The sequence below is a fragment of the Nycticebus coucang genome, chromosome 3, assembly GCF_027406575.1.
Source record: "Nycticebus coucang isolate mNycCou1 chromosome 3, mNycCou1.pri, whole genome shotgun sequence".
Lineage (NCBI taxonomy): Eukaryota > Metazoa > Chordata > Mammalia > Primates > Lorisidae > Nycticebus > Nycticebus coucang.
The window spans coordinates 28,833,153-28,905,241 of NC_069782.1; the positions used below are offsets into that span (position 1 = coordinate 28,833,153).

At 42.1% G+C, this 72,089-nt stretch overlaps 1 long non-coding RNA gene and 2 other non-coding genes across 3 annotated transcripts; 1 reads left to right on the forward strand and 2 right to left on the reverse strand.

Moving 5' to 3' along the window:
- The first annotated feature begins 3,514 nt into the window (after positions 1 to 3,514).
- Positions 3,515 to 25,378, forward strand: LOC128582031 (uncharacterized). The gene is made up of 3 exons (XR_008378968.1): positions 3,515 to 3,639; positions 5,480 to 5,672; positions 25,005 to 25,378. It is a non-coding gene; the product is annotated as an uncharacterized LOC128582031 (long non-coding RNA).
- On the reverse strand, positions 19,564 to 19,754 carry LOC128582885 (U2 spliceosomal RNA). The gene has a single exon (XR_008379306.1). It is a non-coding gene; the product is annotated as a U2 spliceosomal RNA (small nuclear RNA).
- Positions 25,215 to 25,277, reverse strand: LOC128582825 (U7 small nuclear RNA). The gene has a single exon (XR_008379255.1). It is a non-coding gene; the product is annotated as a U7 small nuclear RNA (small nuclear RNA).
- Positions 25,379 to 72,089: the final 46,711 nt, after the last annotated feature.

Consider the following 72,089-nt stretch of genomic DNA (forward strand, 5'->3'; position numbering starts at 1 on the left):
TCACTCTCCCACTGCACAAAACCAGAGGTAGTAATTGTCTTGTCCTTTCTTAGCTAACTTGTCCCTTTCCCCCTCTTTGGGTCTCTATTCTTTGTGTAGGTCTTTCTTAGTAAACTTGTCCTTTCCCCCCTTTGGGTCTTTATTCTTTGTGTAGGTCTCATGTACACATAAATTTTTTTTAAATTAAATTCTTTTTTTATTGTTGCAGTTTGGCTGGGGTTGGGTTTGAACGCACCACCCTCAGTATATGGGGCCAGCCACCCTACTCACTGAGCCACAGGCACCACCCTGCACATAAATATTTTAATGAAACTTGAATGCCTTTCTCCAACCAATCTGTCTTGCGTTAGTCTGATTCTTAGGCCTGACTGGAAATCCTAAGTGGGAAGAGAATTTTTATTTCCTCCTGCACAACTTACACTCCCCAGATTATTTGGGCTGCCTTCCTTTTCCTCATCCTTTTCATGTACTAAGTCACAGAGCTCCATCCCTTTCCTATACACTGTTTGCAAGTGCCAGGAGCTTCATGAGGTGCTGTAGTTGGTACAAAAATGAATAAGACACAGCCTCCTGACTTGAAGAGTTTGTCTGCTGGCAGAAGAGTGGCCAAATCAGAATGTGCTCAGAGCCCCAACAGGGGTAAAGGGGAAAGGACTAAGAGACCTACTAGAAGACAGGGCTCACCCCAGCCACTGGGATGGGGAAGAGTCACAGAAGAAGGTCAATAGTCTGTGAAGGGAAAAGGGCATCATGAGAAAGGGAAACCAAGACAGCAATTTATTGAGGTGTGCTTGGAAAGAGGACTTCAGTGGGAGTGGCTGGAGCAAGGGTTGGGAGATGGTGCTGGGCAGGCTGAAGTTGGCACTGTGGGTTGATCATACAAAATCTATTCATTGTTCCACATTGTTTTCCATATTGTGGATCTAGAAAATGAAAACATTAGCTTCTCCTGCTTCCCTTGCAGCTATGCATGACTGAATTCTAGACAAAGAGAACAGTACGGGTGCACCTGAGCGGAAGTCATGGGAGGGTGTTTAGCGCGTGGTCAGGATGTGCTACCATGCTCACCCGGGGCTTCTGGTCCTTCTCTTCCCACTTACTGGGGCATGCGCAAGAATACCCTTGGGTATAGCGGCCATCCTGACTGGGAGAACCTGAGAACTGGGGTAGGTCATAGGGTGGCAGAGGAGAAAGGGAGAACCTGGTTCCTAGATGACATTATCTGGCTACTGTGAAGTCCTGGACTGCCGTCCTCCATACCCCTTGTTATGCAGAACAGTCAAAAATCCCTATTTGAGAAAAAAATGTCATCGTTACGGTTTCCATCCCTTGCAGTTGAATAAAATGCTGACCTCTCAAGCCATATGTTAGAAATACTAAAGATATTAGAATGGTGCATTAAACATATTTCATCCTAAAGAAACTGAAGTTTATTCTGTAAGTTCTTTTTTTTTTTTCAGTTTTTGTTCAGGGCTGGGCCTGAACCCACCACCTCCGTTATATGGTTCCAGTGTCCTACTCCTTTGAGCCACAGGCACCACCCATTCTGTAAGTTCTTTCTACAGGGAGGCAAGGAGATGCCATTATCAGATAACCCTCATCTTTACTGTTCATTGCCCACACCCTCAAAAGCCTGGTTCCTTCTCCCCTTCTTGAAAGAAGCTTCTGTCCTCTGTCATGACCTCCTTAATCTCTTCTGATTTTTTGGGAAATGAGCTAGTATGTTTCTTCATGGATTTATGTTCAGTATCCCCAATAGGACCATAAGGGCCTGGAGGGTAGAAGCCACACCTGGTACTTTCTCTTTCTTGAGAGAGACATTGGACAGAATCACACAGTGGGTTGGTGTTCAGGTACTGGAGTCTCTTGTTTGAATCCTGGCTTCATCATCAAATATTCATAGATTGTAGGCAAGTTTTATCATCTTGGTAGGTCTCAATTTCCTCATCAGGGGAATAGAAATTGCTACTAGATTTATGCCTCACAGGATTATTGGGAGACTGAAGTGAAGTATTTCCACGATTCCTTAGCCTTCTTTTATTCCTCATTATATGTGTGGTAGATGGGCTCCACTAATGACCACCCTCACCTAAAGCAATCCAGGTGCTTTCCAATGTGACTTTGCAACTCTTTTAGTCATGAAGAGGACTCTGTTCCCAACCCTTGAATCTGGACTCATCTTATGGCATTTTTTGGACAACAGAAGGTAGCAAAAATAATACTATGTTCATTCTCGATCTAGGCCTCAAGAGGCCTTGTATATTTCCAACCCCCCTTGCCTTTTCTATAGGAACAAGACCAGAAGAACTGCTGGAGGACGAGAGACCTTGGGCAGAAGAGATGAGTCTTCTTAGTAGAGCTCCCCCAGACCAGTTCATCTGCCAGTTGGCTACAGATAGACAAGTGAGTCCAGCCATGATTAGAAAAACCAGCTGGGAAGCCCATACACTTATGAGCAGTAACACATGTTAATTGTTTCAAGCCAGTAAGTTTTGGAGAGGTTTGTTAGGCAGCAAAAACTACCAGATATAAATAAGTTACCTACAAAGCAGGAGAAACTTTGCCTATTTTCTTTACTGCTGTATCCTCGGTGCCTAGAACCACGTGTATATACATAAAATAAATTATTTGTATACTCAGCTCCTCTTCTCCTCCAAATGGGCACCTCAGTACCCCATGCTAAGAAATCATCTCTTTTGCAGCACTTCTAGTGACTATGGGAGAATGTAAGTGTGATTATTATTATTGTTGTTATTTTTTTTAAGAGACAGAGTCTCACTTTATCACCCTCAGTAGAGTGCTGTGGTGTCACAGCTCACAGCAACCTCCAGCTCTTGGGCTTAGGCTATTGTCTTGCCTCAGCCTTCCGAGTAGCTGGGACTACAGGCGCCCGCCACAACGCCCGGCTATTTTTTTGTTGCAATTTGGCTGGGGCTGGGTTTGAACCCACTACCCTCGGTATATGGGGCCGGTGCCCTACTCACTGAGCCACAGGCACCGCCCAAGTGTGATTATTATTACTGCCATTTCTTTTTCTTTTTCTTTCGAGACAGAGTCTCATTATGTCACCTTCGGTAGAGTGCTGTAGTGTCACAGCTCACAGCAAACGCAATCTCTTGCACTTCAGTGATTCTCTTGCTTTAGCCTCCCAAGTGGCTGGAACTGCAGGCACCTGCCACAATGTCTGGCTATTTTTTTGGTTGCAGTTATCATTGTTGTTTGGCAGGCCTAGGCTGGATTCCAACCCGCCAGCTCCGGTATATGTGGCTGGTGCCCTAGCCGCTGAGCTATAGGCTCCTCATGGTGAACAGTGAGTGAGATAATGTGGGGGAAGAAATCCACATCATTTCTCTCCCACAATGACTTCTCAGTAAGTGTTAGCTATCAAGAGGGGTGATAGACACCAGCTGGCTAATTGATTAACATCTTTTTTATTAATGTAAAATTAGCCAAAGGGTAAAGCTATCATAAGACTACTTGGTAAAGCAATCCTCCCTCTATCTTTCAGAAAACCTAACAGGATTCACAGTTGGGTTTTTAGCTTGTAACAATCCATCCATCAATCATAAAAGAACTGCTCCAGGAAACCCAGAGGACAAAATTCTGCAGGAACAGCCCTGGAGACCCTAGAGCTTGGAGGTGAGGACATTATCCTTGTTCTAACCACAAGAAACCTTTTTCCGGTTTCTGTTCTCTGCTATTTTCCCAATGTAGAGATATTGTGAGATAAATTCCCATCTTCTCTCAGTATGTTCTTCTCCCCTGGTAGAACATCTCAGAACCGAATGCTGGGGAACCCTCTCCTCTGTTCACTGCTGGTCACCATGCGGTTTAATGTGGGGGTGGGGGATGACAGAGCCTGCAGGCGGGAGGAATTCCTCCACTGCTGCTCTCCGCAGCTGGTCCCGCTTGCTAGCTCTGCTTTAGTATTGTGAAAAGAGACCTTTGCATCCTTGCTCAGCAGAAGGCTCACACTTGGTAATCTCTCAGTGACCTCGTTAGTTCCCAAATGGCATTTGGCTGGCTGGAAAAATGAACACGTTGTACCCTCTCTGTGGGACTCATTATTTCCATTCTGGAGACTGTCGTTTATGAAACTCTGACTTTCTTTCATCGTGTATTTACACCAGGCAAAGCTAAGAATATTGTAATTGTCTGCGATGTTTTGAAAACACTTGTCACATACTGAAGCCAAATGCTCATTAACGTTAAGTGTTTTGAAGAACCGAGCTTTTGGTTCATTAACTGGACCCAAAATGGCATTACCCATCAGCTTCAAATTCTGATAATTGCTTATCACAGATTGCTGCCAATTTAGTAAGAGTGGAGCTGACGAATTCGTATGTTTGAACGTCATGCACATATGTGTAAAGGCTGGTGTGAATACCAGACCTGGAGTTAGGACACCTGGCCCCATATTTGCCACAGCGTGATTATGGGCAAATCAGCTTCCCTTTTGTGTCTCAGTTTCCTCACCTATAAAATAAAGGGCTTACATGAAATGATGATCAGTGTTCTTTTTCACCAAAATCCTATGGTGTCATCATTACCTAGTTTGGTCTCGAGTTGCATAATAAGCCCAGATTCATTTTAGAAAAGACATAAACACTGGGCCAAGCTGATCTATATGAAATATGGGTAAGGTTGTTGGTTTATTTCCCTTCTTCTCTGCATTTTTTTCTATATTAAGAGGGAAAGAAATGTTCCCTGTTGAGCTTGGAGGATAAGCTCTTAATCAAATGTTACATACCATCTGTTTGAGACAGTATTTGGTAAGTCAACTTAAGTAGCTATAATCACAGTGGAATCCAGAACTGTTTCCTGTTATCCTGTCTGTTTTCTGAAGCAGACAGGAGATAGTCTAGCTTCTTAAGCCTGCACAAAACAGTAATATTGCAAGGAAGAGAGATACTTGTTTTGAGGTTCATGCTTTGAAACTGCTTATTGAACTTGTCTTCCCTCTTCTTCCTAGATATTCACCCACTTATTTAGTCTGCGTCTCTGCCTCGCCCTCCTACAGTCCTCCCCCTCAACAGGGCTCACTGTCTTCCTCTCTATTTCATTCCTTGGCAAAATCCTTGCGGATTTCGACATACATGTTGATAATTCTTACCTTGGCATTAGAAGAGGGCAGGCCCAGAGATGTTGACAGTTGGCTGAAGGTCACATCACTGGCTCGGGCCAGAGCAGGATATATCGTCATGAGGATTAAGCAGACAATGTACATCACGTGCCTCATGGAGACGGGTCCACGAGGTCCTCCCCAGCAGGTTAAAATAAAGGGAATACTGAGCTCAGCCGGGCTGCCTGCCTCCTGCAGCTCTCAGCTCTGGGGATTTATTTCTCTCATTTAAAGACTATGAAAATAGCTTCAAAGCTGCCTTACGTTTCCTCCTGACATTAAACACATTTTCTTAAAGGGCACCTTTCTCTTCTGCTAGCTGGAAGACATCTAACATACCACCCCTTTCTATTTAAGAGGCTGGGGTCATCCCCTGGAACCGGCCATTTCTTGCAACGTGGGAAACGGTAACAGCTGAGCAAACAGTGGAGACCCTGTTGTGTTCACCAGTAGTCCACGTGCTGGGTTACTTGGGGGCAGCATCCCCACATGCCCACTGCCTTCCAGGGTATTAAGTGTCATGTAAACACAGCTCTTCAATTGCTGCCCGGTGAGTGTCTGTTGTCACGTGCCAGAAGCCAGTGCCACGGGCTATTTACTTAATGTGGAGACAAGAAACCACATCTTTCTGGAGCTCTTAAATCCTAATCCTGAATAGCAGTGGTGCTGCAGTGTCTGGAAATGGAAAAGAACATTGACGGGAGAACGTGTGGGGGACGTGACCTCTAGGGCTCACTTTGCACGCCTGGGTGCAACAGGGACGGGGAAGGGCTTAGGGTTTGGAGGCACAGATTAGCTCTCCGTGGTCAGAGGAAGGTCCTGGGGCTGGAGGGAGCCTGAGGTCTGGTCTTCTACCATGTTCTGTTGTATGCCTGGGCAGAACATCTATGTCAGAGACTGCTTGGAGGGCTGTGCCCATTCTACTTTAAAAACTGACTTTAAATGGCGAATGCTAGGCAGACATTGTTACATCATTGTAAAGAGGAGAGAAGCTAAATTTGTGGGTCTGGCCCAAGATCACCCTGCAAGGTCTTGTTTGAGGCAGAAATAATGTCTGAGTCTCAGCTCCTGATCCAGCTTTCCTTGCCTATGAAACATGAGAGCTAGGGTCTGGATCATGTTATATCTTTCTGTTCTTTAACTTGACCTTCCCACTGCTGGATCATAGCAGCTCCTTATCCCGACTTCCTGCTTTCTTTCCTTAGACTGGAGGGAGTTACCATACTCTGGGTCCTGATCTCTCCTTGGGGAGGGTAGGACCTAATGGCAATACTTGGATCATACCTCATGTGATTGCTCTATGAAGCAGAACTGGTCTGAAATATGTGATGTGTAAAAATGGAGTTGATTCAGACATAATTTAATGTCTCGGGGCAGGCAGCAAGAGATTAGTAGCTCCCAGACTTTGCAGTCAATGTATTCTCAGTTCAAACCCCAATTCTGCCTTCATTAGCTGTGTGGGCAAGTCTCCAAACCTCGCTGTACCACAATTTCTTGGTATTTAAAATGGGTGAAGAGAATTCCTTAAGATGAGATCATAAAGGGTATTCAGGTATTGCATAACCTTGTCCTCAAAGAGTTTGCATTCTGGTCAATCTTTAGATGGTTAATAACTCAAGTAAAGCTGGCAAGAACAATAGAAATAAAGTGGGCTGTTCTCTCCCTGTTTCTATCTCTCCCTTTCTCTCCTTTTCAGTATTGAGGAGACAGATTGAGGAGCCAGCCGACCCCCACCGCAACAGAATCTTAGATTATTATAAATAACTGGAATTCTCTCCCAAAGGTCAGAAAGAAATACAAATATCATTATTATTATTTTTTAAATTGTGTACTAGGAAAAAGTAGCTTAAAATTCAAAATAATTATCACATGCATATCAGGTAGAAAACATAGCAACTTTTTATTTCTACATCTACCAGAAAATAGAGCTTCCCTCCTAGGCTATGACGTTCCAAGTTCCTGTTTTTATACCAGTAGGTACAATGCCCTTTCTGCTTGGAATATGGGAAGTGATAGTGTGACTATCAACTATGTTGATGGACATATTAAATACCATTTGAGTATCAACATTTCTTCCTGACATACTAACCAGCGTATATTCATAAAGTGTTTAATAAGAGGAAGGAAGGAGATGTTCCCAATGTGCTGTCAACAGAACATGAACTTCAAATTCTATCTTTTGTTCATCTACTTATTCACTCATTCATGCGTGCATTTGCTCACTAATTCAACCAAGATGTATGTAATGCCCACTGTGTTCCAGGCCCTGTATTAAATGCTGAGCTTCAGACATAGATGTGACATCATAGCCATCTGCGATGAACTAAGAGTTTACACAAGATTCCTTAACTTCTCTTCCATGGATCCCTAGTGAATGTGAAGTTGGCCTTAGAGGATCTCGATAGCCCTTGAAATTAAATATAATCACTGGTCTGAATGTGTGTATACATATATATTTCTGGGAAAAGAGATCCATGCCTTTTATCAGATTATTAAAAGGATTGGGATAAAAAAAAGATTAAAGAAAAACTGGCCTAGGCTTGGCACCTGTAGCACAGTGGTTACAGCGTCAGCCACATACACCAAGGCTGGTGGATTTAAACGTGGCTGGGGCCAGCTAAAACAACAATGACAACTGCAACAAGAAAAAAATAGCCAGGTGTTGTGGTGGTGCCTATAGTCCCAGCTACTTGGGAGGCTGAGGCAAGAAAATTGCTTAAGCCCAAGAACTTGAGGTTGCTGTGAGCTGTGATGCCACGGCACTCTACCCAGGATGACCTAATGAGACTCTGTCTCAAAAACAAAAACAAAAAGAAAGAAAAGAAAGAAAGAAACTGGCCTAGTAGGGAAGAAAACCCGGCCCTGGTTCCAACAGACAGTCGTCAGCTCCTGGCTGGAACTCAAGTAAGAAGTTTAAGGAGTTCTCTGCTCTGACACTCCACCATCTCTGATTCTCTCTCTTCTCACTCCTGAGTTACTCTTTTCTTGTATACTCACTTTGAATTATGCATAAGAAACATTCTTCTTAGAACACACCTTCCTGCCAGGATACCTCAAAGGGTTTTGGATGGTCTTTTGCCTTTGGCCCAGGCACCATCTTGGCTCTAGTTACCCCAGGTTGGGGGAGGAAGAAAAGCTTGGGAATAGATCATGCCATTACTATGTAAGATCCCATCTAGACATCCTCCAGGGAGAGACTATAGGCAAAGATGTTTTCTGAGAAGTTAGCTGTTGGAATGACAGCCCCCTGTCATCAGGGGAAGATGGATTTTGAAGAGGAAATTGGACCAATCCATCTACCACACTTTCCATCCCCCTCTTAGGATAGGTTAGTGAGAGGAATAGTTGTGTTTAGGAATCCACCGTATGGCCATGGGACACAAGAGAGGTCACTGTCAACACATACTTAAAACCTGAAACTTTCACCTTATTAGTGTTAGCTCAACCCAACTAACTGGTATCAGTCATTGTGAAAAGCCCAGACATTAGAACAAAGGTTCTTTATTTCTGATCCACCATAAATTCTTACTCATCCCAAGTCAGGTGCCAAGGATCCAAAGACAAATAAGATTTTTAGCCTTTTCTTGCAGCGATCACGTAAGATAGGAGTTATATTGTTTGATATAAATAGTAAATGGCAATGGCAATGAGCTGGAAACCAGACGGCCGGGATTCTGGCACTGCCTCTGTAGCTGACTGGTTGTGTAAGGTTGGCTCCGTTATGTAAGTGCTCTGAACCATAGTTTACTTATTTTAAAATGAGGATAATAAAACCCACTCTGCTCGGCTCTATGATTGTCAGAAGGAGTAAATAAGATAATATATGTGAAAGTGCTTTACTGTAAATTTCAAAAGCAAAACAAGGATTGCAAAAATCATTGACTTAGTTTTGGGTATTATTGGCAGAACAGAACCATTCATTACCGGCGCCATGCTGGTTCCTATCATTAAATGCATTCTTTGTCCTCTCAAGGTCTTTGTGAATAAGTTTAAAAGAAATCTGATCACGTTGGAAACGCATGTATTTCAATGGTATGCTTTTGGTTTCAAAGAACATCTGATAAAAGCTTTAAAAGTTTAAAAGTACAAACTGAATATTAAAACACCAGTTAAAAGTTAATGAAGCAGGACCCATCAGGAAAGAAGCTGTTTTTCCTGTTTTACTGAGGGTGAGACAGTACCTCTGTCTTTTGTAAAAAGGAAGTTTCTAACTCTGAGTTATGCTAGAAATTTCCAAATGGATTGGTTGGTACAATGCCTGCATTTTTTTCCCCTAAATTCTCTATAGGACTTTTTGCCTATGGGCATCCAAAGTTCCAAAGCAATTATGATTTTAAATGATCTATTCACTCGGAGTCAAGCATGTGAACAAGAGTTCTTTTTCTGATTTTAATCTGGTAGGAAGATGACTATGAGTTGGTCTTTCAGGCAGACAAGTAGCAAGGGCTTTCTTTTGAGGTCTTTCAAGTTTCTGAATGTCTAGGGTACTGTCTGAGCCACTGAGGAATGAAACTGCTTGTATTCTAGAGATTACTGAGCCCTCTGTTTCCAGTCTCTTCGGTAGAAATATATGATTCCCGGAATAGGAACTGTGTTATATTCCTAAAATACTTATACTACTATGATGGATAGCAAGGAGGATGGCTAAGCCATACTGAGGCAGAATTCTGAACAGAAAATAGTTCTCCATGTTTCCTCTTTCTAGCTTCCAGAATCTTGTTGAGAATAGGTGCAATTTGCTGGTTTAGGTGTCTATATGTAACAACACTTAAAATAGTAACTTCACATTGGATTTTATAAATCCAATAAATGTTGAAAACAAATCTACCCAATTGGTGTACTCTCATCTAATGGGCACAACATAAGGACATATGACACATCTCCTGAGCGAGGGGCACAACTACAACAACTTACCTAACAAATGCAAACATTGTAACCTAATGGTTTGTACCCTTATATTAATCTGAAATAAAAAAAGAAAGAAAGAAAAGAAGTCTACCCACTGTAATGAGGATCATACCTAGTTTACTGATTATATTTTAAAAACAAGGAACTAGGAAACCTCGTGGTATTTATCATCAATTTCCTTTAACTAAGGAACTTGTAATAATGCTCACTTAGCGTTGTGGTGAGAGAAGCTTGGCTCTGGAGTCCAGCAGACCTGTTTGAATTTCTGTGCTACCATTAATTAGCTGTGACCTTGGTCTGGTTAATTCCTTTAAACCTCCATTTTGTCATCAGTCAAATGGGGATAATAATAGTACCGCCTGACAGAGGTGGTTATAAAGATTAAATGAGGGATAGAAGCCACAGTGCCTAGCAAAGTCCCTCGCATGGAAGATGGGGCCGGTGCCTGGGAGTGATGAATCATGGCTGGGGGAGCAGTGTTCCAGCAGGTTCAGGCTGCAGCCTTCTTACTATGCCCCAAATTCTCCTGGTCTCAGGGCTCGGTACTCAAGCAAGAGGTCTCTCCTTTTTCTTGCTTTATTAAGTCACTAAAGATGATCATTCTCTTTGTTTTTAAACCCTGAGAATGGCTGACTAATGAAGGTCTCTGTCTCCAGTTTGAGTTCGAGTTGGGCCCATGTATAATATGTCTACTCACTGCATGCAGGGTCTGTGTGATTCTGTATGCCCTAGTGATTAGTGGAGGAGGATTTAAATCCCTTTGGGCGGAAAGGAGTCCTTTTTTTTCACTGGGAATGCAAACTGAAAACAGATTCCCGGCCATCTCAGGGCTTGTGATGCATAACACCATTAAATAGCCTGGCAACAGAGGCTCCAGACATTATAGTTTAATCACTTCATGCCCAAAGCCATATGGCAGAAGGCAGCTTACTGCTGGGTACAGCCCCAGCTCCATTAAATGAATGCCTTTTGATTTAATCATCATTAGCATTACATAGACGCTGACTTTAAGTATGTATGGGCTTGAGGGAGGGGTGAAATCCAGAATGCTTTTTTTTTTTTTTTTTTAATGCTTTAACTTTGGAGGGAGGCTTCTGTCTCAGTTGGCATCTATCCAGCTCACCCAGAGTGCATGTGCTTTTTGGCATTAAGGATCATTTACTTCCTAAAAATATTGGGTACTTTTTGCAGGGTGCCAGAGAAGCAAGAAGGATGAAAGGATCTCAGAATCTCGCTGTGGACGCTGAAGTTTATGTGAGGCATGGGTAGTTTGACCAGGTAGAATGCTAAGGAGGGGATTGTTAATTATCCCAGGAAAACCTAACATGGATTGATAGAGCTCTGCTATAGGAAAAGCCTAATCCCAGTAACACAGTATCTTACTAGAACCTCTGAGCTAGGGAAAAGTAGGGCCCTCTTTCTAAGAATTAATGCCCGTTCTTTGCTGTAGTTCCAGAATTCTGCCAGTCTCCCCTAAGATTTCTCTTCCACCACTGTTGGTGTACTAAGGGTCTTTAGGCTTAGGTTACGCAATCGTAACTGCACCTTGTCCACTGGATCAGTGTTACAAATGTGTCAGTTCATCAGAATCCCAACCTGGAAGAGAGATAGATGCTAGTCCCTGAGAACGTGAATATAGCTTGAAAATTTAATATAGTTTATAATGTTGCCAGACAGTTCCTAAAAGGTCTTGTTCTCATTGAACCGTAAGTTCCTTGAGAATGTGGGCTGCTTTTTGTGTCCGTATCCACCACATCTGGCCAATGGTAGATCCAAACCACAGGTTTGTTGAATGAATGAAGGAGGCACCTGGAATGGGCTGGTGAAGGTGCTATATGGACACATTTGATGGAAGAAGGGGGTTGGGTGCAGGGAGGGGAGTGTAGAAGGAACAGAAATGGCTTGTCAGAAAGACAATGAGTACCAACAAAGGAACTCAGAGGTGTTAAGGGAAGCCTAGGAGAAGAGAAAGAAGCCAAATATTAGAATAAAGCTTTGGTAGAACAGAAAGTCATGACTAAAGCCTGAGAGACAGAGTTTCTATCTAAACAAAATGTAAAGCCTCTTCTTTCTGTTAAAGGAATTCTCCAATATCACTGACATTTCTTTCTGGTGTCAAAATGTTTTTGTCTCTGTTTCATAATAGTCCCTTTATTTCTATACTGTATTTTGAGCACATTTTTATCTTTTCAGAAAGACAGTGGGTGAGAAAAATGTTCTTTTGGCAGAAAACTACTCACCTGTTCTCATTTGTTCATTAAAAGCAGGATTTCCAAAGTGACATATCCAGGCCATCCCATGATAGATTTTCTTGAAAGCAAGTAGGCAAAAGAAGGTTTGAGGTGAATTCAGTCCTTGGGTTCTACAGGCTCTAATGTTCTTATAAATATTTCACTATATTCTAATAAAATCCCTCTGTTTTCTTAGGATGGATGATAGTATAAGTTTCCTCTTCACCTGTAGCAACGTCTCTGAAATCATAAGAGGAATTAAGCCTTGATACATTGATGGTTACTATTGAAGAGATAGTTTCAAAACCATCAATTACTTTCAGCTCCACCTTAAAGTATTAAGTGAAAGCCATCAGGTAAAGTTATAATTAGAGATTGAAAATGCTGACCCAGGAGCTCATAGGGTCTTTCAAAATACTCCCAGGAACTTGCTCAATTTCAAAGGGCTATTGGAAGAACATAATTAAAGTCAACAAAGAAAAAAACTCTGAGAATTTCAAGGGGAGAGAAAGGGTATCAGCTAGAAATCATCTTGATTGGAGGGTTGTCCCCAAAGCTCTCCTGTGAGACCTGCAATGAAAATTGCTACAATTTCAGGTTGAATGACATTTTGAGTTTCTTTCTGTACCAAATCTCATGAATGCAGAGTTAAGAAGCTTAATTCTACTGGGTGAAAGAGCAGAAAACTAGTGGCCATATGGGAATTAATTCTTAGAATGAAAAAGTAGAGAGCAGGGCCGAAGTACATGCCTATGAACTTGTAGAAAGTTTGCTACAACTTCATACCTGTGTGGTTTTCATTTCTGTCACCCTGAATGAGAGGCCTGTGATTTTCAGTGCATGAGGTCTGTAATTTAACACTCAGATGTTCAAGGAAGACCCACTCTGTACCAGGTACCATGATGGCAGGGGACACAGGCAAGCAAACAGGAAAGTGAGAAGAATGCAAGGTATTTGGGATCAGAGGAGAGGGGTAGGTAGCCTATGGAAGTGAAGAGATGGTTTTGTTTGGTAAGTGGCTACCTATTTGGTACACCAGAGGCGGTACTGACTAGTGAGGTCTTCCTCAACTGGGTGGTGAGGCTAAGCATAGTCAGCCTGAGGGCATTGTGGAGAAAGACAGCTTCCCTTCAGCTTTACTGTCTCTTTCTTCCAGTGGCACCCTATGGTGGAAACAGCAAAGAGCCAAAGAAAGCTTAAATGTGTAAGGACATGCACTGACAAAAGTGACGGTCGACAATTGGGTCTGTTTCAGTAAGACATTGGCACCTCCATATTGCAACACTGGAGGAAGGAAAAGCCAAAGCCAACACAGAGCTCTTGATATTCCCTGTGTAGTCAGTACCCAAGAGTTTACAGGAAGGCGCACCATCCAAATGAACTTGAATTAATGCACTTGGTCACATAGAGCCTTTACCTTCTCTGTGAGAGACCTGCATGTGCCTGGTTTCCTAATTCTTCACCTGGAGACCAAAGCAAGGATTAGTAGTGCTGCCTAGCAGATTGTGTCAGGAAGAACTTTCAGACTCAATAGGGGAAAAGAGTGTAGTGATCAACTAGTGATGTCTGCCAAGATTGTAGGAAGGGGTGGGGGCAGCACGTGTGTTATGTGGTTGCCAACCCTGGACTGGGGCATAGTCTCAGTAAGCTGTGTCAGCTGTTTAACCGTGATGTACAAAGCTAAAATTTATTCAGTTGTAACTTCTCTACCACAAGATACGCACTTTTGGTGGCATACAATGGGGATTTTCAAGACTTTATCAGCACTTTTAAAGGATGACTGACACATTTTGGTAGATATTAATAGTCTGGGGGTTAGACAGATATACTCCATGGTAGAACAGAAATGGTTTGTTTGGACTGTTCATATCCTGGAGGATGTATCTTTTAAGACCTTTAAATTTCCTGTGTTCTGGCTTGATACTCACCAAATATTCTTCTTGTTGCTAATTTGATTCCTTGTTTTCTGGAAAGGAAGAGTCCTGGCTAATGAATATCAATATCATTATCATTGTTACTGGAAACCATTCCTCCAATGAGGACAATAAAGTATCTACTTGATAATAAGCTGGCATTTTAGGGTTTATCCCAATTCTTTGTAAATGTAAGTTTTAAAGGGATTGATCATTCTTGGGAGTTCGGTTAATTACATTTTTCATTTGGTTACCCCTGCATGGAACTCCTAATTCCAAGAATACTCTTTACCTTAGAGCTCTAACTTCAACAATCATAGAAATCTGCCTTGCTTGTTTGTTGGTGTTGAAAATTGATCAGTGCTCCTACCATTGTTGATAACAAAGCCAGTCACTGATGTTATTTTGGTTTTTTTTTTTTTTGGCCGGTGCTGGGTTTGAACCTGCCACCTCCCGTGTATGGGGCTGGCGCCCTACTCCTTGAGCCGTAGGTGCTGCCCGTCACTTGTTCTTAAGGTTTCATGAGATTGTAGTTGGTGGCAAAAATGATTCAATTACATTGACAGTAACTTGTCCTTTTGATAACATATTGTTTAGTCATAAGCTTTTTTAAGTTAAAGATACGATTTCAGAAAGAGTCAGATTTGGGGCATGTCTAAATTTTGTATTTGGTAAATGTTCATGGCTGCTTAAAAACATTTATAATGAGTAAATGTCATTATTAATATTAGAAGTTAATTACCTATCTGTGTTTAGCAGCAGAGTAAATAAAAAGAAGTATAAGACCAATAGCTTCATTATCTGAAGTATATAATTTAACTATACTGGAAATTTAACTAGGGACATAAAGATAAAAAAAAATGTAAGGTAGCATGTATTTTTATTATAATACTTTGGGGAGCTGCTCATCCCAGGCTTGCAAGAGCCAATCGATAAAATGTCCTGAGTTTTGTGAGCTAGGTATTAAACATATACATTATTAAAAATTAAATTATGTCAACTTATAATTAAATAAGTTCTATTAATAGCAAAGGTAATGTACAGTCAAAATCATGATTTCCTAGTTGTGTTACTACTTCTTACTTTTATCTCTGGGCTTGAGGTGATTTACGTTTATTGTACCTGTGTGATAGAAATACTACGTAATGTTGTGCCGCTGTTCATTCTTCCACTGTGGTCAGTGCTATCATTATCAGTGGCTTGACATAGGCCATTGTGGGAGTATTTAAACCACAGAAACAGACTAACTCTACAAAGACAATTCCCCCCCTCCAACCCCCAGAGCCAGTTGTTAAATATTCAGCAGTGCACCATTGCATATAAATATCACAGACAAAGAACAGAGTCTCAGAATCATCACTGGTCAGAGAATAAGATCACCTGAGGTTTGGGGGGCAGAGAGATAGACTTTGAAGTTGGCTCTGAAACAAACTTGTTTTTATGTGGGTCAGGACCACCCTCGGGGATGTCTAGAACCAGGACAAATCACAGAATGCCCACATGTCCCTGAACATTTTTATGCAGGTGAAATCAGGTTGACGTGAATATTAAAAGCCTCTTCAGAGGTGAAATAAAGTAAACAGATAATAGTCAACCTGAGGGGTGTGTGTGTGTGTGTGTGTGTGTGTGTGTGTGTGTCTAAGGGACATAGGCAACTCTCCCCCACTCTAGCCAAGGGGTCATGAGATGATTGGATAACCTCAGGGATGTCCACAAAGAGTTAAAGGCCTGTGTTTCTCCTTCAGTCAGGAGTTGAAGCCCCAGGGATAAGGTGTTCCCTTTAATCTTGCCTTATAGCTGTAACAGATTTTTTAAATGACGGAAAAAAAAAAAAAAAAGATAGGCTAATAGAACGGATGTGTTTAGGAGGCTTCCTGGAGAGGTGGGGGGGCAGTCTTTGAACTAGCACCCTGGAACTCTGTTCTTTTCTACCCCAAATCATTGCAGACCTGTACATGCCTCCTGGGGAAAAAATAGTAACAATGTATTATGGTGTTTATAACATAGCAGAAGCAAAGCACAAAAATTTAAAATATTCTATTGGAATAAAAAATGGTTAGCATAGAGGCTGACCATAGTGGTTATTCTTGCAATCCTAGCACTCTGGCAGGCCAAGGCAGGAGGATCCCTTGAGCTCAGGAGTTCACGATTAGCCTAAGCAAAGAGAGATTTCCCATCTCTACTAAAAATAGAAAAATTAGCCGGGCACTGTGGAGGGCACCTGTAGTCCCAGGTACTTAGGAAGCTGAGGCAAGGAGGATCCCTTGAGCAGAGGAATTTGAGGTTGCTGTGACCTAGGCTGTTGCCACAGCCCTCCAGCCTGGGGCAACAGGGTGAGGCACTGTCTCAAAAAGAAAAAATTAACATGGTAAATGTCATGCTATGTATATGGTACTACAATGAAAAATATATACATTAAAAATAATCATCAATCATCTTTTCACTCTCAAAATAAATAAATAATAAATAAAACCAATCCTCCCAGGAGAGGACAGGAGCAGTTAATTTTTTTTTTTTTTTAACCAAGGTAAGATTTTCTTGAAGCAAAGAAAAAGAAACTTCAAAAATAAAGAAATAAACCCAATGCAATGTTAGTGGAAACAAGGTGATGGTGGCAAGTGTTAAAAGTAAAATATTAAAAGGCTTGAGCCTGGACAATTCCCTGGTCCCTGAGCAGCAGTCAGCTCAGGGAGGGGCATTCTGGGGCACAGGAGTCGGCAAAGGAAGAGAAAATTCCTGGGACACACACAGGGTCCCATGCCTCCTGTGAGGCTGGGGCTGGAGTCAGGTGAGGAGAGGCTGTTGGCCGCATGAGGTGCTTACTGGAAGGATACAGATACTGTATTTCACTAATGCCGAACCAGCAAAACCAAAACCAATTGCGTCTTACAATTGATGGTGTCCAAGTCACCACTGGCCAGTTGTCAGTCATGACCACGTTATTGTTGGGAATGTGGAAACCTGGGCTTGGATGCTCACCTTGTGGTCCCACATTTCTTAAATAAAAGTGTATTTATCGGTTGTAAATTTAACATAAAAAATGAAAATTTCTGATATGGAAGCATGTTGTCATAATTTAACTGGTGGGTTTTTTTCCTTCTTCTTGACATATTAAATGATGATGTGTCTCATGATCAGCAGCATCTTGGATCAGTGAAATACAGGGTAATTTGCCATATACTGTACGTACTGAAATTAACTGTTTATAAATTTGTGTTCCATTTTTACACAGTTTGGGGTCTTCTCATCTAGTACTTCTGCTGAACCAGAAATGTATGAGTTGGGTTGATCAAAATAATCACTCAGAGGTCACTGTTCTGCATTTAGAACCGGCCAAAAGTCTACTACATTTGTTTGTTCATTTATAGTAATGTGTGTCCAAATAGGAACTATTTTGCTTTGGTACTGATGGATACTAAAGATGATAATTATAGGTAGATAAGTGAATTTTGGGATTCTTTTCTTTAGCACTAAAGAGCTGCGTTATCCTCTCTCATCTGTCCTCTCTGCAGTAGTGAACTGCCAGTTAGGATGCCAGACCAGTGTCCTCCTACGTGGGTGACCAACAGTGGTCACCTTCATTTGGTAGTTGCTCCAAAATGACCCTGGAAGCAGAGGGAATGACAGACATAAAGGTGTAGTGAAACCCATGTCTGGGAGGTCATGGGTAGATTACTCATCTGAAGTAGATGGGGTTGGTGTGGGAGAAGAGTCAGAGGGAAGATGACGAGTTAGTCTGGTACTTTGTGTGAGGACAGGTCACAATGTACGCTGTGCACACTGACATTGACACACAAATCAGTGTCTGGTGAATCTTTTGTTAATTGGAATAAGCCAGCTAACAAGGGAATAGGAAGCTGCCAGGCAGTGATACAAAATTCTTGGTAACCTTCATCAAAAATAATGGCTTCTTTTGCAGATGCACAGTTGTAGAGCATAATGCATTTCACAGCCGGAGGCCTGTTTTATTTTTCAAATGAAATTAAAGAGAGGGAGGTAGAAAACGTACTCTGTGATAGCACAGCAGAGGCAAGGGTAGAAAGAAGAGGATTCAGTTCATTTGTTTCCCTTTCATTAGGCCCTTGAAAAAATATAGATTAAGGATTTAATTGCACTGTTGGCTTCTATCTCTAAAAAAGCTGAATTGGTAATTGTATTAACTTGTTACTATCCTTTGCTCTTTGGGATAATATAATTTTAACGATTGCTTCCTAATTATAGGATTTTCATTGTTCGGAAAATCCCATTCAGCACATGTGTTGTTCCATTTTCAATTTTATGGAGCACCATGAAAAAGGGGTCCACGTCTTTGAAAGACCCAAGCTGAGTTGAAACTGCGACTCGCCCAGAGCCATTACCCACTGTGACAAGCTGGGTGCTACTATGATTTTTATCCTCCAGTGACGGATATTACTGTTGGCAAAGACCATGTGCTCTGTTGCTTGCTGGAGTCGGGAGGCACTGCCCAAGTGAGGAATAATCGCATCAAGATGATGGTGGTTTTTATTGCGGGGTGGTAATAAAAGAAGTAATGACAGTCGTTAAAATCATATTTCACATGGCTGTGGGCCTTCAGACCACAGTTAGCTCAGGAAGTGTCAAGGACGTGTCACTCCTGAAAGCTATCTGGAAGGGATTGCCCATCTTCCCTAGTTCTTTCCAAAGAGAAAGGTCTGCCTTTGAGAGCTGCAGGGTCAGCAGAAGGTGGTGAGAGGCCTGGGCTCTTCCAGGCTCATTGGTGCTGTAGATGTTTCTCAAAGATCTTCTTACATGAGAATCGTGAAAATCAAAGAAGACTTACACAAAACCGAGCTCACTCACAGAAAGGTAGTAGAAAAATACTCGTATCCTTGGGATGTTCCACTTCAATGTAGCAAACACAAATTGTGCATTAGCTGAATTGCATACACAGTGCGTACACAGTGCTGAAAGCTATGAAGGATTTGGAGAACAGGACAGTTACTGCTCTAGGAGACCCACCCTCTGGGCGAGGGGATCTATGTACAAGGAACTCTACACTGCAAGGCAATATCTGCTCTTATGTATGTGTTATAGGAGAAGCAGATGGGTAAACAGGGGTATAAATTGGTTCAGACTAGGAGGATTTGAAAAGATACACTGGGTTACGGGGGAAAATACATCAGTGGAACTTTTCTGTAAATTTCTCCAAGGTAACCTTGAACAAGTCATTTAATCCCTCCTTTGTCCAATTCGTCATTTGCGAAAGAGGAACCTATCTTGAAGATTATTGATAAGGCAAAGAACCACTCAATCCATCCCCTTGAAAGTCATTATTATCCTGAAAACTGTGACTGATACCATCACTGTGATATTTGATGTATCTGAACTTAGAACTGGGACCACTTGGGACTTTTTTTTTTTTCATGAAAAGGGTTACACCATTCCTGGAGATACTGCAATACCAGGTGGATGCGTGGAGTGGACGGAGCAAGCTCCTATTCCAACTCCCTGCTCCAAAAATCCATTTAATATATTGTCCTCGGATAGAGGACGTATCAGATATTAAACTGATAAGAACAGATACTACACTTGATCTTAGCCAAAAGGCCGAGAAGCGATCCCACCACTTGGGACTTTTAAACTATTAGCAAATTATTCAGCTTTTATGTTAGCTTCTGGGAGCTGCTGTAACAAATTACTTTGTCTGGAAATGATAGACTATAAACTAATAAATAAGTTCTCTGTTTGTTCCAAGAAATTCAAGCTAATCAATTTAACTCAAACAACAGTCTGCTCATCTATCAAGTTTAATCAGCAAGACTTACTTTAAGACCCTCACCTTGCTTAGTACACCACAGACTAGGATTACATTATAATCTTAGCTCAATTTCAGATAATTTCCTCCTTGAAAGAGCCTCTGGAAGTCACTTGAACCCAGATCCCAAAATCCAGTAAATGTCCACTCCTGACTTCCTTCTTTCTGAGATACTACTAAGACTTTGTCAAGGTGGGATTGCCCTTATTCAACTTCCTGGTAAGGTCTTAAAGTAAGTATTTGGTGGGGGGAGCTTAATAATCCTTATTTTACAAATAAGCAGAGACAAGCCCAGCGTTTCAGTAATTTGTCCAAGTTCACCACTCTAATTAAGGGGTGGAGCAAGGATTCCAGTCCAGGACTGCCTTACCCTATCCCACATCCCTGATGGCTCCACTACTGTGCCTTTCAGTTCGAGTGAAAGTCCAGTGTCTTCAGTTTTATCCCTGGATTTATTTGGCTTTCTAAGATTAAAAGAAAGTCCAAACAATGGTTGTCTTAGTCTCTTTCTGGTGCAATAGCAAAATACCTTAGGCTGGATACTTTATTAACAACAATATTTATTGTTTATGGTTCTAGAGACTGATCAGTCCAAGAACAACACAGCAGCGGGGGAGTGTGGAGAGGTCCTGCTTCTCAGAGATGGCTTCTTCAGGTGTCCTCACATGGCAGAAGGACAAAAAGAACCAAACAGATGCCATCAAGCCCTTTTATAAGGGCACTAATCCCATTCGTGGGGATGGACCCCTCATAATTTAATTACCTCCTCAATGCCCCACCTCTTAATACCATTGAGTTGAGAATTAAGTTCCAAGATAAATTTTGGAGGGGACACAAACATTCAAACCATAGAAAAGGTCCACTTTACAATTCTGGAAAAGGCAATTGCCATGGGCTTTTGTATGTTTGACTAGCCATGGAAATTTAACACCCATTCAGAAAAAAATCCCTTGCCAATCCCTTCTTCTTTCTCTCAACAAGTCAAGCAAGGACTAGGAAAACCAAGCCTAGAACTGGTGTGCCTTTTAAACAGTTAGTAAATTTTGCAGCTTGTATATTAGTTTCTGGGACTTGCTGTAGCAAATTACCTTAAAGCTAAAACAACAGAAATTTACTCTCTCAAAGTTCTGAAGGCCACAAGTTCAAAACCAAGGTCTTGCCAGAGTCTTATTCCCTCTGAAGGTTTGGAGAGAGAATTTATCCCGCACTTTTCTCCTGGCTTCTGGTGGCTCTGGGCGACCCTTGGTATTTCTTGGTTTGGGACTTCCTAACTCCAACCTCGGCCTCAATCTTCATGTGGCTTTTTTTTTTGCATCTCTTTCTCCTAAGGACACTTGACATTGGATATAAGACCCACCTTAATCTAAGATGATCTCATCTTGAGACCCCTATCTTAATTACATCTGCAAAGACCTATATTCAAAATAAGATTGCCATGGCATCATAGCTCACAGCAACCTCAAATCTTGGGGTGATCCTCTTGCCTCAGCCTCCCAAGTTGGGACTATAGGCACATGTTTTTTTTCTTTGTTACCTTCACATTGATAATATGTCAGACTAATTTTTGAACAGTAGAGTTTAACCAGAATTAACCAGAATTTGTAAAATCTTCTTGACTCTTTTCAAATACATTTTACATTTGACCCAGTATGTGTATCACTGAAATAAAAGTTTCACAAAAACAAGATTTTTTTTTTTTTTTTGTAGAGACAGAGTCTCACTTTATGGCCCTCGGTAGAGTGCCGTGGCCTCACACAGCTCACAGCAACCTCCAACTCCTGGGCTTAAGGGATTCTCTTGCCTCAGCCTCCCGAGTAGCTGGGACTACAGGCACCCGCCACAACGCCCGGCTATTTTTTGGTTGCAGTTCGGCTGGGGCCGGGTTTGAACCCGCCACCCTCGGTACATGGGGCCGGCGCCCTACCGACTGAGCCACAGGCGCCACCCAAAAACAAGATTTACTCTTTGAACCATGATCCATTCTGATGTTTTCTATTCTGTTGTATTTCATTAGTGATCTAAATTGATTTCAAAACTTACTAATGGACACCCACAGTTTATTAAATAGCATCAATCACTCCTCACTTTCTGCCCCAACACACAGACATATACTAACAAGATTTCATGATGAGTGATATTCTTGCATTTTTTTGCAGTAAATATTGAGACATAATTACTTTCAGACTACTTTGGTAGGAACAATATTTCTGGGGGCTTTAAAGACATGGTTTAGTAGTTGGGAAAACCACATTAGATGACGTTCTGTAAGAGTTAATATTGTTAGAATACATTTTTAAATATGTTATTGTCCTTAAAATATTAATAAATAATACTTTGCATCCCTTCCCTTTCCTCTGAAGACCAACATCTGCTCCTTTTTTTCCATAGACTGATTTTTGCAACAGCCCTATAGTAGCTGAAGCTTGCTGGTGGCTTTGGGTTGCCATGACACTGACCCTTGCTCTTCCTCTCTCTATGTGATCTTATCATTCTGGAGCTCCCCACGTGTCCAGTCACTCAATTTCTGTGACTCTGTGATTGATGCCGCATCGTCAGCTGCATGTGTCTGGTCCAGTTGGCAGTGACCTGACTGAGTGGGGTCACCTAGTCACCATGGCTGCCCATCTGTAGTTTCTCTAAAAGAGAGGGGTTCCTGAAGTTGATAACGCACTGAAATTGGGGAAATGGGAGAATATTTTTAATAAGAAGGTGATCTATAAAGGTCTAGGAAGGGTGTAAGAAAACCACAAGAAACCATAAGGGATAGTAGTACAGTATCCTTGGGTTAGTAATCACTGGGGCCTCAGCACCACTCCTAGACCCAAAGGGGCAGTTGCCAGAGCTTAGGGAAACAGAGAGCTGAGTGGAGAGGCTGCTGGGCAGGAGCCGTGGCCTTTGGTGAAGGGACACGGCCCAAGCTGGGGTGCAGAGGAATCCAGAGGAACATTTGCAAAGTATCCCAGTGAATAGGAAGTGAGGACAAGAGGGAAATGATTGACATCTCAACATCATGGGTAAATCTAGAAAGCTTTCTAGAGGAACTAGCATCTTTGGTTTCATGATATTGCTGGTATAGTCTTAGGGAGTCTCCATGTGCCCAGCACTCTTCTAAATGTGTTATGTGTTTTAACTCATGAAATCCTCTGAGGAGGACAGTGCTGTCATCCTCACTTTTTTTGTGAGGGTGAAGGGGTGCTTTTATTGAAGTCTATGTAACATATATTCAGAAAAGTGCACATGTAAGTGACAACTCAATACATCTTCACAAAAGCAACACACTCAGGCCACCACCTCATACATCAAGAAATATGGAACTGGAAAAAACCCCGTATAGCTAAGGCAGTTCTCTGTAATAAAAATAAAGCTGGGGGCATCAGCATACCAGATTTTAGTCTGTACTACAAAGCCATAGTGCTCAAGACAGCATGGTACTGGCACAAAAAACAGAGACATAGACACTTGGAATCGAATGGAAAACCAAGAAATGAAACTAACATCTTACAACCACCTAATCTTTGATAAACCAAACAAGAACATACCCTGGGGGAAAGACTCCCTATTCAATAAATGGTGTTGGGAGAACTGGATGTTTACATGTAAAAGACTGAAACTGGACCCACACCTTTCCCCACTCACAAAAATTGATTCAAGATGGATAAAGGACTTAAACTTAAGGCATGAAACAATAAAAACCCTCCAAGAAAGCATAGGAAAAACACTGGAAGATATTGGCCTGGGGAAAGACTTCATGAAGAAGACTGCCATGGCAATTGCAACAACAACAAAAATAAACAAATGGGACTTCATTAAACTGAAAAGCTTCTGTACAGCTAAGGAGACAATAACCAAAGCAAAGAGACAACCTACACAATGGGAAAGGATATTTGCATATTTTCAATCAGACAAAAGCTTGATAACTAGGATCTATAGAGAACTCAAATTAATCCACATGAAAAAAGCCAACAATCCCTTATATCAATGGGCAAGAGACATGAATAGAACTTTCTCTAAAGAGGACAGACGAATGGCTAACAAACACATGAAAAAATGTTCATCATCTCTATATATTAGAGAAATGCAAATCAAAACAACCCTGAGATATCATCTAACCCCAGTGAGAATGGCCCACATCACAAAATCTCAAAACTGCAGATGCTGGCGTGGATGTGGAGAGAAGGGAACACTTTTACACTGCTGGTGGGACTGCAAACTAGTACAACCTTTCTGGAAGGAAGTATGGAGAATCCTCAAAGCACTCAAGCTAGACCTCCCATTTGATCCTGCAATCCCATTACTGGGCATCTACCCAGAAGGAAAGAAATCCTTTTATCATAAGGACACTTGTACTAGACTGTTTATTGCAGCTCAATTTACAGTCGCCAAAATGTGGAAACAGCCTAAATGCCCACCAACCCAGGAATGGATTAACAAGCTGTGGTATATGTATACCATGGAATACTATTCAGCCATTAAAAAAAATGGAGACTTTACATCCTTCGTATTAACCTGGATGGACGTGGAAGATATTATTCTTAGTAAAGCATCACAAGAATGGAGAAGCATGAATCCTATGTACTCAATTTTGATATGAGGACAATTAATGACAATTATGGTTATGGGGGGGGAAACAGAAAGAGGGAAGGAGGGAGGTGGGTGGGGCCTTGGTGTGTGTCACACTTTATGGGGGCAAGACATGATTGCAAGAGGGACTTTACCTAACAATTGCAATCAGTGTAACCTGGCTTATTGTACCCTCAATGAATCCCCAACAATAAAAAAAAAAAAAAAAAAAAAAAGAAATTGGATATCACCAGTCCCCAGAAGACCCTTTGTAGATTCTATCGCCCTCTGTGGTAACCACTATTCTGATTTCCAACACCAATGGTAATTTTTGTCTGTTTTTGAACTTTACATATTGACATCATATGGCGCTAATTCTTTTGTGTGTGACTTCTCTGCTCAACAATATGTTTGTAGCAACAACCTAATTTTTTTAAATGGTAGTGAATATATACATATAATGCAAAATTTACCATCTTATTCATTTTTTTCAGGTTTTTGGCTGGGGCCAGGTTTGAACTCACCACCTCTGGTATATGGGACCAACGCTCTACTCCTTGAGCCACAGGTGCTACCCCCATCTTACTCATTTTTAAGTCTATATTTTGGTCACATTGCATGGCATATACAGCCATCACCAGTATCCATTGCCGGAACTTTCTCAACATCCCAAACGGAAACTCTACACTCATTTCTTTTTGTGGGGGGATTCTTCCGGTAGAGACCGGAAAACCTGATAGACGAATTCTACAAGAGCTGTAACACAAGATCTGTAACACTAGCTGTAACTCTGTACTCATTAAACAATAACTCCCCTTTCTGGCCATTGCTTCTCCAGCCCCTGCTATTCTCTACTCGGCTTTCTGTCTCTGTGAACGTGATCATCCTAGGTATGTCGAATCATGCCATATTGGTCCTTTGGTGTCTGACTTATTCACTTAGCATAATGCTCCCCAGGTTCATTATCATCATCATTTTTTTTTTTTTTTGAGACAGAGTCTCACTTTGCCTCCCTAGGCAGAGTGCTGTGGCGTCACAGCTCACAACAACCTCCAACTCTTGGGCTTAGGCGATTTTCTTGCCTCCACCTCCCAAGTAGCTGGGACTACAGGCACCTGCCACAATGCCTGCCTATTTTTTGTTGCAATTTGTCTGGGGCCAGGTTTGAACCCGCCACCCTTGGTATATGGAGCTGGCGCCATACTCACTGAGCCACCGGTGCTGCCCTATCATCATTTTATAGATGAGGAAACGGAGGGGAAGAAACATTAAGGGAGCAAGTGGTGAGCTCAGGGCAGGAACTCAGGCAGTCTGGCTTCAGAACTCAAGTCATCAGGCTGTTTGTCTGCAGTTCTTGTATTCACAAAGTCAGTGACAGTTATTCAAAGCATGGGCCAGCTGAATGGCTATGACTACTTCTCAAAGTTCTCAAACTTTGACTACTGTCCCAAAGTAGGACACCTTGAAACCCCCATTTTCTTTCCTGTGTTGCAAAGAGAAGCATTTCCCTTTGTCTTCCTTTGGTTAAAATGGCAAACTCTTCCTTCTAATTTCAGGCTCTTATGGAAACTATTATAGCAGTCACCGCCATTCCTCTACTTCTGTGATGACTCCACTCCCATCCCTGAGACCGGCTTCCTGGCACTCACTGCAGAGCCACCTTTTGGCTGTCTCAATATGCCTTATGGGGTAAAATTCATTATCTCACAGCTCGTAACTGTAAAATTTACTCAAATTATCATTTTGGTGCAGAGGCTGTTGTTGACATGGGAATCAGAACAATTCCTTTTGGAGCCAAAGATGCCAGTCTGGATACTGTTAGGAACGGAGAGCCCACTTGGCAGACACCAACCTATCTCATGCGAAGCGAATTCAGGGGCTGACAGAGATAGAATCCAAGGTCCTTTTCATCTTAGAGCAGTTAAGCCACAAAGGGCTTGTGCATATTTACAAACAGTTCACCCTTGTCTAACTTGTCTTTGCCAAAACCTCTGAATTCCAGCATCTCAGAGTTCTGGGTGCCAAGAAGAGGCAGGTAGCCACGGCTGTCATGGATGGCATGACTCAGTGGCAATGGCACTGTCCAGCAAAGAGGACACAAAAAGGATGTGGCAACACTAAGACATGAGCAAATTTGGGAATTTGCAAACATGAGGTCCCTTTTGTACCTATTATCCAGTTTAGAACACTAGCAATACTCTGCCAGCAGATTTTCTTTCTTTCTCACATGTACAGTGAGATGCATTATATTTCTGGTCCCATTTGTCACCAAAGACAAGAAACAATCTAACCAAAATGTAGGCCGATCCTCTCCATTGGGTCTTTAATTATCTCTGCATTTGGCAGCTTAGTCCTATCTGTGCTTTTCTACTGTGTGATCTCATCCATTTAAATGCCATTTGCACTTGTCAGAACCTGCTTGGTTATAAGCAATGGAAACTCAACTGTCTGAAGCAAAAATGAGAATTCATTGATTCATGATTGTGAAGTTAGCTCCAAGGTCAACAGCATCGTGGGTCTCTGTGCTGCATCAGCACATTCCCTCTCTCTCTCTCACCTGACTCTTTTCTCTGATATGTTGGCCTCATTCTCATTAGGCCATTGCTCCAAGGTGGCAAAACAAACAAAACAAAACAAAACCAAGGCCCTGGTAGCCTCAAGCTTGCATTGTACCAGCCTAGCAATCCAGCCAGAAGAACTCTTTCTTCCTGGTTGTTCCATCAAAAGTCCTCTGGCTAATTCTTATTGAAATGACCTGGTTTGTTTGCATATCCCTGGATATTCACTTTGAACTTGTGGATGGCATGTGCTGACTGCTCAGGCCTGAGTCCCCTTCTCACTACTTAGCCAGGGAAGAGCCTGGCACTTTGATTAACAATCCCAACATGACTACTAGCCAAGAAGCAGGGATATTTCCTCAGAAGAGTATTGGTCTCCTTTTAGTAAAAGCCATGGTATATAATACCATACATCAACTGTGCTATCCACATGTTGATTTTAAAGTTATTTCTTCCTAGTACAGACCTCACCCCCTGAGCTCCAGGCTCATAAATTCAACAACCTCCTTCACTTGTCCCATGGGCATCTCAAATTTTTTTTTTTAATTGTTTGGTATTCATTGAGGGTACAAAGAGTTAGGTTACACTGATTGCATTTGTTAGGTAAAGTCCCTCTTAGGGCATCTGAAACTTAACCTGTCCAAAGTGTATTTCTTAGTTCCCAGCACCACACATCCACCAACCCAAAACCAAATGGCACTTTCTTTGGTTACAAATAAGAAGACCTTGCACCAGCTAACTTAGGAGGAATGTACTGGAAGGCTTTGAGACTCACAGCATTGAAGGGTGGTTGCAGTCCTGGGCTTGGAAACTAAAAGTACAACAATGGCTTATAAAGAAAAAAAAAACTCGATAGGAGTCTGCCACTGGAGGATTAAATTCTGTCCTGCACAAGATTCCCATCCTTCCTGATTGGACTACCTCAGTTGTGTGTTGCTTGTTGGGTTGACTGTAACCCATAAGAAAAGGTGCTCCCCAACAAGAAATGAGGGTGCTGTTAAGGAAATGGATGCTAGACATTCAAATATCTATGATGTATCCCCTCTACACTCTGTTCTTTCTCAACTAAGTGGATGTCTTGTTCATTCATCAAGTTCTCACCTCACCTTACTTTCACCTCCCTCATCCACAGCAGCATTATCTCTCAGCTAGAAGCCCACAATGACCTCCAGCTGGTCTCTCTACCACCCCCTTAGCTCCACATAGCAGCCAGTATGATCATTTCAAAATACAGAATAGTTCCCGTTATCAGCTGCTTAAAGCATTTCAGTGATGTCTTTTTACTCTAAAAATAACCTCTGATCACAGGTATCCATGTAACCAAGTGGTTATGAACCCACACTCTGAAGCCAAGTAGCCTGAGTTCAAATGTAATCTCCATTCCTTACCAGCTAGAGCTCCTTGAGAAAGTTATGTAACCGCTCTGGGCCACAGTTTTCTCATCTACAAAGTGGAGATAATAATAGTATTTAGTCAATAGGGTTGTGTAATGAGTAAATAGCTAACGCACGCACATTACTTGGAATAGCATCTGACACATAGTAGGTGCTCAATAAACATTAGCTATTGTTGTCGTGAGGACCCAACCTGTCCAGTGTCTACCTTCCTCTGTGATCACATCTCCCTCTGCTCTCCATCCTTTGTTTCCAGGGTCCCACCAGACTGACATGCTGATTTGCTTGGGTATATTCCATTCTCTCTACATCCACCCTTTTGCATTTTCTGTTCTCTCGGCCCACGTGTTCTTGCCCCAGAATTCGCATGGCTGGTACCTTCTCAATTTTAGGATTCAGCTTAAATGTCACCTTTTCCAGAGAGATCTCATGTTATCCGAGGTTGCTTTCCCTCTCCCACTTTGTTGCTCTATCCCATCACACAGTTCACATCCTTTAGTGCACTTAGGACATTGACATGATTGAGTCTGTGGGAGGTAGAAAGGGTGATCTCTCTGTGGGCCAATTCAGGGTAAAGCATGAAGGCTGGCCATCCTTGGGACTCCTTATCAAGACCATTGAAGATGAAAGGAGCCTGGAGGTAGACCAGACAAGGTAACATCATCAAGCCCACCCTGCATGGAGAATAAATGGGCAGGAAAGCCGAGAACTTTGGACTCCTGATTGGCAGTTAGATTAGGGAAGCTGGTTTGTCTGCCCTCTGGAGATGAAACTTGTTTTCCCCTCCCCCTTTCTGAATGTGCTAACTGGCCGTTGTTGACAATTTATTAGCCTATGCTCTTCCACCCAAACTTCCGGGAGGTTTGGGATTCTTTTTTTCCTATTTCCGAATTTTGACATCTTTGCATTTTTTCACAAATACTTTGTCTTGGAGATCAATAAAAGGTTTCTGAGGAACTGGGAAGCTGCTGCATTGCCTCCGTCTTCTACTTGGTGCATGAGACAATGTATGCCTCTCCAGGCTCTCAGACTTTATGCATAAAGTTGGTGTGAAGTCTTCTTCTTCCTTCAGCATTATCTTCCTTTTCAGCCCCCAGCCCAGGTCCGGTTCCCCTTGCAACCCCGACACTAGTTCATCAATTTTTCTGTTTATTGGCTGGTTTCTTCTATAGAATTTGAATTGCACAAGGGGAGGAAGCTGGAAAGTCTTGTTCACAGCTCTTTAAAATGTGCTTGACACCCAATATACACTCAATAAATCCCTGTTGACTGAATAAATGGTGGTTGACTGAATGAATGAAATATTCACTTAGTCAGTGTGCCCTTGGGTACATACATTGCTATCCCAAGGGGCCCAGTGGTGTACAGAGAGCTGTCACCATTACAAGAACAATGGGAGGGAGTAGCTACCAGAAACAGATCCTTTCCTGAATATAGTTCTGTTTGCTTTGGGTGTCAATGGACTTCTAGTTTTGCTGTTCGGTAACTGAGGCAGCTGTAGGGCCAGGGAAGTGCAGTGGACATAGGAATCTCAGCTTCCACGTGTGATCTGGTACTCAGTAGCTGTGTGATTGTGAGGAATTTATCACTTCTGAGTCTCAGTTTTCTTGTCTGTAATAAGGAAATTAAAAATAATACCTTTAAAGACTGTTGAAGAAAAAAAACTCAGGCTGGGTGCAGTGGCTCATGCCTGTGATCCTAATACTCTGGGAGGCAGAGGTGGGTGGATTGCTTGAGCTCAGGAGTTTCAAACCAGCCTGAGCAAGAGAAAGACCACCATGTATACTAAAAATAGAAAAATTAACCAGGCATGGTGGTGGGCACTTACACTCCCAGCTATTCAAGAGACAGAGGCAGGTGGTTTGCCTGAACCCAGGAGTTTGAGGTTTGTGTGAGCTAGGCTGATGCCACAGCATGTTAGCCTGGGTAACAGAGTGAGTCTTTGTAACAAAAAGAAGAAGAAGGGTGGCGCCTGTGGCTCAGTCGGTAAGGCGCCGGCCCCATATACTGAGGGTGGCAGGTTCAAATCCGCCTCGGCTGAACTGCAACCAAAAAATAGCCGGGCGTTGTGGCGGGCGCCTGTAGTCCCAGCTACTGGAGAGGCTGAGGCAAGAGAATCGCTGAAGCCCAGGAGTTGGAGGTTGCTATGAGCTGTGTGATGCCACGGCACTCTACTGAAGGGGATAAAGTGAGACTCTGTCTCTACAAAAAAAAAAAAGAAGAAGAAGAAGATGAAGAGGAAGAGGAGGAAGAGGAGGAAGAGGAAGAGGAGGAAGAGGAAGAGGAAGAAGAAAAAAAAGAGAGAGAGAGAGAAATTGGAGCCCCTGTACACTGGGGGGGGAACATAAAATGGTACAGCCACTGCAGAAGATAGCATGGAAGTTCCTCAAAAATTTTAAAAATAGAATTGCCATCCGATCTACCAATTCCACTTCTAGGTTTATAACCAAAAGGATTGAAAACAGGGACTTGAATAGATACTTGCCCATTCATGTTCATAGCAGCATTATTCACAATAGACAAAAGAATAACTCAAATGCCCATTGACGGATGGGAGGATAAACAAAATGTGGTATATACATACAATTGAATATTATTCCACCTTAAAAGGAAGGGAGTCTGGCAGATGTTCCAACATGTGTGAACTCTGAAAACATCCTAATTCAAATAACAAGTCACCAAAGGACAAATATTTGATTTCATTTATATGAGGTAACTATGATTGTCACATTCATAGAGAAAGTAGAATAGTGACCATTTGGGGTTGGGGTGAGGGGAATAGAGAGCTATTGTTGAATGCGTACAAGGTTTTCAGCTCAAGAAAGTCTTGACAGTGGAGAGTGGTATTGATTGCATGACATTGTGAATGTTCTTAACACCACTGAATTGTACACTCAAAAAGGGTGAAAATGAGGTGGGGTCCGGTGGCTCATGCCTGTAATCCCAGCACTCTGACAGGCCAAGGTAGGTGAATTGCTTGAGCTAAGGAGTTCAAGACCCGCCTGAGCAAAAGAGTGAGACCCCATCTCTAAAAATAGCCAGGCATGGTGGTGTGTACTTGTCGTCTCAGCTACTCGGGAGGCTGAGGCAAGAGGATTGCTTGAGCCCAGGAATTTGAGATTGCCATGAGCAGTGATGCCACTGCACTCTACAGGGTGACAAAGTGAGCCTCTGTCAAAAAAAAAAAGGTTAAATGGTAAATTTTAAACATTCCACATTGTATATCGAACCATCACATTGCACCCCATAAATGTATACAGGCATAATTTAATAAAAATTTACATTAAAAAGTGGTAAATTTTGTAAAATATATTTTACAAAAAAAAAAATGATAATTACCCTTCCTCTCAGGGTAATTTCAAACATTAAAAAAGATGGCGTATATCATCCTCTACCATAGTTGGTGTTCTGTTAAATTGCTGTGAAATGAGGTGAAAACTTACTGTGGGAAGTGGCAAATAAGGAGGATCTTTAAGCCTAGAAATTTTTCTCAGCAGAGACATTACATGTGCATGAGATGTAGGTAAAAGCATCCCAGGAAAAACCATTGATGGATAAACTATGCACTTGGCAGCCTTCATCAACACTCCATTGCACCTTGGCCTGATCCAGTCTAGTGGAGGGAAGTCCTCCCAAGGAGAATTTGGTGTACCTGCTTCAGATTTTGCATGAGCAAGAAATAAACTGAGCATGTTTGTTACTGGGCTTGCCTTTAGCCTTCTTGGACTAATATATTTCCCCCTCCTTTATTAACCATCTCTTAGCCCAGCGATTTTCAACCAGTATGCCGTGAGAGGATCTTAGGTGGACTGCCAACAATTTTAAAGATCATTAATTAAATTATTTTCGAAAGAAATCCAAAGCACAGTAAGTATTTTCTTGTTTTTTATTTTTTTTCTTTGATTAACATAATTCAAGTAGGCTGTGAGATAAAAAAAAGATTGGAAAACGCTGTGTTAACCCCTACTGTTTGCCAGGCACTATGCTGGTTATTTTTATTTATTTATTTATTCATATGGCCAGGGCCGGGTTTGAACCTGCCACCTCTGGTATATGGGGCTGGTGCCCTACTCCTTTGAGCCACAGGTGCTGCCCCACTATGCTGGGTTATTAAGGATTCAGAGATACATAAAACACAGACTTTGAACTCAAGGAGCTCATAGTCTAGGGGCAGGAATGAATGCCTGCATACGTATTTTTGTTACAATGTGTTAAGTCCTACATCTCAGATACATACAGAGTACCATGGGAGAGGAGCCTAGGCCTGTGTGGGGAAGGGAGTAGGAGGAAAAAGAATGATTATCTAAATGACAGGTGTTTTTTTTTTTTTTTTTTTTTTTTTGTAGAGACAGAGTTTCACTTTATTGCCCTCGGTAGAGTGCCGTGGCATCACACAGCTCACGCAACCTCCAACTCCTGGGCTTAGGCGATTCTCCTGCCTCAGCCTCCCGAGTAGCTGGGACTACAGGTGCCCGCCACAACGCTCGGCTATTTTTTGGTTGCAGTTTGGCCGGGGCTGGGTTTGAACCTGCCACCCTTGGCATACGGGGCCGGCGCCCTGCTCACTGAGCCACAGGTGTTTCAAAGAGATGGTCATGAAGATCAGTGGAAGCAGTGAAATCAAGTTCATGGGTATGTGTATGTGGTGAAGGAAAAATAGGATGAGGGAATAACAAGCTGGGAAACTGTGACTAGGATGAGCTTTTTAGTGTGACTCTATCACAGGGGAAGTTTAGTTTATTGGGAAGGGATAATTATAACAAAGCCTAAGGTGTAATTAAATCTCTACTTAAAAGTAATAGCCCTCCCATGAGACCATAACACCTCTGGCTCTCTAGGGAAACATATTAGAGAGACTTAGCTTTGAAGGTTTAATTTACATAATCCTTAAATTCTAATAACTGCTCCATTCATATGGAGCATGACTCTACTTAAAGGGGTCCAAACTGCTATTTCAGAGACAATTACATGTTTTTCACTTCCTGTGCACTTAATAAATCTGCTTTTTATAGTGGATCACTTGTTTGCTCTGCCTTCCAGAGAGTCCTAATTGCCAATGGACAAAAATCTAGCTTACGTTCTACTTCTGACAGTATTACATTGTATCATATACGAGGTGGGATGATTTACTTTTGCCAACTCATCCTAGAAATAGTGATACATACCTCATTGCTCAGTACCACTAAGGTCACCAGATGGCCAAGGGGAATACTTCAAAGGCAACTGTAGTGATATTCAGCAATGAGGTAAGTAGCACCTTTTCTAGGATGAGTTCGTGAACGTAAATTATCTGCCCTCATGAGATAATCAATATTCTATTTCTTTGTAGAAGGCAAAGGAGGCAATTTCATAATGTTCTACTTAAAATAACCACCTGTGGCAGTCTGAATTTTTGATCCCAATTCTTCACGCCCTGTGGCAATTTTACATATCCCCAGCGCCTAAGCCTTGTCACAGCCACCTAGTAGAAGCAGTACATTTGCCTGGTCTTTGACTCTGGGTTTTGCCATGAAATTTGCTTCGGACAATGAAATACCAACAGTGCCATGTAGGCAGGGGACTGAATCGTGCTTGTGCAATGGGACTTTGCTTGTGTTTCTGTCAATAGACATCTGTGTTCCCAGTAGTCCCTGGGTCTTCATGCTGGGCCCAGAATGACGGAAGTTTTACCTTTCTTCTAAAAAGGGACCCAAGGGCGGCACCTGTGACTCAAGGAGTAGGGCGCTGGTCCCATATGCCAGAGGTGGCGGGTTCAAACCCAGCCCCGGCCAAAAACCAAAAAAATAAAAAATAAAAATAAATAAATAAATAAAAAGGGACCCAAGACAGGGATTTTTCCTTTTCTGCCTCTCAAGGCTGGCATCTGTGTATTGGTTGGATCTGGGGAAGACTGATTGGGGACCATTACAAGAACCTGCCTTAAGATGACAAGCCTTTGTACCGAGGTGGTAGAGGCAAGACAGGAGAAACGTGGTTCCTGGTCACAGTCCCCAGCCCTGAAACCATCCTATCTCTACTTCTTACTACATGAAATAGTAAATGTTCTCATCTTTTTAGTCACTCTGCTTGGATTTTCTATGAGTAACATTTGGTAGCATCCCAGTGGATCATTCAGGAATCATACATGGTAGGATTTTTATTTATTTTATTTGAAATTAATATGAGGGTACAATTAGGTTCCAATGTTTGCATTTGTTAGATAAAGTCCTGTGGTAGTCATGTCCCACACCTAAGAGGTCTGGCATGTACCCTTACATTGTGCCCACTAAGTGGGAGCATACCAATCCCTCTCACTCCTCCCCCTTCCCTCCTCCTCCTCCTCCCCCAGACTTGAATTGAATTGAGTTTTCCTCTTGTGTGTGCCTGTATTTGTTCATCTACTGGCTTCATAACAGTATTGAGACATTGGATACTTGCTTTTCTATTCCTGTGATACTTTACTAAGAAGAACGTGTTTCAACTCCATCCAGGTTAATACAAAAAGTGTAAATTCTCCATCCTTTTATGGCTGAATATCATTCCATGGTATACATATACCGCAGTTTGTTAATCCATTCATGGCTTGAGCAGAACTGAGGTTGATTTCACATCTTGTAAATTGAGCTGCAATAAACAATGTAGCACAAATATCCTCATGATAAATGATTTCTTTTTTCCTATGGATAGATGCCTAGTAATGAGATTGCAGGATCACATGGGAAGTCAATTTGAGTTCTTTGAGGATTCTCCATGCTTATGACTTTTAATTGCTAGAGATGTTTAAGGGTGTAATAAAGCGATGAGTGAAAAACTGAATAATTATCCCACCCTACAGATGAACTTCCTTGTCAGCCTCGCTTATATGATGATAATGTTGCCAGAAAATGTTCTTAGAGAGCTGGATCAAGTTTAAATTCTTTGAGCCTAAGCCAATCATTTTAGTTTACCATCAAACTCTGTCTTTTGTTATTTCCATTATTTTGAAGCAAAATTTCTTTGAAGGAAGGACACAGGTCTGAGGGTGTTGAAATTGTCTTTTACATGTCTCCCTGGCCAAGGGCTTACAAGTAAAGGCTAATTTATACTTAATGTCCATACACAGCTCCCCTCTCTGTTACCCACTGTAGGAAAAAGATAACCCTGCATCAGTTCAAGGCTTGGGTAGTTGGGTGACCTTGTATAAGTCACTTTATGTCCTTAAGCCCAAGTTTCCTCATCTTTGAACTGAGGATAATGATAAGGATTTCACATTTGGGGAATGAAATATAAAAGCATCTGGCACGTCATATGGGCTCTGAAAATGATCATTGTCCTCCTCTCCAGCTTCCAGGGCAAAATGCGTCTTTGGTTATAAAGAGAACTAGGACAATGATTGGGCTTGGAAAAGCCAATGACTCATTGCTAAAGTCAGTAACAATTGTTTTTGAAAACCAGAAACAAGACAGGGCTATCTTCCTGGAAGGTGCTATGTGTTCTCAGGAAGAAAGACAGGATGTTAATAGAAGAAGGTATTATAGCTACCCTCCCCTTGGTCCCTCAACTCATGTTTATTTTTAATGTAAAATTTATAGAAAGCAAGACATCTCTGGGCATGGCAAGTAAGTTTTAGATTCTTCTGCCATTTAAACTCTGAAGCTATGCTTCTTCCTCTCGTGACTGTTCTAAATGCCATTTTCCTCATGGTGTCTCTCTCCCTTTTAGGATAAGATTAGAATTAGATGATGTCAGTTCTCCCAGGCAGGTGTGTGTATGTGTGTTAGGAAGTAATGTGTGTGTGCACATACACACAAACACACAACTTGTAATGAGGCAAGTTCAAGGCTACCTGAAAAGACCCAAGCTGCATGAACCAAATTGAAATGTCCTATCCCTTGTGAAATCCCTGACAGTGACCATTGGTTGTTCTCTATCTGTCTTCCCTCCCCTGACAGTGTCTAATAATCAGGGATAGCCTTTGGGCGGCATGAGCTAGCTCTCTGGCTAGTAGGTAGGGCGACACGTGATGCCCAGTACATAGTCCAGTTGGAATAGGGCCTCTGGGTGAAGAATAGACTCGAGGTAGACTCAGTAACACATAGACTTTTCAAGAGGGCAAAATTAGGCATAGTTCACTCATCACACATTCCTTGTGTACCAAGTGCTGTTCTAGGCAATGGGTGTACAGCAGGAACTTAACATTCCAAGGAAGAGAGATACGTGGTAAATAAAGACCATAACCAAAAGATACAGTACAGGGGGTCTGGAAAAAAGCAGAAAGGGGGCATTTTATGCAAGGTAGTTGGGAAAGCTTCACCATGGTAATGTTTAAGGAAGCAACTTGAGGCTGTGAGATGAGGAATAATGATGCTAGGCAGAAGGAACAGTGTGTGCAGAGGTCTGGGAGTGGAACACATCTGGTATGCTCAAGAGCAAGCCAAGAGATGTGAGGCTGGAATAGAGCAAGTGAGGGGTATCACCAGATGGTGTCAGAGAGGGAGTGTGGTCCAGATGGGGAGGGCCTTGCGGCATGGTAAGGACTTCAGCTTACATTCTGAGAAGAATGGGAAGCCACTGGCCCATTTTGTGCAATGAGAAGAAATGATTTGACATGTTACAAACATACCTCTTGGCTGGGTGTTGTGGCTCACAACTGTAATCCTAGCACTCTGAAAAGCTGCCAAGGGAGCATGCTTGAGCAAGAGCAAGACCCCATCTCTACTAAAAATAGAAAAACTAACTGGGCGGTGTGGCGGGCACCTGTAGTCCCAGCCACCAGGGAGGCTGAGGTAGGAGGATCACTTGAGCCCAAGAGTTTGAGGTTTCTGGGAGCTATGATGCCAAAGCACTCTAATGTGGGCAACCAGGAGAGACTCTGTTTCCCCCTACCCCCAAAAAAGATCCCTCTGGCCACTGCTGTGAGAATAGATTGAAAATGGCGAGAGTAGAAGCAAAAAGGACATTAAGATAATCCAAGTGAGGCCTGAGGGTGGTCTGGTGCCAGGTGGAGGCAGGAGAGGTGGGGAGTAGAGCCATGTTGGATTGCATTTTGAAGGTAGAGCCAACCGAATCTCTTGACAAATCAGGTGTAGGGTATGAGAGCAAGAGACACCTGGGGTATGACTCCAACACTTTTGGCTGCAGAGTTAGAAGGACAGAGTTGACATCAGCTGGAATGGAGAATACTATGGCTGGAAAACGATTTTGGGGGGGGGATAGCAGACAGTCAGTTTAAGATGAATTTGTAATGCCTTTAGACAACCAAGTGGCATTGGGTCTAGAGTTCAAAGGGCCTGAACTTAACTCAGAGCACAGGAGCACTCAGTAGAAGTTGCAGTTCCCTTCCCTTCCCATATCTCTGACTCCCAAATTTTATTCTGCAGGAAGAAGGGGGACTGAACACCCCATTCTTGGCAAGGGAAAGCACCCCCAGAAAAAGAGGAAAATTAAAAAGTAAGCTGAGTGAGTTGGAACAAAGAAAATTCAGCTAGCTTATATTTAAGCTAGCCATTGCTAGCTAGCTTCCTGTCTTTTCTGAAATTCTAACCTGTTGGGGATATAGTTTACCAACACCCCTGCTGGGTCTGTGAGCACTCTGAGGGAAAATGGCCATAGAAGAGGCCATGCCAAAGACCTAGAAAGATACATTAACTGGGTCATTTCCTGTCTAGTAAACAGGCAAAGCAGATACCCATTGTGGAGATTTGCATTTGCCTGGGGCAGAGCTCAAGGGAGTAGCTTGAGCCCTGAGATATAGGCAGAAGAGCTTATATTCCTTATTGCAGGGGAAGAGCCTCTGTGGTGGAGATGGAAGGAAAATTCCTCCCTCCCACTGATTCCTCAGAGGAGATTAACACCAGTGGCATTTTACTCCACAGAGAACTAGCAGAGTTTAACACGTCCCTAGAAATCTGTGTGTGTGATCTCAAGCAGGAGGCTCTCCCAATACCAGGCTCAGATTTCAGATTTCTCAAGGCTACTCAAACCCTTATAATAACAATAGAAGCTGTTATGCTCACTGAGAAAAACTGCGGGCATCTTTGTTCCCTCCTTCATCTTACCCTCTGAGCAAACAGACTTCAATAAAAGCATACTGGAGCAAACACTCTGGGCCATTGCCGGAATCCCACAAACGGGCAATGGACCTCTGTGTTCCCACCTTTAATTCTATTCTGTGTCTCACGTCTCTTTGCCATCGTTTCTAACTTGATATTTCTTCAGTAGGTTGCACCAGTTCTACAGGTCTTAGCAGACCCTGCCCCTGGGGCAGGACTCCAACATTGTTCACAAAAGCTGCATAGACGATTCCTGAGTTGATACTGATCCCTAATACTATGTGGCTTTCTTTACCTGTACAAACCTAAAGCTGCTTTATTAAAAAAAAAAAAAAAGTCTTGATTCAGGGATCAACTTGGTTTCTTCAATCTCAGCTCTGTACAGAGGATGACTTAATTATGGATACAATTCCTTTTCCCACCTTCCAAACGAGTAACCAGCAACAAAAAATCCAACACCCTGGCTCAGTGTTCTCTGCACATTTTTTTCTAGACCTTAAAACACGCACCTGTGCCAGGGAAATGGTCCCTCCCTGGATCCTCACAACAGCTGTCCTTCATTTTCTGCCTTCCTTATTAATTCACTCCTTAGCTCTGGTTGCTTCTCTCCTGCCCCAGCATAATCTTCCTCTTTGCCTTCTCCTTCTTCCAATTTCCCACCCACCATTCTCCCTGAGCCATGAATCTAAGTCACCCACTGGGGACGCTATCTCCATAGTTTTCTTTGGATTTTGAGTCTTGGTTTCCTTGAACAAGCTGTCAAGGAAGTGTTTTTGAAAATTTTCTGGAATCAATTCCTGAAGGCAGAGCTATGGGGGCAGTCCCAGATAGCCTCATGGCCTCTCAGCATTTGAGTGATGGAGACCGTTCTAAGAGACCTCTCTGTGTTTAGGTCCTCTGAGTTGGAAGAAGATGTCCATCATTCTGCTTGGAGCAAGCATCTTGCCAGCATTTATCATAGGGCAGGAAGTTTTATCAGGGGGCAGCTTCTGGACTTTCAGGATCTGAAGCTAGTCCTTGAAGACTGGGGAAAGTACTAGCACTCTGGGAGGCTGAGGTGGGTGGATTGCTTGAGCTCAGGAGTTGGAGACCAACCTGAGCAACAGCCAGACCCTGTCTCTAAAAATAGCCAGGAGTTGTGGCAAGCGCCTGTAGTCTCAGCTACTTGGGGGAGGCTTCAGCCCAAGAGTTCAAGGTTGCTGTGAGCTATGATGCGACAGCACTCTACCCAGGGTGACAAAGTGAGACTCAGTCTCAAAAAAAAAAAAAAAAAAGACTGGGGAACGTGTACATAGGGAAGATGAGGAGGAGGGAAGAGGAGGCTTCTTGTCTTCTGACTCCGCTGTCTGTGTGCCAGGGACAGGTGGCCAAACACAGGCCGGAGGGCCCTTGGCTTTTCTCCTCACTTTCACCCTTAGTTCTCTCCCAGGAAACTCTTTGTTTTTTAGGATCTGCTCTAAACTAGAGGCACACGACGTTTCCTAAACAGCTCCCTGGCTTTTACATGACAGGTGTGTCTCGTGGCACAAACAACAGCTCGAGTGTGGCCGAATCTTGTCAAGAAGGCTTCTCAGCACAGCCATCCCTTCTGTTCTGGCGGATTCTTGGCACCACGTTTGTGAGCATCTGGGAAACCGGGCAGGGAAGTAATCCCACCCTTTGTTCGATAACTAGCAGACACACAGGCGAGACAAGCCAGGAGCCCGGCCAATTCCCTCAAGGAGTGTGGGCGGAGACCGTGCCAAGGGGAAGAACAGGAGCCAGGGACCCTGAGTGCGGCCACCAGCGCGCCAGGCGTGTCCTCCGCCCCCGCCCCAGCCCCGAAGCTCTGACCTCATCTTCTTCCATCCTTCCTGGATTCATCAGGGGCGCTCAGGGGAACCCAGGAGGCTTTTTATAGACAACCTGGTCCAGCCTCGCTTGGGTTGCTGAAAACAAAAAAATATTTCTGGAGTAGAAAAATCTTTAGAGATGTCCCTGCCAAAACGTTTTATGTAGTTGTTTATCATGGGTTCTATTTATGCAGGGAGGATTTTCCTAACACCTTCAGAGCTGGGGGAAGGGGGCGTGTAGTACACATCAGGTGTCTGGGCGTCCAGGGATGAGAGGGGGTCGGCTGGGATGGAGGGTTTGGCCTCAGCTGTAATCCTTTTAACCCTGTGAAGATTTCTGGAATCACCAAGCCAATAGCACCCATCTCCCATCTCCCAAGCACCACTCATTGTTTCCATGGAAACAAGAGAAAGTTCTGATATAAAATGGAAGGCAATCTACAGACATCAGCTTTACCCAAACAGAGGTCTGGTTTTCATCTCTGCTTTGTCCGCTGGGCCAGCTTTTCCTGTCATCTCTTTTATGGAATTTGGACTAAGGAGGTGAAGGAAAACTCCTAAAAGGGAAGAGAAGGCTTCTTCCCCCGAGTCTGGAGGAGTGAGTGAGCGGGTTTCAAAGCAGCAAGTTTTCACTTGCCCCTGGGCTGCATGACATTAGAGACCCCACACCGAGCTGGGTTTTAAGTGGGCCCCTGAGTTTTTCTTCTTGTTTTCCGATGTAACTGTCTGGACTTCTAAATTACAGGGGGAACAGCCCAGGAACAGAAAAGCTGCTCTCATCTGATTTCTGGCCTGCCTCAGACCAGAGAGGCTGTGAGTATCTCAAGGTGGTCATGTGCCTGGCCCGAGCCTGCTGGTTTGAGTAATCCTGATGAGATTTGGAGTAAGGGCGCTGGCACGTGAGCATTTATAAGCAAAGTAGGATCTTTATCCCTTTCAGGTTCATCAAAATGTCACTGTCACTACTGATAAATCAACCGTGTCATCTTTTCCGTTACCTCAGCACCTCACTTAGAAAGCACCATGTAATGGAAGGAGCCTCGTGCTGCGGTCAGAGCCCTGGGCTCTGGTCAAATCCTGTCTTCATGAGCTGTGTGACCTTGGAGGTGCTGGCTACCTGCTCTGGGCTTTACTTTAGTCATCTGTAAAGGGTGAGATGGGGAGATACTAAATGCCTTTTTAAAAAATGTTTCTTTATTGTTGTAGAAAACAACCTAAAATTTACCATGTTAACCATATGTTTAAGTGTACAGTTCTGTGGTGTTAAGTATATTCACACTGTTATGAAAGAGATCTCCAAAACTTTTTCATTTTGCAAATCTGAAACTCTGTAGCCATTAAACAGCTCCTCTTTTCCTCAAAGCCGCTGGTAGCCGTCATTATGCTTTCTGTTTCTATGAATTTGACAGATTCCTCATAGGAGGGAAATCGCAGTATTTGTTTGTGACAGACTTGATCCCTCTGGGCATCCTGACCTGAAGTTTGTTCATGTTGTAGCAGGTGTCAGGAGTCCTTCCTCTTTAAGGCTGAATACCACCCATCATGTTGTATGTATGTACCCATTCATCCATAGATGGATATTTGGGGTGTTTCTGTCTCTTGGTATTGAACATGGGTGTGCAAATATCTGTTCATGTCTCTATTTTCAATTCTTGTGGGTATAAACCCAGGAGTGGGATTGCTGGATCATATGATAGTTCTTGTTTTGATTTAGTTCCCTAGTTTTAATGTTTTGAGGAATTGCCACATGTTACAATGTCTGTGCAATTTTACATTCCCACCCATAGTGAGTGCATGAAGGTTACAATTTCTCCACATTCTTGCCAACACTTGTTATTTTCTGGGTTTGTTTTTTTTTCTTTTTGATACTAGCCATCCTAATGGGTAGGAGGTAAAGGTTTTGAATTGCATTTTTCTGATGATCACTAACGTTGAACATCATTTCATGTGATTGTTGTCTATTTGTTTATAATCTTTGGGAAAATGGCTATTGAACTCTTTTTAAAAAAACTACTTTGAAATTATTTTTATTTTATTATTTATTTATTTATTTATCTTTGAGACAGAGTCTCATTATGTCGCCCTCAGTAGAGTGCTATGGCATCACAGCTCACAGCAACCTCCAACTCTTGGGCTTAAGTGATTCTCTTGCCTCCGCCTCCCAAGTAGCTGGGACTACAGGCACCTGCCACAACACCTGGCTATTTTTTATTGCACTTGTCATTGTTGTTTAGCTGGCCCAGGCCGTGTTTGAGCCCGCCAGCCTCGGTGTATGTGGCTGGTGCCAAAACTACTGTGCTATGGACTCCAAGCCTTTTTTTTTTCCGAGCTAGAGTCTCAAGTTATTGCCCTGGGTAGAGTGTCATGGCATCGAAGCTCACAGCAACTCCAAAGTCTTGGGCTTAAGTTATTCTCTTGCCTCAGCCTCTCAAGTAGCTGGGAGTATAGGCGCCACCACAACGCCCGGCTATTTTTTGGTTGTAGTTGTCGTTGTCTGGCAGGCCTGGGCTGGATCGAACCTGCCAGCTCCAGTGTATGTGGCTGGTGCCCTAGTCGCTTGAGCTACAGGGACCAAACCTATTGAACCCTTTTGCCTATTTTTTTTTTTTTTTTTTTTTTTTGTAGAGACAGAGTTTCATTTTATTGCCCTCGGTAGAGTGCCGTGGCATCACACAGCTCACAGCAACCTCCAACTCCTTGGCTTAGGCGATTCTCCTGCCTCAGCCTCCCGAGCAGCTGGGACTACAGGCGCCCACCACAACGCCTGGCTATTTTTTTGTTGCAGTTTGGCCGGGGCTGGGTTTGAACCAGCCACCCTCGGTATATGGGGCCGGCACCCTGCTCACTGAGCCACAGGCGCCGCCCTCTTTTGCCGATTTTTAAATCAGGTTATTTGATTTGCTGTTGCTGTTGTTGAGTCATATACTACCTGACTCTATTGCCTTGTTCATTCATGCTGTCTACATTTTATCTCTTTCCTTCCTTTCCAGAAACAGGTAATTATTAATCACTGTAGAATGTTTGCAAGAAATTGAATCAATCAGTGACACTGATAAAGTTTTCTTTTTTTGCATGTATGCTGGGTGCTTGCTGTGTATAGGGATAGGAAATGAGGATGTGTTCTTCAGGGCTTGATGTAATTGGACATCTGTCACTTGAGGGAAAGTGTCGAGTGGGAATCTCTTTTTCCTTCTAAAGCTAACACTTTTTCAGGTTTGACAATATGTCGATCATTTTCCTAAGCCATCTATATGTATAGCATATTTAATCATCTCAGCAGCATCAAACTCATGAAGTAGGGGCTGGTATAATCCTCATTTTGCAAGAATGGAGCTGAAGCACAGGGAGGGCAAGTAATTTGCCTGAAGTCACACAGCTAGTCAGTTGAGGCCAGAGGTCTCTCTGCCTTTTGTCCCTCTCATCTAAGTGGTTGCCTTGGATAAAGACTTCTTTTATCTTTTTTTTTTTTCAGTTTTTGGCCAGGGCTGGGTTTGAACCCACCACCTCTGGCATATGGGGCCGGCGCCCTACTCCTTTGAGCCACAGGCACCACCCAAGACTTCTTTAATCTTTATCCTATACATGGTACGAATCCACGATGCCTTTGTCTCCTTCTCCTGCCTGCACTTCCTCATCTTTTAAGTGTGCCCTCTGGAACTCTAATCCTACATCCTTAACATTTCTCCTAAGCGTTTTGTGTGTTTCCTGCCATCAAATGAAGCTTTAGTCTCTTTCAAGCTCCCTGCTTCCCCTTTACACTTCTTAAGGGGAGGGAGCTCATTCTCTGCTCCTCAGAACTGGGGGTTGAGGATTAATATCTCTCTTGCTCTGCAAAACTGTTGCCAGGCCACTATCCCTGCCCACTTCCCAAGTAAAATTCCCTTTGGCTTTGAGGACCACACCTTATCCTATGCCATCCCTATCACGTGTCGATCTGCTCACCAGCCTCTGACGTTTGCATATGGTTTCGGTAGCAGGCTTGTGACCTTTCTCTCTCAAGTTCTGCCAGCTGTCAGCAGGGTAACCCTAGTGTCCAAGAGGATGATCCTGCCGGCCCACCGGCTCCTTAGATCTTCACTTTTAGCCCCAGCATTGCACTTGGCCTCTCCTTTGTTGTGCTGGTATTTCAGCAGTCCTCATCTGCTATGTCTTCATCAGGATTGCCCCATCCTCAAATCACAAACTCCTGTGTTCTAGCTTGTTAGTTCCCCCCCACCCTCATGGCCCCCTCAGTTGGCTCATGGAGGTGTCCAGATTCTAGATTCTTCCATGCGTACCTGGTCCGTGGCGCCTCCTGGCTTGGCCTCCATCCTCATGATCATTTGGACTGTGTGCTCATTCCCATCCTCAACATTACATATACCCAGCCCCACCTTTCTTTCCTCTTGTTCTGGAGAATGAAGTATCTCTCCTTCCTTCAGAATCACTCTTTCAACATGTGCCCTCCACCCGCAGCCCTCTCAGGGTCCTTACCTCCCAGTCGTTCCCTCTCTGTCCTCCGTGTCTGAACCCTCCCCCTCTGTCTCTGGGAAGGTGCCCGACTCCCTTCATTCCCCACCCTTCCCTGGACCTGCACCCCTATCCCAGCTTCTGGCCAACTTTACTCCTCCAAATTTCTGGAAAGAGTCTCTACTTACTCATCTCCTTTTCATCCTTTGGTCCCCTGAAATTTGGCTTCAGTCTACAAGGTATTTAGGTACCTAAATGTGAGGTGGGTTAGAAATTTGAGCAGTGAATGTCTAACTCCTGCCATTGACTCAGTGAAGCAGAAGGCCAAGAGTTCTACCAGGAATGCAAGGTTGGGAGAGGGGTGTGCTTGAGGAGCATGGGAATGTTTGCAATGTGTCTGAGCAGGAACGGCATGGAGCGCCTCTCTGCATCTTAATTGAAGTTTACCTTGCATAGTAACTGGAACATAGAAGTGAAGGAGTTTACCCCTCCTTGGCCCCTGCTCTTTGGAACCCTCTTTTCTTCTTTGTACAGCACAGGATTGGACAGACTGATCATCACATTCCTTCCAGCTCTTACAATTCTCATAGAATTTCTCCTAGCAATATCTTGAGTTTGCAACTGCCTTGGAGACAAGCCCTTAAAAAACTGTTTATAAAAAGGCCTGTGTTCTTTCCACAAGGAGTCCTAAACAAATATCAACAAAAATGTTTTTAAAAGATATTGAAACTTGTTTCATAATAGCCCGTTACCTCATCACACCTCTTCTTGAGTAAGCGAAACCAGTGTGTTTGTGGCGTTGGTGGTGTCAGGAGAATTAAAGGGGGTGAAGTGGTTTCCGTCCAAGTTAGTATATGTGTATTTCAAAGGGATTTTCTGGCTTCAGCATATCAACTTGAAGGAATAACTGGGATTCAGTTAAATGTTGGACCATGGTTTTTAGATAGATGGGGGCTTTTGTGGCTTGAGCTAGACAAGACAAAAAGAATGAAGAATTCAGGCAGGCAGTAAAGAGATTAGTTGAATCTAGCCTAGGCTAGGGGTTGCTGAATTCCATCTGCCCAAATTAAGCTGCTCTAAAAAGAGTCAGGATGTTTGCTATTTCAAGAGAATCTAGCATGTTCTGACCCTAAAAGGTTATCTTTGTGATGTCCATTTAAATGTGTAACTTATTTTGAGCTTGAGGTTTTAAGTTGAAAGATAATAGAGATGTTAAGTTTGTAAATAGACTAGAGATATTTAAGAATTCAATTTGTATTTTTAAGCATAGTTGATTAGAGTTACGACAAGAAATCTTTAAATGCTAGAGGAGTTTTTGTTTGTTATGGTTGGACATTTGGCCTGTCAAGCATTTGAAATACATAGAAATGAATCTAGACATATCAGATTTATAAATTAAATCTGTAGATTAAATATGTAGATGAAATTGACTATTTAAGCAGTTTACTCTGGCAACTAGAATTTCTGGGAACTTGTCAGAGAAAATTTTAAAGTGATTTTTTTTATTTTACTAGTTTTGTTAATAGAGTTGCAGTTTGGACTAAAAGTAATGAAAACTAGGTTTTAAAATGTGTAACTTTTGGTAACTTGAATATTAGTTTAAAAGTCAACTAACTGAATCTAGTCACTGTAATATCCTATTAAAGTCAATGAACTGAAAATTCTTTCTATAGAAAAAGCTCCCTTTGTAGGATATGGAAATAGGATAAGCAAAAACAGGATGAATGAAAATTTCTAGATTATAGGAAGAAGGCAGGGGGGTCTGTGGCTGCAGGATGGCATCCCAAGATTGTAATCCCAGACAAAAAAGGGGAGTATTGGAGTGTACTGGGGATTGTGACTTTTATGAACACTTCTGAGAGTCGTCAAGTTCTTATCTTTACCTTTGCATGTCCTTATTTTATAAGTAACAATCAGGATTAAACCAGAATAAGATAACACTCAGTATTTGGTGACACATTAACTGGATGGGGAGCATTGATTGGTTTCTCAGCAATTGAAGAGTAATATTGTATCACTGCCAAATGGTTATCTGATTTTGACTCTTCTAGAAACTGGTGACCAGAAAGAGGTAAAGAAGAACAAGCAAAAGTTCTTACCTCACCAGCAGGTTCAACCAAACCCACGTTTGTTTGGGTCTCTCAATTGACTTGGGCCAAAGAGCGATGTAGCAGAAGCAAGTGCCTTTGCGATCCCTTGAGTTTCCTATTCTCTTTCCTTCACTTAAAGTTAGTTGCCTTTGTCTTCACTCTGCAGATTCTGATGCGGGGAGACTCTGACTATTGGTCTACACTTTCATGAGAATTTAATTTCAAGTGGTAGTCTCTCTCTGAGTTGTGTCTGGTTGTGGAATGGAAGTAAGGGTACCAGGTTATCCCCATGGGAGTGAGTTACATAACCACCACCTTCCCTGAGGGATGCCATCGGAGGAAATGAGGGATGGGCAAGAAAGAAGGCAGTTCACATCCCCGCAGAGAGATTTTGTAAGAGAAGGGGTGCTAGTAATAAGGACACTATGACTGTCCCAACAGGGGCCCCATAGACGGTCGTTGTCCGTATAGACCAGCAGTTCTTAAATCATGCTGCTCATCATAACCACTTGAAGAGATTTTTTTTTTTTTTAGAGGCAGAGTCTCAGTTTATCACCCTCGGTAGAATGCCATGGCATCACAGCTTACAGCAACCTCCAATCCCCAATTGTCTTGCCTCAGCCTCCCGAGTAGCTGGGACTACAGGCGCCCGCCACAACGCCCGGCTATTTTTTTGTTGCAGTTTGGCTGGGGCTGGGTTTGAACCCGCCACCCTCGGCATATGGGGCCGGCACCCTGCTCACTGAGCCACAGGAGCCACCCAAAGAGATGTTTTTTAAGAAGTTCTAAGCGGGCAGTGCCTGTGGCTCAAAGGAGTGAGGCGCTGGCCCCATACGCCGGAGGTGGCGGGTTCAAACCCAGCCCCGGCCAAAAACTGCAAAAAAATAAAAAAATAAAAAAAAAATTAAAAAGTTCTAGGCCTTGACATTTTCCATTAAAATTCTAATCTATCCACTCTGCAATCAGCCCCATTCTGGGGGCAGCTGTTGGAATTCCAGTGATTAGTTCACTATCCTAAAATGATTATTTAAAGAAGCAGGTGTATATTATATACTGTACTTTTTTTTTTGCAGTTTTTGGCTGGGGCTGGGTTTGAACCCACCACCTCCAGTATATGGGGCCAGCACCCTACTCCTTTGAGCCACAGGCACCACCCTATACTGTACTTGTCTGAACTCTTTTTATTATAACAATAGCACAGTTCATTTAAAGAGACACAGATTTCCTCGAGACACAGATTTCCTCGCTTTACGTGCATGCAAGCTAAAGCCCTGAGTATTACAGGTTCTAATGACAGGCCGTAAACACTTTCTATTCTGCCCTCCCACTATCTCTCTGTTTCTCCCTCCTTCTCGCCCTGTTCCTTCTGTCTCTCCCCCCATCTTTCTCTTCTGTCTTGTTTTTCTATGACACTCTTATAGGCAGCCTCAGGCTCCTTTAACTGGCCATCCATTCCTATTGTTTTTATATTCTTCAGAATAAATCAAACTGAATCAGTCTGACTCGTTTTGAGACCCAGGTGCTAAGGAAGTGACAGGTTGTTTACATACACACTACTTCATTTTGTCTTCCTTTCAACCCTGGAGGCAGGAACTTAACTTCACAAAGTTAATTCCACTGCCCACAAGGACTTTCCTTAGAACTGACTCATGTTAGTTTTTTCATCGCCAGCAAACATGGGGTGATGGAGCACCTAGCACAGGCAGGGCGCTGAGACCAGCTTACGCTGTCCCAGGCTTGCTAATTAGATCATGCTGCTCTTTGCTTGGTACACCCTGTCTTGCGATTGATTAAAACCAACACATTGAAATAAAGTTTGAAAACTTTAGATCTTTGTCTTGCTTTATGTAAAAAAAAAAAAAAAAATCACGTTCCTCAGATCCCACAAGTGCTACAATTCAAAAATTCATAAAACCACAAAAAGAAGCTAAAGATCGCCAACAATTCTATTAACCAGAGAAAAATCACTGGTAACTTTTTAATGTATAGCCAACCCACTTTTTGCTAAGTACACATGCACACACACTTACAGCATCCTTTTGCTTTATAAATACAAAGTTGACCATTGCAGGGTTATGTAATGATTTTCTGTTTTCCCACAGTGGTTTTGGCATGTACATTGGTTGTATGGAGTTGCTTATTTAACCGACAATAATTATTTATATACCAATCCTTGATTACTTCAATGATTTCCATTCCCACTTTTAAAAACAAGGCTGCGTTGTCTAGCGCAACTGCCATTTAAATATCAAGGCTATGGCCAAACAGTTGTAAACATGCCAAAGGTCAGAACATATGTAATCATGATCCCATCCTGAGAAATTTAATGGACAATGAATGTATCCCACCAGGAAATGACTGGGAATTTCAGCAAAATCACTGATGGTGAGTGCTGATTATAGATAATTAAAGGTCTAAGACTTAAACAAAAACAGGAAGAAAGATGAAAGAATAGCATGTAAATAAACATTCTGATAAATTAGAAATAACACAACTGGAAACATTGAAGGGAAAAGGGAAATTAAAATAAGACCATTGTCAATAAGCAGGGCTCTGAAGATACATTTAAAGTCACAGACCAATTGTCGCAGTCTCTGTAAGGAAAAAATGGGATTATGACTGCTAACAAAATCAAGTATTAGTAAAACGGTAACCATCATAGTAAAAAATAAACCTTCTTAAATACCAAAATATATAACAATAATAAAAGAAATTTATTTGATTATATTTGCAAACACAAACGTATCTAGAATAATCTATACGCTCATAAAAAATAGCTGCCTTGGGAGGCGCCTGTGGCTCAGTCAGTAAGGCGCCGTCCCCTTAGACCAAGGGTGGCGGGTTCAAACTCGGCCCCGGCTGAACTGCAACCAAAAAATAGCTGGGCATTGTGGCGGGCGCCTGTAGTCCCAGCTACTTGGGAGGCTGAGGCAAGAGAATCGCTTAAGCCCAGGAGTTGGAGGTTGCTATGAGCTGTGTGATGCCATGGCACTCTACTGAGGGCCATAAAGTGAGACTCTGTCTCTACAAAAAAAAAAAAAAAAAAAAAAATAGCTGCCTAAGAAAGTTGGGGTAATCAGAGAGTAAAAATAATAAAAATAGGAATATGATTTCTTGGAGTTTACCTTTGCATAGTTTTGACTTTTGAGCCATGTGAAAATTATACATATTCAAAAATACAAAATTAAATCAAAAGAAAAAAGGTCACGTATTGAAATTAAATATAGAGGCCAGGTATGATGCCTCATGCCTATAATCCTAACACTCTGGGAGACCAAGGCAGGAGGATTGCTTGAGCTCAGGAGTTCAAGACCAGCCGAGCAAAGTAAGACCCTGTCTCTACTAAAAATAGAAAAATTAGCAAGGCGTGGGGGTGGAGGGAGGCAGGAAAATTGTTGAGCTTGGGAGTTTGAAGTTGCTGTGAGCTAGCTGAGGCCATGGTGCTCAGTCTCAAAAAAGAAAAAAGAAAGAAATTGAAAACAAACAAATGAAACAACCCAACTGTGTATCAGATTGCATGTCTACATAGAAAATAGAATTAATTCAAATAAATGTTTAATATACCATCATAGGAAATATTTTATGAATATAAAGAACTTTAAAGAAATATGTAATTTTACTTAGTTTTTTGTAGTGGTATAGGTAAGCAATACTAAGATTATTTTGGGCATATTGATGCACAAAGCAAATGAGAAGATATTTTAAACTTTTAGGAAAAGAACAGTCTCATGGCAAGAGAAGATAAAATATAAAATGTGTGAAGAGAAGACAATTTTTCTGTGATACTGGATTTGAATAGGAGGTGTCAATATGAACTCATAATTTCTTAAAAAAATATATTAGCTCTGTGCAGTGACAGGGTCTAGAAACACGGGCATCCCATTAACAATGAGCATAGTTAGCAGCCAGATCTTGGTTTCTAAGTATCCTTCTTTATTAAAAAGAAACCGGGCTCCTTGGAGAAATTGCTGTTTATAAGATCTAAAAGTGCAAGGTGAGCTTAAATCACGTAAGCCAGAAAGTGAGGGAATGCTCAAGAGCAAAATGATGAAGGAATCATATCATAGGGCCTTCCAGTGGACACATCAGAGTCAATCTGAGCAACTGAAAAAGTAACTACGGTAATGAAGAGAAAGGGAAAGCTCTTCTTTACAAAAGAATGCCAACTAATAAATGTGGAAAAATGGATGGAAATAGAAAAGTATCAGACATGATATCACTATAGTACATGTACCTGTATAGGATTCTGAATTTTTTAAAAAATGCTCATTTGGGGGGTCAATTGGCAAATTTTTCTTGAATTCTGTATTAGGTGATATTAAATCAATGTTAACTGTATCAAGCACAGTAAGTAGGATAGCAGGAGAATGCCCTTGTTATTAGGGGACATAGGCTGAAGTGTTTGAAGGTGAAGTGTCAACGTCCTTGTCAACCAATGTGAATGGACCAGCAAAAACCGCAGATATGTAATGAGACTGAGGAAACAAATGTGGCAAAAGGTTGGCAATTGATGAATCTAGGTGGAGATTATGGTGCTTATTATACTGTAACTGGGACTTTTTTTTAAAGCAAAAAGCTTTTTTTTTTTTTTAAGCAAAAGCGTCTTCATTAAAGAAGAAACAACTAATATAACCTTTCTGTCTGTGTGGTTCGTAGACTACTTGTATCCAAATTGACTAATGTCATTTGTGGAAAATGAAGAATGAGAGCTCTTATCCTAGACTATTGAATCAGACTCTCTTAGGGTGGTGTCTGAGAGTGTACCTTTTTTTTTTTTTTTTACTAAACTCTCTAATGTTTCTTACACACCCTGTAAGTGTGGTGGTGAAGATACAGAACTTCCCAATTTCTAGCTGTGTGACTATGGGCAGTAAATTTTTGACCTTTGGTTTTCTCATCTACAAAATGAAGACAATAGTAGCTTAGAGGATATTTATGAAAGTAATAATGTATACATAACTGGCTACCGGTCCAGATGCCGTTTCCCAGGCCAGCCTCGTCTTTGCCAGCGGAGCTCAGTTTCATATGTGTGGGGTGATCATCATAGTCCATGTGTTCAAGGAAGACAAACCAGGGGTGAATGATTGATCTAAGAGGATAAAGGCAATCTCATTTCCCTTGTCCTCGATTGGGTTGGTATGGGTATTTGAAGGAATCCTGAACAAGGAGATGTGAGGAGAAATTTGTAGGAACCTTTTGGGTAAAGTTTCCTAACCAATAGAAAGAGACGTTTGGGAAGTGTGCATTGCTAGATGTTGAAATGGTTGTGTGGCACCTGGAATCCTTGTAGCTATTATGCAACCACAAGGTGAGATGTTGCCCATACACCGAGAATACCAGAGTAACACGATGTAACAATTTACACTTCCCAATCAACCAATCAACCGGGGCTGGCCCCTCCTCCACCAATTGTTATGTGGGATGGGAAACCCCTATAACAATTGAGCCCCTATATGACCTCACAGCTCACAGCAACCTCCAGCTCTTGGGATTAAGTGATTTTCTTGCTTTAGCCTCCCAAGTAGCTGGAATTACACACATCCATCATAGCTCCCAGCTACTTTCTGGTTGTAGTTGTCATTGTTGTTTGGCAGGCCCCGGGCTGAATCTGAACCCGCCAGCTCCCGAGTATGTGGCTGGCATCCTAGCCACTGAGCTATAGGCACTGAGTCTAAGCTATTTTTAGTTAGGTACTCTAGCTTGTATTTGAAAGCATTCTAATGAACATATCATGCAAAGTGCTTAGCATAATGCCTAACATAATATTTGCACAATAAATGGCAGCTGTTTTTACTTTATTATTATTCTTCTTCATTAAACAACATTTCTATTCAATTTAGATCAAGGATTATAGTGCTGGGCGGCGCCTGTGGCTCAGTGAGCAGGGCGCCAGCCCCATAATACCGAGGGTGGCGGGTTCAAACCCAGCCCCGGCCAAACTGCAACCAAAAAAATAGCCGGGCATTGTGGCGGGTGCTTGTAGTCCCAGCTGCTCGGGAGGCTGAGGCAAGAGAATCACGTAAGCCCAAGAGCTGGAGGTTGCTGTGAGCCGTGTGACGCCACGGCACTCTACCGAGGGCAGTACAGTGAGACTCTGTCTCTACAAAAAATAAAAAAGGATTATAGTGCTAAGCCCTGCTCAAAAATATTTGCTGAAAGTTTGCATTGATTTTCCTCAGTTTCTCCTCTTTGTTTCTACTTAATGAAATCATGAGGGCTCTATTATACAATGTGTATCAATTCTCCTTCTTAGCCTTGAGATTTTTCATCTTTTTAAGTTTTCCCTTATATTTGACCTCTCTTGAAATGTTTGTGGTTTGAATAGGAAGAAGGTGAAAACACAACTACAAGTGAGACTTATTCAGGAAAAATCGTAGTTTCGTGGTTTGTCATGGGTGGTCCCACTTCAGTGTTGTAAAGGCACTTGGAGGGCACCCTGTAGACTAAGGAGTTGGAAATCTACGTAGTAAGTCCCTGGAAGTTTTTGTCTGGTGAAGTGTCTGAGGCAGTTAATTGAAATCAGGTGCCCTGCCCAAGGTCATTCAATGATGGCATGACCAAAGAGGGATTAGAATTCACAGTCACAGTGCCTGGCATTCCTGTGCATGACTGGACTCTAGGACGTGATGTTACTCCAGGGCAACACTAATTATTGTGGCAACAATTCTTTGGAGAACAAGGGGAGGGATAATAGAGCAGCTGTTGACTCAAGAGAAGGTACAACTGGAAGACTTCGAGGGATAGTCTGGTCCAACACTCTCATTTCATGGAGGAGGAGATTGACATTCACAGAGGTCAAGTGACATATCCAAGGTCATAGGCTAATAAGTGGCAGGGCGGAGATGAGGACATTTGTCGTATGATGCTTGACTTATTCTCTTTTCCCTGCTGAACTTATTTAAAATTATCTTTCTAACATTTTATGCTTTGAGAGCTCCAAACATTTGGCAAAATAATAGATTGCATTCTCTTATTAGATCATTTGCTTACTTTATTCTACTGTTTAGTTTTAACAGAACTTACTTATGTGTCTTTTGAATTACCAGCCGATGTGCTAGGCCAGTGACGGCATTCATGGCTGATTTATCAGGTATATTTGTGTAGTATGCCTATGATGTAAAAATGCTGACTCTTTTGTGGCCCTGGAAGCTGGTGTTATTACTCTATACCTAAATAGCATACATGAAAATTGGGGAAATACCCCTGATGACTGAACTGTCACTATAGAGCACCGATTATGTGTTAAGGATTGATCATGGCACATAAAGTATGTCATTTTTATTCTTACAAAAGAACTGAGAAAGTCAGTGTTACTATGGCAGTCTTACCAATGAGGAAATTGGGGGCTAAAGTTCATACATGTAAAAGATGTACAACTGGAATTAGAAGCTAGGTCTATATTTGAATCCAGAGCCCTTAACTGATTTCAAAAAAAGAGGGAATGAGAATTCTGATGGGATTAGTAATACAAAGCAATAATTCGGGACCTAAGGCCCAGACCACAGAGGAAAGTGTTGGGAGTAGAGTGACTAGGGCCATCTGTGGAGGTGGTGAAGGCACTGAATTCCAGGAAAAGCAACCACCAGAAACTATAAGGGTTGCCTATTTCACGATGTTGCCTTGAGCTGGTCCTCCTACCCAAAATGTTTGGTTTAGAAGGCAACATGGTGCCGTCTACCAGCCAACTAGACCCACCAACTGGGGTTGAGATTTTTGACTGATATTTTATTCACAAAGGGAGCTGTACTCCTGAATTCTGCATTGTGGGGGAGAAGCAGCCTCCTTTCGCTTAGACAGATGGCACAGAGCAGATGTCAGAGCATGAGCCATGGATTTCAACTTGGTCTGTCAAGTCTCAGGACAGCAATCACCAAAGATGTGACCTTGGAGTGGCGTCTTTCACCTCTAACTTGTTATCTCTAAAGTGGGATAATAATGCCACTTACCTTGTTGTGAGGGTTCACTGAAATGATGCCTGAAAAACTCTGAGCTCAGAGCCAGGCACTCAGTAATAAATGCTATTATCATTATCTGTGCTGTGACTCTGTGTCTCTGTGTGAGGAATCAGATGACCAGGGCTCCACTTTTTTGCTACCTCTACAGATCTACATTGTTACTTTCTTCAGTGGGTCACACACATTTTCTGGGCTTTAGTGTGGCTATAGAAAGCCAACATGGGGCGGCGCCTGTGGCTCAGTGAGTAGGGCGCCGGCCCCATATGCTGAGAGTGGTGGGTTCAAACCCAGCCCCGGCCAAACTGCAACAACAAAAAAATAGCCGGGCGTTGTGGCAGGCGCCTGTAGTCCCAGCTGCTCGGGAGGCTGAGGCAAGAGAATCACATAAGCCCAAGAGCTGGAGGTTGCTGTGAGCCGTGTGATGCCACGTCATTCTACCGAAGGCAGTAAAGTGAGACTCTGTCTCTACAAAAAAAAAAAAAAAAAGAAAAAGAAAGCCAACACGGAGTATGCTGACTTTCCTATCAATCATTATGTCACATGGGAGACAGGAAGCCGTGCAGAGAGAATGCCTGGTTCTCATCCTGGGCAAAGTGTTGCCGTCACAGATGATGATGCTTTTGTGAAAGTAGGTGGTCTCTGAGCCAGATCTGAAGCCAAACTATCAGATCCCTAAAAATGGCTATAAAAGCTTCATGTCTCATTTGTACCTGTGGGAATTTAACTCACGGAGGTGACTGAGTGGCCATACAAAGAAGCCAATGCTATTGAAAGAAGAATCATTGCTTATGTTTCCCAAGAGGAGGCAGAATACCACACATGCAGGGACAAGGGGTGAGCACTTGGTTCTGCTGCGAGGCAGAAAGGATTGAGGGGGAAGAGTAGGCTGGAGCCTTTTTTCTGTAGGAAAGTGAGGGCAGGGCAGAGCAGGCAGTTCAGGATTGGGTAGTTGGGATAATTTTAGGGGGCTTTGAACTATGCGGGTGGTCTCTAGTTGCTTGATACCTGGCCCTGAGATGATTTAGGGCAGGGGAAATATTGGTGATATTTGTGTGATAGAGTTAGATAAGAAGGTACTCAGGGGATATGGGCTTGAGATTGGTTGGTGTCCCTATGAAAGGCATGCTTGTAGGCAAGTTATCATCTTTAGGAATTAGCTAGCCCTGCAAGGGGTGGTCTCTGCCTAGGTCTGTAAAGTCCCCAGAATGTTAAAACATCAAAAGATACAGAAAATTAAAAAAAAAAAAAGTCATGAATACACCATTCATCTTGTCCCACCCCCATTCCCTGCTTCCCAACCTTCAAAGCTCTCTGAAAACAAATAAAGTTATAGGTATCAAAGTCAAGTGCACAGGTGGAACAGCTTTCAGGAAAAATAAAAAGGAAGGCAATAACAAAGGAAAGGGTTGGGAGAAAATGCACTACAACCCCCTGGATCTTTTAGTAGCTCAACTAAGTGACCAGAGAATCCACATCAGCCCCACATCTGTCTGTTGCTCGTTTAGAATGTTATAACTACAGATTTCCCCCCAACAAAAGCAAGCACATTGTGAATTATTCACTGCACCTGATTTTCTTTTATAGCAGCTATATTTGTCACAGGCATAAAAGATTGAAAAGACTGCATCACCTCTCATGGGTGCAGTGTTTTATGGTTGCTCTTGACTTGTCAACCGATGCACATATCCCTGAGCCGTGAGCATATTATAGAATTATGATTCATGCTTATCCACACTGGCAGCCAAATGAACTGGAAGCCCAGACCTTGCTCCAGCTTTATTGCCACAGACTATTCTCACTGCAATTTATCTTGTATGTGCTAATGGGGCCTTGCTGATAAAGGTCACCTGGGCATTAGATTAAGTAAAACAAATCTTGAGACCACAGTGTCAGGATTGCATTTTTTCTCAACATGGCCCAAGAGTGTTTTCATTCTAGTCATATACATTGCTGTGGTCTCTAAAATTTGATCTCTCTAAACATTTATCAAGCACCTACCGGACTATAAGATCCTCAGGGGTCTATCCGCATTTTTATATCCCTTTCATAAGCAGTTAGCAATATCTGTACGTCCTGGCAGCAAAAATGAGTAAGAGCTTAGGTAACTGCTCACTGCAATGTTGCCCAAGGTATACTCCATGGTCCACTTAAGGTTGAAAGGATCCATGAGATGGGCATCCAGTAAATAAATTTAAAAAAATGTGGTCCTTCTTAGGCTAGAGTTCCTGACATACAATGCCCTACTTGCTAATAAATAAGTGAGTTTACTAAAAGTTCTAAAATAAGGTACATGTTTTGGTTTGTTTTGTTTTGTTTTACTGAGTTTTTTGAGTGTTCCACTAGAGAATTCTAGAATTTGTTGAGTATTTCACTAAGACAGCTTGCTGTCAGGCAACACTTAACATTACAAAGCTCCCCTTGTGTGTGCACACAGAGAAAGTTGAACTTCCCATCTTATTTGGGACTTATCTTTGTTATTAGCACATCACGGATTTTTTTTCTTGTGTTGGTCATTCTTTTCAGTTGAGTTGACTAATATTGTCAAATTCTTGATTGAATTAATATTGTCAAAATTTTACATTAGCAATCTTTGTTACTATTGAAGGGTTTTCTTTGAAATTGGAAAGTGGAATTGGGTGGAATATATGGATCAGAGGACCTTTTGACTGCTTGAGTTGTCCCCAGTCAAAAAATGTATAGAGCCACCGCTCCAGACTTGAACTTCTCATGTTGTGATCAACTGTGAGGTTTCAGTGCAAAACAATCTGCTGTTACTAATAATAGAAATGCCATTTGTGAATGATTTATGTATCTGTATAAATTAATGAAGACTCAGGATTACTCCTATAAGAATGCAATTCTTGTTCACTTGCCTTTAATACGCATTCCTGAATGGGAAAGAAAAGGGGAAGAATTATAAAGGTGAAAATTATATCTAAACTGAAAATTACCTTGTTGAAGTCTTATCTGCAGGGATTGGCTTGCTGATATTTGCAGTGGTGGTGATTGCCAATTATCATAGTACTTTTGAGCTGTGGTTTCATAGTTTCTTCAGTTTCATTTATTTTTTATTTTTTGAGACAGAGTCTTATTACGTCACCCTCGGTAGAGTGACGTGGCATCACAGATCCTCCAACTCTTGGGCTTAAACGATTCTCTTGCCTCAGCCCCCCAAGTAGCTGGGACTACAGGTGCCCACCACAACGCCTGGCTGTTTTTTGGTTGTAATTGTCATTGTTGTTTGGCAGGCGGGGGCTGGATTTGAACACGCCAGCTCCGGTGCATGTGGTGATGCCCTAGCCGCTGAGCTACAGGCACCGAGCCTCTTCAGTTTCATTTCATTTCTCTCTCCCTGAGTATGAAATGCGAGTTATCGAGGGCCTCAAGAATGTTCCCATCTCCCTTAACTGCATTGTAAATTTAGTTTTGGCATATGCGTTCACTAGTGTAGTACTCCATTAAAAACAAAAAAGAGTATCCATGGACAAAAATGCAGCAAAGAAGAAGGAGCTGGGATGTTTTTCCAGAATGGAACAGTCATAATTACCAAAGGACAGGCACCCAGAATGAGGTTGCCTAAAAAGTCACAGGGTCATTTTTATTGTTTATCGGAAATCTATGCATTGCAAAATTTCAACTTTAAACAGTGATTTGTGTGCTTGTTCATAAATAGAACATGTATCATTAATTGATTTAACAAATATTTATTCATGCCCGTGTGCTGGACACTGCCAGCTGCTCATTGTAAAATGGTCAATAAGGTAGATACGGGTTCATCTGTCCTGAAGCTTGTGCAGTAGCCTCCCCATATCTGCAAGGAATATAGTCCAAGATGGTACCAAACCCTTTATCAACTCTGTTCATTCCTATATATTCACGCATAGCATTAAGCTTAATTTATAAATTAGGCACAGTATGCGATTAAAAATAACTAACAATAAAAGAAAACAAGTATAATATATCATAATAAAAGTGATGTGAATGTGGTCCCTCTCTCAAAATACCTTATTGTACTATACTCACCCATTTTTTTTTTCTGAAAGAACCTGATTGTGGGTAATTGAACCCATAGAAAGCAAAACCACTAATAAGGGGGGAGCCCCATAAAATGTGGGGAGAGGAGGGTGCTGGGGAATGGGGTGGGATGGGGGTGAGAGATGGGGCCAGGGATATATAGACAAATAAACAATTGAAATACAGGTGTTAAAAGCTTTGGTAGCATCAGTTTAGAGCAGCGGTTCTCAACTTGTGGGTCGTGACCCACAGGAACTGTATTAAAGGGTCGCGGCATTAGGAGGGTTGAGAACCACTGGTTTAGGGGCCCCTGGGGCACACAGGGAGAGGCATAGAACCCCAATCGGAGGGGGCACGGGGGAAGCTTTTAAGAGGGAAATTATATCCAAATTGAGATACAAAAAAATGAAAAGCAAATCGATATATGTTATTACCTATAGAGCAAAAGTCTAGAAAAAGAAACCTAAGGTCTTTTTTCAAGATACCGTTTAAAAGTTTAAATTTGATTTGCTATGTTGTCTTATAAGATGTAGATATCTCCCTTTTGAGAGCTTTGGGGCTGGGCACAGGGGCACATGCCTATAGTCCCAGCTACAGGAAGGGAAGATCACCTGCGTTCAGCCTGGATAACACAGCAAGACCCCCTATTTAAAAAAAAAAAAAAAATTAAAAAGCGCTTTGGAATCTTCAAATGGGTGATTTTATCATTGACGTGTTTATAAAATGCTTCAGAATTTCACACTCCCCTTGCCTTTTAAAGCAAAATGGCACCATTTGGTGTACTGGGTGGAAAATTAATTCTAAGATTTGCCATGGTCTGTTCACCCCCGTGGAAGTGTGCCCTGCATGGGCACAATGCTGTCTTTTTGTGTATCACAATGGAGATACACAAAGGTGGAGATCTGTTCATTGTACACCATGGATTGAGCACTTTACTGTCCCAGCTGGTGTTTGGAGACACAGCCGGGACCAGAACACCATCTTTGCCCGTGTAGTGCTTACATTCTTGTGGAGAAGACTGATAAAAATAGTTATGGTGTAAAATGTCAGCCAGGGACGAGTATTATGAAAGAGAGTAGAAAGGAAGTGGTGGGGTAGCAGGAGGCTATTTTAGGTAGAGTGAGGTGACAGCTGAGCAGAGAATTAATGAAGAGGAGAGGGAGCTGCAGCTCTCTGGGGAAGGAGCATTCGAAGTGGAGGGGACAAGTGCAGAGGCCCCGAGGGAGGAGCGTGCTGCAGTTTAAACCGATTGCCTGGAGAAAGTGTGGAAAGTAAAGAACTCACTGTACAGGAGTAAAATTTGAACCTGGCATTTCTAGGAGGAAAGAGAAAAGCATTCAACTTTCAAGCTTTGTCAAGGAGCCTCGAAATTGTGCTTCAAAGAAGTAGCAGTTCTGTGGCTAGATCATTGGTTCATATGCCCCTGCATCTCTCTCTGACATTTTTAAGCCCCAAATGGTTTTCTATCTTCTCTTTGCTCTGTTTGTGTGGATGGTGTCAGAAAACAGAAAGATACGTTTTTCTTATAATCACTGCTTTTCTCCTTTTATTGTGGACACATATACTCAAATCTACCCAATTCTTCAGTTTAGCTGGTGTTCATATTTTTATAAAATGGAGGAATTTGCTGATTAGTGAAACTACATGAGGTTGTACACCTACATGTTGGATCTACAAACAAGATGTTCCCATGGCTTTTTCTTTCCAGTGCTCTCAGCCCACTGGCCCCTGTACCCTGTGAGCATGGGGATGTTATGAAGCTCCGGAATGGCACACCATCCGCTCAAGTAGTTTCCCCTTCTGTGAGTTGAAGCAAATTAATTAGAGGAAGAAAGAAAACCACAGTATCATAAACATCAATATTGATTATAGTTGTTCATCAGAGGACAAGTTGGCCCAACAAAGAAAGCACTTTGGGTCACACACTGATGTTTTCTCAGCTCTTGGGTCAGTTTTAATACAACAGAGTATACAAAAACGTTTCTTGGATTTACAAGGAAAAGAGAATCTATCTTTTGCCAGGAGCAGGGAAGAAGGTAAGAAGTAATTCAAGAGGCACAGACATGATTGTTTCATCACAAAGAGAAGTGTTATATGCAAATGAAGCCCACCCAGAGAAGAGCAGAACGATTTCATTGTTTAAAGAACCTGGAGCCAGGATACCTCTCACTGGCCTTTTCAGTTATACAAGCTAACGAATTCTGAGAAGGATTTACTTTTTTTTTCTCCATTGAAAATTGTTTCTTTGCTTGAGATGATTAAAGTTAGGTTACTGTCACCTGCAAGTAAGAAAGATCTTTCATCTGATTCCCTGATGGGGCCTCCCAGTGAGACAGTAGAGCATCCAATAGAAGAAAGGCTGAGGGGAGACTTGTAGCTCTGATTGCCAAGAGGAAAAATTTCAAGGCTGGGCAAAGGGTGGAATCATGAAAAGTACATAATTCAGTTAGTGCAGTTTTGGAAATGATAAAACCTAAGTCTTTGTTCTTTTTGCGCTGTTATAAATGGAATAGAATAAAAATCCACCACAACCGTGTCTAATCTGAGCTCTGCTCTCTGAAAGTTTTAGCCATGTAAAGCCAATATTAAAAGATATCTTCCAGGAAAAAAGAATACATAAATTGGACGCCACTAAAATTCAAAACTTCTTTTGCACCAAGAGACAGTAGAGTGGAAAGGCCATCTACAGCATGAGATAAAATATTTTCCAATCATATGAATAATAAGAGATTAATAGCCAGAAGATATAAATAACTCCTACAACAAAACAACCCGATTTAAAGATGAGAACAGGACCTAAAGAGACACTTCTCCAATGAAGATACACAAATGACTAATAAGTATATAAAAGGATGCCCAACTTCACTAATCATTAGGGAAATGCAAAACCACAATGAAACACCACTTTACATTTATTAGAATGACTATCATTAAAAGACAACCCAGAAAATATACGTTTGTGTGGATGGAGAAGTTGGAATCCTTGTGCATTACTTGTGGGAATGTTATAGCTATTGTGGGAAATGGTAAGATAGTCTCTCAAAAAATAAAACTTAGAATTACCATACCAGGCCAGGCAAGGTAGTTCACGCCTATAATCCTAGCACTCTGGGAGGCCAAGGTGGGTGGATTGCTTGAGCTCAGGGGTTCAAGACCAGTCTGTCCAAGAGCAAGACCCTGTCTCCAAAAAAAATAACTAGGCATTGTGGAGAGCACCTGTAGTTCCAGCTACTTGGAAGGCTGAGGCAAGGGAATCACTTGAGCCCAGGAGTTTGAGGTTGCTGTGAGCTAGGACGCAATGGCACTCTACCAAGGGTGACAAAGTGAAACTCTGTCTCAAAAAAAAAAAAATAAAGTTAAAAGGTATCTTCCAGGACAATGGTGCTTAAGTTAACAGAGCATGCCCTTAATCTCAATCAGTTGATGTTAGACAGAAAAATGGAAAGGGAGGAACAATTGGTTATAATGATTCAGATGGATCGGCAAAACTAGGGTTTTAAAATTCAACTACATATGACAATTGGGTCATTTGAAAGCATGGAGCCTGACTGCACCAGCTTTCATCTTTCAGCGAATGTGGAGAAGGAGGAATAACAGACCCACGCTGATTTTTGATGTTTTCTATCTTTCTGTGCATCTTTATCATTGCAGCAAGAAAGACAAGCTTGCCTTTATTTTTCATACACCAACAGCTCTGCCAATTTGGCTTGATTTAACTGTTACGATGCTTCATTTCCCCCTTATGCTCTTAATAGAGTCAGCGTGAATTTATTTAAGTTTGAGTAGACATCATGGTCAGTGGTTTTATAGATAGATCCATTCTCAGCCCTTCTCGTCCTGTTTGCTGATGCAGAGGGATATGATCATTGAGGGGCAGCAAGCAGAGATGAGAAGGGACAGGAGAGCAGGGTCTGGGTGCTCCTTCTCTGGCTGTTCCCTGACTTCCCACAGCTCCCACATGTAAGTTCCTCTATCTCCCAGCACACATCTGTAGGGCGGCTCCACTCCCTTGACTACAGGTCTCATTGTACCCTGGAAACACCATTTTCCTCTTTTTTTTTCAAGTAATTTACCTTTTATTTATTTTTATTTTTTTGCTGTTGTTGGGGATTCATTGAGGGTACAATAAGCCAGGTTACACTGATTGCAATTGTTAGGTAAAGTCCCTCTTGCAATCATGTCTTGCCCCCAGAAGGTGTGGCACACACCAAGGTCCCACTCCCCTCCCTCCATCCCTCTCTCTGCTTTTCCTCCCCCACCATGACCTTAATTGTCATTAATTGTCCTCATATCAAAACTGAGTACATAGGATTCATGCTTCTCCATTCTTGTGATGCTTTACTAAGAATAATGTCTTCCACTTCCATCCAGGTTAATACGAAGGATGTAAAGTCTCCATTTTTTTTTAATGGCTGAATAGTATTCCATGGTATACATATACCACAGCTTGTTAATCCATTCCTGGTTTGGTGGGCATTTAGGCTGTTTCCACATTTTGGTGATTGTAAATTGAGCTGCAATAAACAGTCTAGCACAGGTGTCCTTATGATAAAAGGATTTTTTTCCTTCTGGGTAGATGCCCAGTAATGGGATTGCAGGATCAAATGGGAGGTCTAGCTTGAGGGCTTTGAGGTTTCTCCATACTTCCTTCCAGAAAGGTTGTACTAGTTTGCAGTCCCACCAGCAGTGTAAAAGTGTTCCCTTCTCTCCACATCCACGCCAGCATCTGCAGTTTTGAGATTTTGTGATGTAGGCCATTTTCACTGGGGTTAGATGGTATCTCAGGGTGGTTTTGATTTGCATTTCTCTAAGATACAGGGATGATGAACATTTTTTCGTATGTTTATTAGCCATTCGTCTGTCATCTTTCAAGAAGGTTCTATTCATGTCTCTTGCCCATTGATATATGGGATTATTGCCTTTTTTCATGTGGATTAATTTGAGTTCTCTATAGATCCTAGTTATCAGCTTTTGTCTGATTCAAAATATGCAAATATCCTTTCCCATTGTGTAGGTTGTCTCTTTGGTTGTTGTCTCCTTAGCTGTACAGAAGCTTTTCAGTTTAATGAAGTCCCATTTGTTTATTTTTGTTGTTGTTGCAATTGCCATGGCAGTCTTCTTCATGAAGCCTTTCACCAGGCGGAAGCACCATTTTTCTTCTTGGCTCATTCAAGCCTAGGGCAGGTAAGAGTTCCAGACTGTTGCTAGTTCCAGGGTGTTCCTTGACCTCTTGTTCATTTCCTTAACCACGCCCAGGTCCTTGACACAGTCCCTTCATTATGTACTCTCCAATTAACCTTTGAGCATGCCATTCTTTTCCTTCCAGGTCTGACTGAAAGAGTCACTTATATGCCACCAGTATGTAGACTGTCCTTATGTCCCAATGCTCCTACTTTCCTACTAAGTTTTAATAGGCCCAGAGAGAAGAGGCTAAAGGAAGAGGTTGTTGTTGATGCCTTGGTGTCCATACCTCCCAAGTTCTCTGATTTATGTACAGCAATTAGCACACTGCCTGGCCCCTAGCAAGCTCTCAATAACAGTTGTGTTGTGATTTTAAAAGCCAAAGATTGGCACCATTATCTCTTTTTATTCATTAAAGAGATGAATTTCAGGCGACTGCTGATGTTTTATTTCATTCTTTTAAGGGGCTTAATATATGTCAGGCCTTTTGCCTCATTAACCATAGCTCAGAACACTGCTACAAAGAATTAGAGTTATTATTTCTGTCTTAACAGGTGGGGAGACCAATGCTTAGAGAGGATGAAAGATTTGCTCAAGATCACACAGCGGGGCGGCGCCTGTAGTTCAGTCGGTAAGGTGCCGGCCCCATATACTGAGGGTGGCGGGTTCAAACCCGGCCCCAGCTGAACTGCAACCAAAAAAAAAAAAAGCCGGGCATTGTGGCGGGCACCTGTAGTCCCAGCTACTGGGAGGCTGAGGCAAGAGAATCACTTAAGCCCAGGATTTGGAGGTTGCTGTGAGCTGTGTGATGCCACGGCACTCTACCCAGGGCCATAAAGTGAGACTCTGTCTCTACATAAAAAAAAAAAAAAGATCACACAGTGAATCATGGTGCTGAGATTTAAGCACAAGCTGTTGGCCCTGAAACCTGTGTTTTTATAAAAACATATACAGCTTGGCTGGGTGGCTGTACGTAGCTCAGTGGTTAGGGCGCAGGCCACATATATGCGGGCTGGTGGGTTTGAACCCGGCCCAGTCCTGCTAAAAACAACAATGACAACTAGAACAAAAAAATAGCCGGCATTGTGGTGGGCACCTGTAGTCCCAGCTACTTGGGAGGCTGAGGCAAAAGAATTGCTTAAGCCCAAGAGTTTGATATTGCTGTGAGCTGTGATGCTACAGCACTCTACCCAGGGCGATATAATGAGATTGTCTCAAAAAAATAAAAATAAAAAAGGAAACAAAAGACATCCACAGCCTGTCAGGCTAAGACAGGCATGGTCCCTTTCTTCTTAGAACTGGAGGGGAAAACAGGCCTTAGACAAATAATTACGATATGACACATCTTACCAGACAGAACTAATCTCTTCCACAGAAAGTGACACTTAAGCCGACAACAGAGGAGAGAGCCAGACAGAGGAGACTTCGGTCAGGCCTCTCCCCTGCAGAGTTGGGAGCAGGTCGAGGCGGGGCTATCTATATATCTTATCTTGCATTCCTCCAGCACCATCTCGTCCTGAACAAAGTCTATCTGAAACAAACGTTTCCCGACTCTACTGAAATAAAGATATTTAATCATTTTTTTCCCCATGGATGATGACTTCTTCTGTAGAAATCTTACTTAATAATTATTCATAAGTTGAAGTCTTCACAGAGTCTTGACAGGTCTCAGAACCAAATTCTCTTCTCAGTTACCTGTAAGTGACACACACTAATTTCAATGGAAGTGACATGTATTTACCTGGAGGGAGAATTTGGTGGACGAGATATTGTCTAGCAATTAGTGACAATTCCAGCCCCTTCACACACACATCTAAGACCCACAGCTGTTGTTTAAGAAGATTACACCCCACGTGAATTAGCGGCTATGCAGTTGGAGCCACCTCCACCTTCTGACAGCTGTAGGTTCCTTCTCAGATTAACACCATGTTATTTTTTTTTTTCTGGCACCCAATTTTCCAGGTTTAAGAAAACCTGCAGCATAAGAGATATTTTTTCCAAGATAGACATCTTTTCTGAATTAAATTTTGGGGTGTGTGTGTGCCAAATATTGCTTCCTGAGGGTCTTTCCAACTTGGAAGCATTACCAGTCCACGGCAGCTCAGCTGGGCTGTTTGCTGCCGACCCCGGAGACCCCCTCAGGCCATGTGCACCTGTCTCTATTTTCTTAGCACCAGGCTCAGGAAGGAAATGGCTCCCAATTTAGGCTGTGGTTTTGGATCTGTGAATCATCTGTGTATCGTTCTGCATGTTATAAAGTATTCCGGACAAAGAATAAACATGTAAATGTTTAGTGGCTGGGAGCTACAAGCTACAGGCAGAGATGTATTAAGACAAATGCCTTTTAAACATTTCTAAGAATGCTACTATCTACCTCCAACTTCATTTTTTCCCTCCTTTTTTTCCCCTGCTTTTTTCTCCCTCCTTTTCTTCTCTGTCTCCTCCACTCAGATTATATGATGGAAAAAACAAAATTAAATGAAGACTGTAGAAACCCAAGTTCTGAATTCAGTTCTGCTATTGAATTTGGTATCAGAGACAAGTCACTGGATTTCTCCTGGGCCAGATTCCTTCTTTTGTTCAATAAATATCTATCAAAATCTTAAAAGGAACCTTTTTTTACTTGGGATTCAGAGGTGAAGAAAACCTACATAGTCCCTGCCACCATGAACTCTTTGCTGACTTTCCAGTAGGAAAATGAGAGATGACCACAAAGTCATGGAAACCCAACCTCACGATGTGAAGTCAGACACAGTGTCTATAAGTGTGTGTCGTCTTTGTCTATAAGATGGGCAGGGCATTATATGTGCTATATCTTCCAAACATTAAAGCTTGCTCTTTCTTTTTTCTTTCCTTTCCTTTTTTTTCTTTTCTTTTTCTCTCTTTCCTTCCTTCCTTCCTTCCTTCCTTCCTTCCTTCCTTCCTTCGTTCCTTCCTTCCTTCCTTCCTTCCTTCCTTCTTTTCCTTTTTCCCTTCCCTCCTTTCTTTCTTTCCTTCTTTCTTTCAAGATATGGTCTCATTCTGTTACCTAGGCAGGTTGCAATGGTGCCATCATAGCTCACTGCAACCTCAAACTCCTTGGCTCAAGCAATCGTCCTACCTCAACTTCTCAGGTAGCTGGGATCACAGAAAATTTTTCTATTTTTTGTAGAGACAGGGTCTTGCTATGTTGCCCAAAGCTGGTCTTGAACTCCTGGCCTCAAGCAGTCCTCCTGCTTCAGCCTTTCAGAGTGCTGGGATTACAGACGTGAGCCATGGTGCCTGGTCTTAAAGTATTATTTAAAATGTAGCATATGCAAAGAATCTAGAATAGCTAAAATAATTTTTTAAAAGATGAACAATGTTAGAGGACTTAATGCTATCTGATTTTAGGACTTACTATAAAAGCTGCAATAATTAAGACAGTGTGGTAGAGGCATAAAGACAGACCTGGGTTAATGCAACAGAGTTGAAAGTCCAGAAATAGACCCACACATACACAGTCAATTGCGTTTTGGTAAAGTGCCAAGGTAATAAAAGGATAGTCTTCACTAAACCATGCTGGAATAAGTGGATCTCTGTGTCAAGGAAGATACCTTGACCTTTTCCTCATAGAAGACACAAAATTTAACTCAAAATAGGTCATAGACCTAAATCTAAGACCTAACATTAGAACATTCTAGACTAATACATGTGCATAGTAGAAAAAGCTTGGTAAACTTGGGTTAGGTAAAGTTTCTTATGTAGAATATAGAAAGCATGAACTGTAAGGGGAAAACTGATAGATTGGGTTTCACAGAGATTAAAAATACTAGCCTGGGCTTGGCATCTGTGGCTCAAGTGGCTAAGGCACCAGCCACATAAACATGAGCTGGCAGGTTCGAATCCAGCCTGGGCCCACCAAAACAACAATGACCTCTGCAACCCAAAAATACCTGGGCGTTGTGGAGGGCACCTGTAGTCCCAGCTACTTGGGAGGCAGAGGCAAGAGAATTGCTTGAGCCCAGGAGTTGGAGGTTGCTGTGAGCTGTGATGCCACGGCACTCTACCCAGGGTGACAGTTTGAGGCTCTGCCTCAAAAAAAAGAACACACTAGCCTGTCAAAAAGCACAATTAAAAAAATGAAAGGCAAGTCACCAATTAAGAGAAAAAAATTATAAGGTATATATCTGACAAATGTTTTATCCAGAAAACATAAATTTCTCTTATATTTAGTAAGAAAACAATCCAATAATAAAATGAGGAAAAAAATCTGACAATACATGAAGGAAATTATATGACTGGTCAACTAGCACACAAAAAGATGCTTAATCATGGATAATTAGAGAAACACCACTTGAAACCAGAATAGGATCACTCACATTGGAATAGCTGAGGTTAAAGATACTGACAAGAACAAGTGTTGGTGAGCTTGTAGAGAAACTAAAAATACCTGGCATTGCTGGTGGGCATGTGAAACAGTGCAGACTTTTTGAAAAACAAAATTTCTTAAAATGTTAACTATATCACTCAAAAGAAATTAAAACTTGATGCTCACTGAAAGACTTATATGAATATCTGTATCATTATTTCACAGTAGCACAAACTGCAAACAATTGAAATGACCATCAACTGATGATGAAAAGAAAATGGTAATAAACAATGAAATATTAGCAACTAAAGGGAATGGAGTTGATGGGATTCAGGATACACTACTCCAAAATATGACTGCAGTGGGTCACTATGAAAGTTCTGCTACAGTCTGTGTTATGGTCCATTACTTCACTTCCAAGAAACACAGTCCACAGCATCCCGATTTACCTGTGCAAGTTCAATTGGCTTGGCTTATTGGTGTTCCTGGGGGGTGGGGTTGGGGGCTTAATGTATTTCCAGCCACATGGATTTTACAATTCTTGATTTTTGTGTATCTCAAAACTTTCATAATAACCCATGTATAGTATGAGACCAGAATATGCCACCTTCAGAATATACCTTTTTTGCATAAATATTATTTTGAGTTGATTATTTTCAGAATTAGCAGACACAGATGAGTTCTGATAACAGAGCAGAAGTTATCCTTTTATAAGAGAAATTTACATCTATAAAGGAAATCTCCATTGGCAAGGGTGTCTCCCTTTCTGCACCAGGATGGTTAAATCACTAGGGACTCTCATCAATGGAAAAGGCACTGACTTAAATCTGTACAACAAATCTGAGCCTTATTTATGGCACTTTTCCTGGCCACATCCCCATAGTTAAGCCTTTCCCCTATTTTTCTTTATTTGATTCAGGGGACATACAATATTTAAGTCTAAAATCTAGGCTTGGCATCTCTAGCACAATGGTTACGGAATTGGCTACATGTGCCGAGGCTGGTGGGTTCAAACCCAGCCCAGGCCAGCTAAACAACTGCAACCAAAAAGCCAGGCATTGTGGTGGGCACCTGTAGTCCCAGCTACTTGAGAGGCTGAGGCAAGAGAATCCCTTAAGCCCAAGAGTTTGAGGTTGCTGTGATCTGTGACGCCACAGCACTCTACCAAGGGTGACATAATGAGACTCTCTCTCAAAAAATAAAATAAAATAAGATAAAATAAAATAAAATAAAGTCTAAGTGATTCTTTGAGATCTTCTTTGGAGATTTTATTCACTTTTCCCTTAGTATCTACAATGTACACATAGGTATACAAACTGCTGGGTTTTTTTTTTTTCTTCTCTTATTTAATCTGTCTTATGTTATAGGAGTCTATCCTAAGAACTCACCAAGGCTACAGGAAAAATTATTTTTTCTCTCCTACAGAGTACTGATAGAACAATGTAGGTGGATTTTAAAAGCATCACACACAGTGAAAGAAGCCCCCAAAACAAAATCCAACATAAAATCCCTAAAATTTTTAAGGGAAATTCAAAAAAGGCAAAAACTGGAGAATTTTTTTTGTATGTAAATTATTTCTCAAGTGAGCTGTAAACATTGTTAATCCCAAACAAAAAAGTACCTGGAGCTTATAGAAAGCAATTCCACAAGGCAACATTTTGGCAGTCAGAGAACAAAGGAGAAGTTAGCAGAACAGCAGGAAAAATTTTTAAGGTTCATGCAGGAGAAACATCCATTCATAATGGAAATCCTAGGTCATATAGCACTCAACTTGAGACGCTCTGGCAGCACAGGCAGAAATGTCGGGCACAGAAATAGTTTCTCATCACCCACACAGCTTTATCTCCCCAGACAAACCCTCAGGGGCTTCTCTTCATCTGCTCCCTGGAGCCCCTGAGGTGAGAAGGTAGAGAGTGTGAGGCAGCCCGCTTGACTCACTGACCGGGGAGGTGTCCTCTCAACTTTGGAATTTCTGCAGCCCTGTAGGCACACAGGAGGCTTCGTCAGGAGCTTTACTGTTCCAGTGTCCTCTGAGGGCTCCTTCACTGTTTCCTGTGATGTGGGTTTCTCGAGGGCATCAGCATTCCAAGCAGTCAACAGCTGAGGTTTACTTCCCTGAGCAGACCCTCAGAGCCTGTCTTGTCTCCCTTCCCTAATCTCTCAATTTCTTGCTCCTAGCCCCGACTTGCTTCCCTTTCAGCGTTTGGTTAGTTGGTGAAGAACGTGATTTCCCCTTGAGCTCCCCCTGTCTGAACAGGCGTCTTAGACACTTGCTCCTGGCCTCCTTCCACATCCTTAGAATCATAATATCACAAATGATTAGAATCCAAAAAGACTTTATGGAAATCGAGACGACATTGGCCAAAATGTCTTCCTCAAAACTGAAGGGTATGAGTAGGCACTCAGTGGAAAACAGACCCCATCTAAATGCATTTAGAAAATGTCAGTTCAACGGGTTTTTCTTTTTGTGTTCTACAAAAGGTCTCCATATCCACATTTTGATAATAAATGTCATGACATGAGATGAGAGTTAGTAAGGAGTGAGGGTATGACAGGCAGTGTTTGGAGAAACATTTTCTTCTTTCAGGTTGGAAAGCGGCAATAGAAATATAGGTCAAATAGAAATATCCTGGGGCAAGGCATGGTGGCTAAAGCCTGTTATCCTAGCACTTTGGAAGGCTGAGGAGGGAGGATTGCTTAAGACCAGGAGATTGAGACCAGCTTGGGCAACATGGTAAGACCCTGTCTCTACAAAAACATTAGCAAGGGGCAGCGCCTGTGGCTCAAAGGAATGGGGTGCCAGCCCCATGTGCCAGAGGTGGGAGGTGGTGTGTTCAAACCCAGCCCCAGCCAAAAACTGCAAAATAAATAAATAAATAAATAAATAAAAACAAAACATTAGCAGGGCGTGGTGGTGGGAGTAGCTATAATCCCAGCTACTCAGGAGGCTGAGGTGAAAGGATCGCTTGAACCCAGGAGTGTGAGATTATAGTAAGCTATGTTTCACTACTGCACTCCAGTTTGGGAGACAGAGGAAGACTTTTGTCTTTTAAGAAGGAAGGAAGGAAGGAAGGAAGGAAGGAAGGGAGGGAGGGAGGGAAGGAAGGTCGGTCTTGCCAATCGCCAACCATATCTCTAATTATCTAATTTAAAATATTTTAGTAGACATATTTTAAAAAGTGAAAAGAAACGGGTGAACCTAATTTTTTAAATTTTTTAATATACATTTTATTTATTTAGCAGTTGGATTTTTTTTAGGGAAGTTTTGGGTTCCACAGCAAAATTGAGTGAGAAATAAAGAATTCTCACATAGCCCTGACCCCCATACATTCTCAGCCTCCTCAACTATCTTAAGTTTAATAATGTATTTTGTTTGTCCCCTTATATAAAATGGTTATTATTTCAACATTAATTAATATAAGAATTATTAATGAGATATTTTAATTTTTTTCCTGTATACTGCTTTTGTTTGTGCATTTTAAAAAGTGACCCTAGGCACATTTCAAATGCTCAACAGCTGCCTCATGGCTAGAACTAGAAGGCCAGATATTCCAAGGAACATACTTTAGGAACTGTTGATCTAGTCACACCCTGTGGTGACACTGATGAAGTGGCCGAGACCTGGAAGTTTGAAGTGATTTCCCTGGGTTACAGACTCAATAAACTTCAGAGGTCAGATCAACATACAGGCCTCCTGACTCTCACAGGGTAGGTTCTTTATAATATCCTGCCTTAAAACACAAATCTTTTTCTTTGTAGGAGGGAG